The sequence below is a fragment of the Suncus etruscus genome, chromosome 13 (genome assembly GCF_024139225.1).
Source record: "Suncus etruscus isolate mSunEtr1 chromosome 13, mSunEtr1.pri.cur, whole genome shotgun sequence".
Taxonomy (NCBI): domain Eukaryota; kingdom Metazoa; phylum Chordata; class Mammalia; order Eulipotyphla; family Soricidae; genus Suncus; species Suncus etruscus.
In genome coordinates this window covers 19065960-19138048 of record NC_064860.1, presented here as the reverse complement: position 1 = coordinate 19138048, position 72089 = coordinate 19065960, and the positions used below count along the sequence as shown (strand labels likewise).

Here is a 72089-nt window from a genome sequence, read left to right as displayed (position 1 = left end):
CCTTGATTTGCTTACAGGTTTACCTTTTCCAACAAACACAGTGCTGATTCCATACCGAATATAATGAACATTTGTATTCATGAACACTCCATATATATGAATTCCCAAGAGATTATCACCATATGGTATTGACAAGGGCAAAGAAGAATAGGGAAGATGTAAATGTGGTTCAATGGAAAGATTTATTGAAAGGAAAATATCATCAAAATGGTTCTAGTCTAGCATGTGCCTAAATAACTCCTGTTGTTTTTTTAACCAGTCTCCCCGCACAATAAAAATGTACTCACCCAACCACCTTTGTGGAAAAGATGTAAAAGAAAAAATGTTTCTGCCTCTCTCTAGGATCCTTATATACTTTAATCCAAGGGATTTTCTGCCCTCTTTTACTTTCCATTTTTACCTCTTAAAGTCTTTTTTGAATATTTTATTATATGTTTTGCCTCTTGCTTTCCATTTTAACTTCTTAAAGACTAGAATATGAAAGCCTACACCCACAAGAATGCCATGAGAAACAAAATACTGAAATAGGCCTAGCACATAAAAGGGACACTGAACACTGAGATTATAAATAACTTGCATAGGGGTACCAAGAGAATAAGTGGTATATCTGAAAGTGCAAACCTTGTCATCGTAGAGATCCAGGATCTTCATCACTAATCACCAAAAACTCTCTATTAATGAATGAATCCACTCAGCAGATCAATAGATCTGACATGATAACATTGATTATTGTTCTCAAAATCTGCTCATTTACATAAATTAAATAATATTCAGAAGAAATAAAGTGCCTTTTTAAAAGTGTCCTTCTCAAGGCAATATATTCTCTCTTTTTATCTACTCAAAATAAATTTTAAATGCCTTTAATAATATAAGGGAAATAAATATGCACATAAAATTTTCCCAGATTAAAAAGAGATGGGAATTTATGGAACATTTTTGTCTTTGAGATGTTTAATACTGTTGGGCAAAAAGAGAAAAATTAACATAAATAAATATTGTCATATTCACTCTAATAAAATGTTAACATTGTTTGATGGCTGGCATGACTATAAATATTCCTGTTTTAGGATGAATGAAGATGTTATTAAGAAACAGAGCAATTTTAGAACTCTGAAGATGAACTAGTTCTGCTGAGGAAAAAAAAGAGAGCGATTGAACCTGCATCAGAGACAAGGCCACATGAGGCAGAGCAGAGGCTTTAGGATTCAGTAGTTACTTCTGCAGCAACCTGGTTAGAAATAGAAGCCCAAGACAAGGTAGCAAGACTACGGGAGGCAGAGTTGGAGGCTTTAAGAACCAGAAGTCATGTTGGCAGCGCCCAGGTAAGAAACAGAAGCCCAAGAAGAAAATCCAGAGTGGCTAAACCTGAATCAGAGACAACAAAGCTGCAGGAGGCAGAACAGTCATGTCAGCAGCTCCTAAGTTAGAAATAGAATCCAAGTCAAAGACAAAGAGCAAGTGGAGCATAGCTGTGGAATGAAGCGGAGAGGCCATGCTTTCCTCATAGTCAAGAAACACCTGCATGCGACATTGAAAACGTCACATTACAACCATGAATTTGGGAAACAATGCAGTATCCCACAATGCTTAGAGATTGAAGATGGTAACTCTGATAACCGAAAAAGTACCAAACAGAAATATGCCTTCTTAGATAAGGACTTTAGGGAAGAAATATGGAATATGTTCATAGAATTCAAAGAAAGCATGGAATGAACTGAACGAACCAAAATAAGAATCATGAACAACTGAGAATAGAAATAAGAAAACTTCAAACTAAAATAACAGGGCTTAAAAACTTGGCAGGTGAAATGAAAACCTCAAAAGAAAGTCTCTTCAACAGAGTAACAGCAGCAAAAGAAAGAATCAGCAAACTGGAAGATGAGAGATGAGATACATAATAACTTCATACAACAGAAGAGGCTGGAAAAGAGCCTCAAAACAAACGATCAGACAATGGGAAAAGTCCTCAATGAATGTGAACAGATGAAAATAGAAGTCTTGGATAAACTCAACAAAAACAACATAATAATCATTGAAATCAAAAGAAACAGAAGAAGAAAACTCTTCTGAAGTGTCAACAATCAAGGACATCATTAACTCCCAGAGCTAAAGAGTTCATGCCATGCAATAAAATTCTACATGCCCAAAAAGTACCAGCCAAAAGACATTCCAAGAAAAGCACCCCAAGACACATCCTAGTCACAATGACAAATCCCATAGATAGGGGTGGAATACTGAAATCAGCAAGATCAAAAAGGAAAATTACATTCAAAGGAGTATGTCTAAGGTTTATGGCAGTCTTGTTATAAGAAATCCTCAAGACCTGAAGGCAGTTGTTGGATATAGTGACAAAACTCAGCTTAATGAATGTATTACCAGAGTATTCACCCTGCCAGACTCACATTCAGGTTTGAAGGAAAGATATACAGCTTCACGGATACAAGCAGCATGGAAATTTTTTTTGGGATTTTTTATATATTTTATTTAAACACCTTGATTACATACATGATTGTGTTTGGGTTTCAGTCATGTAAAGAACACCACCCATCACCAGTGCAACGTTCCCATCACCAATGTCCCAGATCTCCTTCCTCCCCACCCGATTCCCGCCTGTACTCTAGACAGGCTTTCCATTTCCCTCATACATTCTCATTATTTGGACAGTTCAAAATGTAGTTATTTCTCTAACTAAACTCATCACTCTTTGTGGTGAGCTTCCTGAGGTGAGCTGGAACTTCCAGCTCTTTTCTCTTTTGTGTCTGAAAATTATTATTGCAAGAATGTCTTTCATTTTTCTTAAAACCCATAGGTGAGTGAGACCATTCTGCGTTTTTCTCTCTCTCTCTCTGACTTATTTCACTCAGCATAATAGATTCCATGTACATCCATGTATAGGAAAATTTCATGACTTCCTCTCCTGACAGCTGCATAATATTCCATTGTGTATATGTACCACAGTTTCTTTAGCCATTTGTCTGTCGAAGGGCATCTTGGTTGTTTCCAGAGTCTTGCTATGGTAAATAGTGCTGCAATGAATATAGGTGTAAGGAAGGGGTTTTTGTATTGTATTTTTGTGTTCCTAGGGTATAGTCCTAGGAGTGGTATAGCTGGATCGTATGGGAGCTCGATTTCCAGTTTTTGGAGGAATCTCCATATCGCTTTCCAAAAAGGTTTAACTAGACGGCATTCCCACCAGCAGTAGATAAGAGTTCCTTTCTCTCCACATCCTCGCCACAGCATGGAAACTTTACAGACTCAAAAGCAGCTGTAAAGGATAAACTGAAAGATTTATTTTAAGACAGACACAAGGCAAAAAAAAATCTCCTACCAAAAGATTACTATATCCTATGACAATCATCTCTCTCATTGTCAATGGACCAAATGCATCTGTTAAGAGAAAGATCAACAAAATGGATTGTACGAGGGAAATAGAAAGCCTGTCTAGAGTACAGGCAGGGGTTGGGTGGGGAGAAGGGAGATTTGGGACATTGGTGATGGGAATGTTGTACTGGTGATGGATGGTGTTCTTTACGTGACTGAAACCCAAACACAATCATGTATGTAATAAATTTGTTTAAATAAAAACTTTTAAAAAAAGCTGAATCCAATGTTTTACTTCCTATAAGTAACACATCTCAATAGCCAGAACAAACACAGACTCAAACACAAAGGTTGGAGTATAATCTCCATCAAACAACTCCCTTAAACTTGCTGGAATAGGGGCCGGGCGGTGGCGCTAAAGGTAAGGTGCCTGCCTTGCCTGCGCTAGCCTTGGACGGACCGCGGTTCGATCCCCTGGTGTCCCATATGGTCCCCCAAGCCAGAAGCAACTTCTGAGCACATAGCCAGGAGTAACCCCTGAGCGTTATCGGGTGTGGCCCAAAAACCAAAAAAAAAAAAAAAATTGCTGGAATAGCCAAACTAATTTTAGATGACACACACTTTATATTTAAAAATTTATAAGGGATAAGGATGGTTATTTCCTAATAATTAATGGATATATACAACAGGAAGAAATTGTACTCCTAAACATGTATGCACTCAATGAGGGACCAGCAGAATTTTTAAAGCAACTATTGAAAAACTTGTAGGAAGATATCAATAACAACACAATAATAGTGGGAGACATCAACACTACCTTGTCAGCACTTAGGCTGAAACCTAACAAGAATATACTAGGTCTCAAAGGAATAAGAGAAGAAATTGGGCTAGTAGATATATATTTAGGGCTCTCCACCTCCAGAAAACTGGATGCACATTCTTCTCCAAGGCACATGGTGCATTTTCAAAAATAGACCACATGTAAGTCCATAATACATACTTCCATAAGATCAAGAGGATAGAAATTGTGCAAACTACTTTCTCAGATATTGAGCATTGGAATTAGAAGCAAATAACAAGCAGAAACAGAGGGAAAAAATTAACACCTGAAAATTAAACAGCTCACTACTGAACAACTACTGGGTCAGAGACTAAATTAAAGAGGAAATAAAAAGTTTCTTGGAAACAAATGAGAACAAAGACACAATTATTAGAATCTGTGGGACACAGCAAAAGCTGTACTAAGAGGAATATTTATAACTTTGCAAGCATCCATCAGGAAGGAAGAAGGAACCTAATAGAATAACTTAATATCACAACTTACAAAACTAAAACATGATCAACAAAATAAACCAAAAATAGGGGCCAGAGCAGTGGCACAGTGCTATGTGTCTTAGATGCAGCTGACCTAGGACATAATTTGATCCTCCAGCATCCCATATAAGCCCCCAAGTCAGGAGCAATTTCTGAGCAGAGTCAAGAGTAACCCCTGAACATCAATAAGTATGGTCCAAAAAACAACAACAACAAATTTAAACGAACAACAACAAAAAAAAGAACCAAAAATAGGAAGACGGGAGGAAATATAAAGCTTTGAGCAGAAATCAATGAAGTGGAAATCCAAAAAAACAATCCAAAAGATCAATGAAATTAAGAATTGGTTCTTTGGAAAAATAAACAATAAAATAAACCACTAGCAGAACTCACAAAGAAAGGAATAGAGAAAAACTTAATAAACCGAATCAGGAATGAAAATGGGCAAATTACTATAGATACTACAGAAATTCAAGGGGTAATCAGAGACTACTTTGAGAAACTCTATAATACAACACATGAGAACCTGGAACAAATGAATAGATTATTGAACTCGAATAATCTCCCAAGGTTGAACCAAGATCATCTAGCATATCTCAACAGACCCATCTATTTTCTATTGTAAAAGTTAAAATGGTAAACAAAGGTTTTCCCAAAAACCAAAGCCCAGGATTCACTAATGCATTCTTTCAAACTTTACAAGAGGATCTACTGACTATACTTTGCAGGCTTTTCCAGAAAATTAAAGACATGGAAACATTCCCAAATAATTTTTATGAAGCTAATATCTACCTGATACCCAAAGCAGAAAGAGATACCTCCAAAATAGAGAACTACAGAACAATCTCCATAATGAATACAGATGGTAAAATCCTAACAAAATCCTGGCAAATAGGATCCTAAGCCTCATCAAGAATGTCATACATTCAAGACAAGCAGGGGTGGAGAGGAAAGAGATGGGGGCACTGGTGATGGGAAGGGTGCACGGTGAAGGAAGGTGTTCTTGTTATGACTGAAACCCAATTACAATAATGTTTTTAATCATGGTGTTTAAATAAATAATTTTTAAAAAAGAATGACATACAACATAGCTAAGTAGGATTCATTCCAGATATGCAAGGATGGTTCAACATACACAAGTCAACCAACATAATATACCACATCAACAAAGGGAAAATTAGAAACCATATTATCATATCAATAGATGCAGAGAAAGCATTTGATAAGGTCCAACACCCATTCATGATAAAAACTCAACAAGATGGGAATTGAAGGAACTGTTCTCAATATAATCAAGGCCATTTATCACATGCCCATTTCAAATATTATACACAAAGGGGAAATACTGAAAGCTTTTACCCTAGAATCTGGCACAAGACCAGGACGCCCCTTCTCCCTACTCCTATTAAATATAGTACGGGAAGTACTTGCAGTAGCAATTAGGCAAGAAAAAGATATCAAGTGTATCCAGATAGGAAAGGAAGAAGTCAAGATCTCACTGTTTGCAGATGATATGATAACTATACTTAAAATCAATGGCCTTCTGGTATACAAATAATGATAGAGAAGAACTAGACATTTAAAAAAATCACATTTACAATAGTGCCACAAAAACTCAAATACATTGGAGTCAACTTAACTAAATAAGTGAAGGACCTATATACAAATAAAACTTTAAGACATTGCTTCAGTAAATAAAAGAGAACATAAGGAAATGGAGATATATACCCTGCTCGTGGATTGGGAGGATTAATATCATTAAAATGGCAATGCTCCCCAAAGCAATGTACAGATTTAATGCAATCTCTCTAAAGATACCGATGACATTCTTCAAAGAAGTGGATCAAACACTCCTGAAATTCACCTGGAACAATAAGTGCCCAAGAATATCTAAAGCAATATTTTTTGAGGAAAAATAATATGGTAGGTACCACTTTCCCCAACTTTAAATTGTACTACAAAGCAATTGTCATAAAAACTGCATGGTATTCAAATAAAGACAGAGCCTCAAATCAATGGAATAGACTTGAAAATTCAGAGAATGATCCTCATACATACAATCAATCTTTGATAAAGGGGCAAGAAATACAAAATGGAGCAAGGAACGCCTCTTCAACAAGTGATGTTGGGACAACTGGTCAGCTACATACCAAAAAAAAAAAAAAGGCAAACTCCAATCCAAATGGATAAAAGACCTTGATATCAGACCTGAACTATAAGGTATATAGAAGAAAATATAAACAAAACACTCCATGACATTGAAACTTAAGAGATCTTCAAGGAGAAAACACCCACTGTCCAAAGAAATGGATCAAACCACGGTAGGTCAGTGCGTGCAAGGCAAACGCCCTACCGCTTGCACCACCCCTACAACCCTAAATTCTTAACTCAAATTCTCCTGGCATATAGTAAAGAAAACTATTCTCTCACCATTCTGTGAAACTATTAATGTTCAAGCCTAAACATGAATTGTGTTCAGAGAAAAACAGCAAACATGCAAGGAAAATATGCAAACTTACCTTATTCTCAACTCTGTCTCAATAACCTTTAAATAAAATATTAGAAATATCTCAGAAACATGTAAGAAACAATTAATCTATATAGTGACACTTTCACTTGAGAATTGCAGCTAAAATTGATGTCCAAAAGTCTATAAAAGTTAGTCACGGCCTAACAGATCCCAAAATAATCCACATAGACGACTTTCTCAATGAATTGGGAAAATTAGCCTGTGCTCTTGTTACATGGATGAATTTGTATTTTGCTATTGTAGCTGCTTCTTTTTTAGGGCTGTGTAAGATGGAATAAACATGTGTTGATGTGCCTGGGTAGGGATGATCAAGATGCCTTTATGTTATCAATTTAGGGTATAAAAAATGAAATTCCCATGGAGCTCTTGTCCTGAGTCATGTTTGAAGGCAAGAGCCTGTAGTTGGTGGGTAAGTCACTGGTGGGTCTGAAAAAGGTGAAAGAAACAGTGAACTCAAAAGGCAGCCTGGGTACAGGGTTAAAAATTGACTTTTCTCCTATATGTTTGGGAAACTATATTATAACTAACACATCAAAATTTTTCTTCAAAGTCTAGTGCAGCGTCTGTTCACTTCCTCTTCCCACTTTTGAGAAAAGAGAGAAAGATAGATGAAAAATTAAAAATAATAAGGGGAGCAGGGACCAGGGAGATTTAGGTCTCTCTCTGTGACCATCATTTAAATAACCCAGAACCACCATCAGAAGCTCCTCAGTTTTGAGGCAACTTAGAAAAAGGTAGAACAACCACTCAATGTTTGATGAGTCCTTTCTGGGTATGCATCAAGGAAACAGGGAAGTGCAAAGGGAATTGTAATATGATGGTAGAAGATAAAGTAAACTACTCAATCCCAGTGGACCTTGGGCCAAACTTAGTCCCTTAGATTTGCCAACAAACTCCCCACCACCACCACCCCAAGTAATTGGCCTTTTCCTTAAACATTGTCTTTTGTTCTTTGCTTGTTTCCTTCCCATACACAAGCTAGAAACTAGTTGGAAAGTAAATCCTAGGAGTTCTCTGAGAATTAAAGAATTTCTATAGAGAAAGAAATACATTGTGGATCAAATAATTACTTTATATTTTATTCCAACATCAAGCTCATTTTAATTCAACTGCTCAGAATAATGAATCATTTTTTTAGCATTATGCATCAAGAAAGACCATTAGCCAATGGTGTTTCCAAACCGAAAGAGAGCAATATTGCAGATAACTTTAAAAAAAAACTCTGTTGATTTGACACTATTTAGAACAAGGTTCTATATAAAATAAGGTTCTATGTAGAATAAAGTTCTATTTTATGAATTCTGTTGAGAAAATAATCAATATAATAACAACCAATAATTTGCGAATAATAGCTTCTCTTAAAATAATTACATTAATTCATATTATTTAATCCTCACAAATTATCTGAGATAGGCAACATCTAATCTGTTTTTTAAAATGAAAAATTCTGGGACTGGAACAGTAGCACAAGCACTAAGGCGTCTGTCTGCCAGTGCACGTTAGCCTAGGATGGATTGTGGTTTGATCCCCCTAGTGTCCCATAAGCCAGGAGCGATTTCTGAGCGCACAGCCAGGAGTAAACCCCTGAGCATAACCGGGTGTGGCTGAAAAAATAAATAAAATAACGATAAAATAAATGGAAAAATTTATCTTAGGGCTAGATAATATAGTGGATAGGTGATTGTTTTTATGCAACCATCGTGGGTTTGTTTTCCAGCACTTCTTATGGTCCCTCTATGCCCCCCACCAGGAATTGTTGCTAAGCACAGAGCCAGAGTACACCGTGAGTCACCCCCAAATCATGGCCCAAAGACAAAAAAGAAAAAATCAATTTAGAGATCTTCAACTTTCACCTAAATCCTTTTATAATCATGTTGATTGTTACAAAGTTATAAAATTGCATTAGTCTATTTTAATACAAGATTGAGATTTTTATTTATTAAATTCAATTGATTTAAAGAGCTTTAAATGGACTCCACAACAACAAAAGTGATTGATTTGCAACAGAATGTAAATTTCTATCATTTGGGTTTAAGTTTGCTATTTCCCCCATCTGTTTCAAAGAATAGTCACCAAATTCACCAAAGAGCAGTACATCTAGTCGCCCCCTATATAATTAATGAGTGATTCACTCATACAATAGTAAATATAGGTGATTTATTCTTTTCACTTACTTAATCAGATGGCTTCAAAGCATCTCATTTCTAATTGCTCGTCTGGACTGAACTATCTGTGTAAAGACAATCTCTCAATTTTTATTTTGTTTTGGAGCACACTGATCAGGGCATATTCCTGGTTCTGCTCTCAAGGATTACTCCTAGTGAAGCTTCAGAGAACCATCTAGGGTTTCAGAAATAATACCTGGGTTGACTGCATACAAGACAAGCACCCTACCCATTGTACTATCTCTCCATCTCTGATAAATGATTTCTTAAAGTTCAAGTGGAAACTAAATTAAATAATATTTTCATGCAATATTGTCCAAATAAGATCCAGAAGGGCTAGAGTGATAGTACAGTGGTTAGGGCCCTTGCCGGTTAACACCTGGTATCCCACATGGTCCCCTGAACACCACAGTGAATATACCCTGAGCACAGAGCCAGGAGTAGTTCTGGAGCACCACCAGGTGGGTCCCAAAACCAAAAACCTTTGAAATAAGGTTTAAAAATTTAAATATTTTTAATTAACTGTAGTCAAGCAATGGTACTTATAATTCCTTGAATGTGACTCCTTTAAGAATTCCTAAACCACAAAGTACAACTATAAACCAGTTTGTATTCTTGCTGATTGTTTCTTAAAATAATTTTCCAACTAAAATCTTAGCTTCTGTGGCAAATGTTTTATATGCAAACTAAGTTCAATTCCCTGAATTCCATATGGTCTCTCAAGCCAGCCAGGAGTGATTCTTTTTTTTTTTTAAGCCAGTCAAACTGAGCAGTGGGTGGGGGGTTATATACCAACTTTTGTGATTCTAACGTTAATAAGTTCTGATAAACCACTGCCATCGGACCAGCCAGGAGTGATTCTTGAGCATAGAACCAGACTTAACCCTTGAGAAGCACAGGGTGTGACCCCAAAACCAAACCAACACAAAGAAAAACCCCAAAAATATTAGCTTCTGGAGAGTACAAATATGCAATATCTGTTGATGCTGGAATTATCCACACCCTCTAAAACAGGCATGACATTGACGGTTGATAAAGATATGTTGAATTCTAGCAAACACAGATTCTCAGCAAATTAAAGGTGGAACTGATATATCAGTGGATCAATGAGAAAAATCATAATGCAAGTTATAAATTATTTACTTAGAAAAGAAAGAGTAACAATCATGCAAAAAACCCTACTTAGAAATAGCTATCTAACTGAAAAAGTTATTTCATTTTAAAGTAATAAGATCTCAGTTCCTTATCATAGTGCATCATTCAGACTTATTACTAACTCAAATTGTCCTTGGATCTAATTAGTAGATTTTATTATATTTTTATATTTTAACAATTCTTAAGATGTGGCTTTTAAAAAAACATCCTTATTTTATTCTCTGCACATTTATGAATTCAGCCGCTCACAATTCTTGTAACTCTTAACATGCAATTGCTTCCTTTATGAAGAACTGAAAATAGATTTGCCCTGTTGAAATAAAGGCTTGAAACTCTGGAGAGAGTTCTGTCATTGTTTTTCATTTGATATCTTTAAAACATGGTGATTAAATTGTTTGAAACTTCCAAATCAGCATAACGAAACCAGAACACTCTGAATATTATTGTCAGAGACACTTATAATGTCTCTCATTTAAATTATATGCCCTCGGGGAAGAGTTTTTTTTTCCTATCCTGGATGAAATATATCACAGGCAACAAATAAACTATAATAAAAGTAGAGATAAAACTTCCACATCCCCTATGAATGTTTGAAACATGAAAGAGACAGTGTTTGGAGAATTTTCTTTATGTTCATTTGTCTTGAAACACATTGTTTTTTTCCTTCAAACATAATATATATATGTATATATATATATGTATATATATATTTGTTTTACTTGCGAAAATGCTGTTATATCTAAGGTAAGAACCACTTGGGAATATAACCTTTGGTAAAACTTTTTGTTTCCTTTTTACTAAAAGAGTTGAGTAAAGCTAGAGAAATGTACTGTGGGCGTGTGTATGTCTGTAACTATGAGTCCCTTGACTCACAACAATGGCTAGCCGGACATTTCTTATATTATTGCTGCAGAATCAAACAACCTCAAATGTAGTAGTTGAAAATCATATTAATTGAATTATACTCCTGAATAATTATACTACTGGATGTAGAAATAGACAAGACACCTTTGCTGCATGCCTGTGACTCTGAAACATAAAGAATAAGATTATTCAGTAAGATATTAATTGTTCTTCTAGTAGATTAATTTTCCTTCAAGTATTCCTTAAGTGGCCCCAGACAGGGTGGCTTGTGAGTGATTCATATCTGAATATCCATATTCATCCATATCTGATGAATTCAGAGCAATGATAGCTGTCTATCACCATCTGGAGATTCAGTCTTTCTACACATCGGCTCTTGAGTTAGGATGTACTTTATATCTGCCTCCACTAGGCTTGGTTTCCTCACTACAAAGTCATCTTAGGCTGCAGAAGTTCTCATTGGGAGGTCCGCAGATTCTGGAGACAGGGTTCTATGCACAAGGTGACAATTGCTTAAGCTTTTACAACTCAACCAAGCCAATGTAGATGCAAGGTGCACCCAAGTAGATCCCCTCCCTCTTTTACCTCCCTCTTAGACATCAAGTGGCCTGCTTAGCTTGCACAAGAGTATCTGCAAGCAAAAAAGTCATTGTGGTTTCCCATAAGACATGTAGTCAGCTAGAAATGGACTCTGTCCTTCACCCCAGTCCTCATCCACTGCTGGAGAGGAACCTGGCTGATGAGGTCTCATTCAGCTGAGATGTCTCTTCTACCAATTAGCAATGCTACACTGAGCACTGCACAAATGCTTATGTAGCCAGAATGTGAATTAATCCCATTAGTCTTTTCAGTGAAATCCCAAGAAAATCTTCACTTAATGTCCTTATTTTATTTTGTATCATTATGAAAATGACACCACTAATTGGTGACTACTAATGCCATCTCAGTTGTCATCATACAAATGGCATTAAATTTGTGTGTCTACTTCCTGAAAGTCAGGATGAGTGAAATGCTCTTTGATGTACAATCAGCTCCACCTACATCACCTAAAATGTGTCCTTGAACACTTATCTACAGAATCTGAGTGTCCTTGTTGAAAACATGAAGAAAACTGCCCAGTGCAATGAATAGAGGAAGTACTTGGACCAAGTTAGTATGGAACAGTCTTGTGAAAGATTAAAGGCAACTCCACTGGGGTATGAGGATGTCAACTAGGGCATAAATAAAATTAATTTTAAAATTAATTTTTCAGGGACAAAAGATGACTCAAGGTACTACATGAATATTTTGTGTGTGTGGATCTAGATTTGATCCAAATACTGAGCAGATGATCCCACAAGAACAACAAGTAGTGACTCCAAACCCTGAGCTGAGATTAAAGTAGTCCCTGAGCACTACCAGGTGTGAGCCAAAAACAAAATAACAATAATGATAAGTGTTAATATAATAATAATAATTTTTCATACATAAGAATTCCTTTTCCACTTAGCAAATTAGAGGAAATGCTTGTAGAAATCACAGAAACAAAAATCAAGCAGGTACCAACATAAGTCTGTCTATTTAGTACAGAAACATCTTTCTATTTTGGATATCTTTTACTGATCCAATGAGGCCTATATATTTATAAAAAAAATTTTACACATTTATGTCAAATTTTTATTGCAATACCTGAGGTTCCTCAGCTATAATCTCATCACTATTCAGTTCTAAATTGAAACACCACAAAAGAGAACTGAACTTGTCATTGACAGACAAGATTGCAGACTAATAATCCATCCTAGTTAATGTGGAGGTAGCTGGCTTGGATGATTCTGTTGACACCAATATTAAAAACCAAACTCAATCAGAACTCAAAATGGACATTTAGGTGCCCATTAGAAAGCACAAACGCAACTTCAAATCATCACCTAATGAAAGAAAAAGCTTTCTGAAGCTTTTTTCTGAACTGTCTCAAGTGTGTCTTAAAAGAGCAAAAGGAATTGCTAGTGGCCATTTTCCAAAGATGAGTTCACACAGATGCACATAAACACAAATAAGAATATGTACTGAATCCAAATAAGGTACTGGTTAGAACGATTGGTTTCCCTAAATTTCTCTCCTGCAACAGCAAACATTTCTGACTATGGTTTGTCTTGCTGAAATGTATAATATGAAATTTTAAATTCATTTATCATGTTGGCTGAGTTGGCAGAAATGCATTCTTTTATTTCCTATGCTTGAAATCAAAAGGCTTGTAATAAGAACTATCATGTTCTCTGTTTTCTCTCTGAAGAGTTATAGCTAAGAAGGCAAATATCCAGCTAACTCTGGAGATATCCACTCAATTAACTCCCTTAATACTTAAGGGTTTTCTTCTTGCTTGCTACTCTTTCGCTCATGCACAAACACAGCCACACAAAATATAAATATGGGAGGTAATATATATGTTCATTAAAATCGTTTTCAAAGTGCACACAATTACATGATATCACATATATGATAACAGTTCATTATTTTATTACTTGATATATATTACAGCAATTACTGTTTATACTCAAGAATAAGCCAACCTCCCTAATTTTACCCTAAAAACTGGGAAAACTTAGTGACTTGTGTATAACCTGACATGGAAATGCAGCAGCCACTGGTAAATTTCAAAAATAAAAATATATACCCAAAATAATTACAATAATTCAGGAATCAGTAGGTTAAATAATTTTCAATATTTATTGCTAAAGAAAAACTGTAAACTAGCAATAATAACTTTAAAACTTTAAATAAAGTGCAGAAAACAATAGCTTAATAGGTAATCAAGCTAAATCACAAAGGTTAAAATCCTTCAAAACTGGATTCCTCGTCATCATCATCCATATGTCCAAACAGAGCTTCCACTGTATCTGATGTGAGGGTATCAGCATAGACATTGTCATCATCACTGTGTTCGCATATATCATCACTACTGTCGGTGTCATACAAAGCACAGAATATTATGGGTTAAATAGTTCAACCGAATCAAATAACCTCTATGACCTGAATATAAGCTGAGTTTGGGTTTTGTGCCGAAAAATCTTGGCTTATACTTAAGTATATACGGTATATATCAATAAAATTAAAAAGTGTTGAGGCTGTCAGTGATTTTCCTAGTCACTCTCAGGATGTCACTATGACTAACACCAATAGATAGCTGTTTTATGTGCTTCTCCATTGTGATCCTGGGAAACTGGGACAACAAGAACTTGTTTTCCTCCTTCCTTTCCCATTGTGACAATTGTTGTTTTCTTTGTCCTGGAGCCACACTTACCAGTGATCAGAAACTATTCCTGACACTGTACTCAGGAATGAGCCACACTTTTGATTGGGGACCATATGTGTTATCTGAGATTGAACCCCATGAGTTGGCCCCATGCAAGGCAAATCCCTTTTCTGCTGTACTATCTCTCTGGATCCTTCTTACCTGTTTTGGTGGATAAAAAAATAAAGGCAAAGTTTTTCTCTTATTCTTAAGAGAAAACACCTGTAATTAATGAAAATATTCCTGCAAGAATTGTAAACCTGCAGAGTGCCATAAAAGAAAGACCATGTCTTTCTATTTTAAAACATAAAAATAAGTTTTAAGGCACTTGTAAATATCAGGGTCTCGTAACTTATCCCTGATTTTTAACTTTTCGCTTCCTCTTCCTCTGACACTGTCCAGAGCCTTTCCTAGCAATTCCTTCATTGTGGCACCTAAATTCTACCACAACACTTATCATTTTTTCCATCACTGTTGATGTAAAGTATATAAATACACTCCAGGTTCCTCCAGGTCTATCTTTTTGGTGGGAGAGTGGGAAAGTTCAGGGCTGGGAAACTATCAGAAAAAACATGAAGTGTGCTTCCATTCCAGATAGTGGCTGACTTTCTTTGAAAGTTTCTGAAATAAAACCCAGATTGGCAACACCATAAAAACTAATTTCTATAAATAGCCAGAATGCTCTTAAACGAAGCTTGTAATTTTCTTCAACCAATGACCTTGACCTGACTTCCTAATAGCTAAAACCTGAGCTATGTTTTCTATAAAAAAAAACCAAGATGCTGAATCTTATTATCATAAAGTATTTCTATATTTAATAAGGATCCATCTAACTATAGGTAAGACTTTTGGGTCTCATCAGTTCTCCAGGTTTCTAATATTTACTGGAAACATGGCAGAAAGGTGCATCTTCCAGTCATCTGTGTTATTTAAATCCTGAGTGACACTAGTTCTTTGTAGATTCATACATGCAGTAAATATTGTAAGATTTAAGGACAGTTGTTACATTCTAATTCCCTATATGGTTCAATGTCTATCCTGTACAGGAACACTCATAATTCTATAACTGGATGGTAAAGCATTAACTTCTCAACCAATGCAGACTCTCATCTAAAATTCCTAGTGAGTACCTGTTCTTCCTCATCTACTCCACACTATATAATATGCAAGCATGAACCACACACTCCAGTGCTCTTTCTAAAGCCAAGTCCCTAAACTCTGGCATACTCAAAGGTGAAAAAAAGGACACACCCCTGTGATCTCTGTGGGGATCAATATGTACCCTGAGATCTCAGTGTCCAACTACACTGTCTGACTCTTTTTATTTTTTGACATAATTTTCATTAACTTCTTCTGCCTTTACTTCATGGTCCACCTACATTAAAAGTCTGGGGATAGAAAGATGGTGGGCAATGCAATTGGTGTCTACAGCTACATGTCTACACCAATCTAAGTGCTTGAACTTCAGATTTGTGATCTTGAGCCTCCTTTTCAACATTGAACTTATCATTACTGTGGCTATGGTGGACCTGGCATTCTGAAGATTATACTAATAAGATATGCCAAGTATTAAAGCTCCTAGAAGTTGCCTGTGGCCTTTCCCCCTGTGCTGTACCCCATCCCTTGCCACCATATTTTATTCCACAGTTTTTGCAGATAAACCCTTTACAAGCCTTTACAATCTTGTATGTGATTTATAAGTGAATATAGCATAGTAACTCTGAAAGGCCTAATAATAAAAATCTTCATTATTGTTTTATAAATGGCATGCCAAAGAAAAGCTAGGGGATCCTTAAATGCAGCAATCCCCAACTCAACTTTCCATACCTTATATAGTCTGCAGAGCAACACCAGGAGTGATTTTTTTAGCTCAAAGCCAGGAGCAAACTTTTAGTACTATTCAATGTAGCTCAAACAAGCAAACAAACAAAACCAGCAATAATTCTGGAAAGAGTCCGCCGAACCTACCATGAATAATTTTGAGTGCTGATCAAAGAGTAACCTGAGTGCCGCCAGGTGAAACCCAACCTCCCCCCAAAAGAAGACTAAATTAAAGAATGATTTTTTTCAGGTAGTTGTAAATACTTGTAATCATGTTGTAAATGATACTTCCATGAGAAACTCTCATCATAGGGAAACAAAGACAAGAGTTTATTTGCTTGTTTGTTTGTTTGTTTGTTTGTTTGTGGGGCACACCTAGCAGTTAGTGCATTCGTGCAGGGCTTCTCCGGGCTCTGTGATCAGCATCAGTCCTTTCTCCCATCTTGAAACAAGCTCGTTGATTGAAGCATGCTTTGAAGAGAATTAGTTTTTCATGTCTGTATTACATAGAGAAGAAATTTAGTTTAAAAAAACACACAACTCTTCCAAATTATCATAATTTCATGCCTAATTCTCTCTGAGTTAACAGAAAAATTATAATAGTTGGTTCTTAGCTATAAAATGTCCTATAGTTTAAGCAACATGGAAATGAATTAAAATTAGCCTGTTAGATTGAGCTAAAATTGGCTCTATTCTGATCAAAATCATCATTATTCCCACACCATCTCTGTGAAAATGATGAAATAGAAATGGAAAGGGATTAGTTAACAAGTACTTACCTATTATGGGTCTCATGCTATGTTATATGTTTAAATACATATTTTTTATTTTACCAGTAATCCCATGGGTATTATCCTCTCTAAAGCTGACTAAAGCAAAGCTTAAAAAGATTAGCTTTATTAGGGTCATGTAGCTAGTAAATAGTAGTGACAAGATTCAAAACAGATTGTTCTGATTCAAAGTTTTTCCTGGAAACCAAAATGAAAGTAAATAAAATATAAATAGTCACTTATTTGCGATTAGAATCAGGATGCGATAGAAACAAACTGCTTAATATTTTTTTGCTTCAGTAATATTTTGGATTAAGTGCTTTCAGAAGATTCTTAACTGTAGGCATATTCTTTAATTTTCAGTTTTAATGAAGTAATAATGATAAAAGCAATAAATTTTTGTTTACATTTCTTAGGATCTTCCAGATCCACATGAAATCAATGTGATTCTCTGAACAATATCAATAAACAAGTGCATTTATTATTTACTTTTCAGGACATTTATGAAGCTAAGGAAGACACAGGGTCAGAAAACAAGCTGCTGGAAAACTGCTTACAAAACAACTTAAACTTTATGAGAGAGATTTCATAAGGATTAGCCATCAGATATCAGCTACTAGGTCAACTGGGTCTTCCTTATCAAGTTTCAAAGTTGATAAAATACAGCTAACAATGCAAAAAACATCCCAGCTGTAAGCTAAGTTCCAGGAGAAAACCACTCTCTATATATTATTTTTATTTAAGAAAGCAGAACACACTTTAACAACTTTAATATTATTGCTTGTTACATTAAATATCTAGTCCTAAAACTACAACATTGAACATTTTTCTATCTCTTCAAAAATAAATTCAATTTTCAAGATAGCCAAGTTGTTAAAATTACCAATACTTTTTCTATAAGTATCTTTATTTAAGCACCATGATTACAAGCATGTTTGTGGTTGGGTTTTAGTTATATATATAAAGAACACCCCCTTCACCAGTGCAACATTCCCACCACCAATGCCTTCCATCTCCCTCCTCCTCTAACCCTTGCCTGTATTCAAAGCCGGCATTTTTTTTTTTCTCTCACTCACTACCATTGTCATGGTAGTTGTCAGTCTAGTTATTTCTCTAACTGAACTACCTCTCTTTGTGGTATGCTTCAATGTTTTGAGATAGGAGGTTGTCTCTTTATTTTTGCTCCTATATATAATTTAAAGGGTGTTTTGTTTTTACAACTGAATAAAGTGCATCTGGGAAATAAGTTTAGAGGTTAAGAAATTTATTCAAAAAAATAAACAAGCTTATTCAAAATGTTTTGATTTGGAATAAAATAAAGTATCATTAATACAAATATTGAACAAGGATTTTGTTTGATTTTTTGTGGGCCACATGCAGTCAGAGGTTAATCCTGGCTTTACACTCAGAAATCTCTCCCGGAAAGCTTGAAGGACTATATGGGATGCAGGGGACTGAACCCAGGTCAGCTGTGTATAAGGCAAACCATCCTACCTATTTTGCTATCACTCCAGCCCCTAGACATGAATTTTGGAGCCTCTAAGTTGTTAGACTTTGGGGTTTAAGAAGCTAGGTTTATGTATTTATTTTTGGAAAGTGGTTTATTAAATACAATATAGGTAGCTTTGTTTTTCTTCTTACCCTAAAGAAATGGGTTGGTATTTGAATGTTTTGTGATTATTTATGTGAGGAATTTAGAGTGTGCACTATATATTAATGATAATATTTTAGGCATATTTCTTTTTTAATTAATTTTAATTTTTGAATTTAATTTTTATTTAGAAAATACAAGTTTGCATAATATAAATGTTTTATTTTACTTGCTTTATTTTACACGATGGTTACAAAATTGCTCATTGTTGGGTTTAAGTCATACAATGTACACCATCCTTCACCATCATTCACCAGTGCACCCTTCCCATCACTGTCACCAATGTCTCCTGTTTCCCTCCCACCCCCACTTCTCCAACTTTAGGAGACATTTTTCTCTTTAGGGTAGGCATATTGCTTCTCTCTGTTTCTCTCTCTTTGCTCTCTTTGTCTCTTTCTGTCTCTTTGTTTCTATTTGTCTGTCTCTGTCTCTTTTTCTCTCTCTCTCTTTTTCTTTCTCCCCCTCTCTCCCCTTTGTGACACTATGGTTTGCACATTGTTAATGTAGGGCTGCCTTGCTTGTTAGTTCCTCCACTTTCAGTACTGAGGTCTTGTCCAGATAGATCAGTTCCAACTATCATTGTCCTATTAGACTCTACTCTAGCTACACTCACAGCTCTTTGTCTTCGTAGTGAGCTTCCTATTCTGGGTTGGCCCTCTTGACCTGACCTTTGTCTCTATTGTTTCTAGGTATTATTATTATTTAATAATAATAATTATTATTATTACATACTATCTCTTGTTTTTCTTATTACTCAAAAATGAGTAAGATTATTTTCTGTCTATCCCTTTACCTCTGGCTCATTTCACACAATGAAATAGCCTCCATGTCCATCAATGTATAAGCAAGTTTTATGACTTTATTTTTTCTAATGGCTGAGTATTGTTGGTATATTTCTTAAAGATAATTGATATTAAATTCCTAAACCTAAAATTGAGACAATAAAAATTAGAAGAAATTGCTGAAAGTAAAATTTTTTGTGTTAAATGAAAAATAATATGTACTACTTGGGTAGATCTAATGACTTCTAATAAGTTCAAAAATATATGTGAAGATATATTTTCTGGTTCCTGAATATAATATTCAAATTAGGAAAAATTAAATATTAATATAGAATGAAGGTAAAGACACATTATTTATATGCATTTTTCCAAAGAAATTGGCACATGCATTTAAAGAAATAAATGTTGCTCATTTCACTTCAATATTAAATATAACATTTATTTTTCACTATATAATAAACTTTGATAAGATGGTTAGCAGGCATCATTTTTTAATTTATTTATATTTACATGTAGAAGCCATTAGTCTTTCAAAACAAACATTCTTTGTGAGGAATCCTGTGTTCATATGTCTTTATCCACTAGATTATGTTCTTCTGTCTTTGTCCACTAGATTATTGTGATTATCAAAAAATACCATCCCAAAGGCAATGCTGTGAAAAGGACAGTAAGTGCCTGGTTAAAAGCAGATGAAATGCAAGAGCATTCCATCAAGATCTTAAGGTACCAATCTAGGAAAATCTCAGTGATGTGAGGATTGGCAGGTTGCAACAGTTATAGAGAAAATGTTGGACACTTGAGCGATGTTGATAGATTTTTATTATGTGCAGTTTTCAATTCTTTCTAGTGGTAAATGGAAAGGACTCCATTCCAAGATTCTTATTTAGAAAAGTACCCATGTGTTAATGAATAACAAGTATAAGCGGAGTCCCAGGCTTCAAAAATAGGATTTGGTGAGACATGGGTCTGGAAGCAAACATTGACTAGATAAATAATCCACACAGTGAAAGGATGCAAGAATGGGCTCAGGAATTCTAACACTCAATCCCACCACACAAGCCTTCTGCTCCTAAGAAGGAAAGCAGTTTAGGGGAGGATGACCCAAGAATGAGACTTTTCCTTTCTGAAACCTAGTTTTTTTTTGGGGGGTGGGTGGGTTTGTTTGTTTGTTTGTTTGTTTGTTTTGGTTTTTCGGCCACACCCGTTTGATGCTCAGGGGTTACTCCTGGATAAACGCTCAGAAATTTCCCCTGGCTTGGGGGGACCATATGGGACGCCGGGGGATAGAATTGCAGTCCTTCCTTGGCTAGCGCTTGCAAGGCAGATACCTTACCTCTAGCACCACCTCACCGGCCCCAGAAACCTAGTTTTTTATTCTCAAGAACCATCCACACCCTATGGTAAAGAAGAAATAACAAGGAAGGAGGGATGCAGTAATCCCATCAACAGATTACACCTTCGGATGGAGTATGAATACTGATTAAGGTAGGACCATTGATCCAACAAACAAGGAATAAAGACATTTTTATGGCAGTGTTTGATATTGGTGCCCACTTCTCTCTCAATTTGATATGAATTTTGTCAGTCAAGTAATGTTGATGGAAGCCAATTATAAATTTATTTAGTAGTCTATTATCATTTCTAGAATGGCCATGTGTTATAATTTGATGGTAGGATCATTTAGGAATTTTCTCAAAGCAGGTTAGGCTCTTCAGATTTGAGCTTTTCAACTGGGACATGATAGCCTGCTGGTAAAATAAATGAAACCAAAGTGGGCCAAGTTGATTATATTCTCAGTCTTTGGGGTAGTCAGATGGAGATGGAGATGGACTGTCACAAGCCTACTATGTTATACTTGGGAAGGAAAGCCCTGCTTTAAAGCCATGTCTTTGACATGGCTCACAATGTCAAATATTTGTAAGTCAGTCTAACAGTTTCACTAGTATGTAACATTGTGCAGATGTTGTCTCATTTCTCTTGGCCTTTGAGAACAAGCAAGCATTGTTCTCAAAGTTTCCTTATTCTATATTGTATATTTAAATATATAAATTTCTTTTTTTTAACCACACCTGGTGACATTCAGGGGTTATGCCTGTCTATGCGCTCAGAAATCACTTGGGGGACCATATGGGACGCCAGGGAGAACGAACCGCAGTCCATCCTATGGCAACAGCGTGCAAGGCAAACGCCACCACTCCACCCCCTAGGCATTATGTTTTTTATAACTTTGCCAAATAAAAGGTTTATGGGCATATTTCTATGGGTTCTATAGATTGGGGGTTCTCTTTTCTATTCTATCTCCACAAATGCCACACTCTGTTTTTATATAGTTAGTTTCAATATTAATATATTCTATATAAATAGGTGATATGTAGATAGATAAACTTTTTATTGATAAAACCTATAATCTTTTGGATTCTTGTATTTGTATGATAAGTAATCTATATGTATGTATATATGCATCATCTATTCCTATATTTGCCTATATATAGTGTAGACTCAATACTGAAATATATTGAAATTGAAATATAATTTAAATATGATACACTTTGCCCATTAAAAGCATACAGTTAGTGTTTCTCTGTATATTTTAGAATTGTACCATAATCACTATGTCAAAAATTTAGAACATTTGTCACTCTAGAAAGCATGCCAGGCTTTACTAGCTGTCAATCCTTAAATTCTCAACCAGAGAAACCAGTAAGATACTATTCATATAGATTTTTCTATATAAATTAGATAATTTACATAAATAAATGTCTATACTATATGAAAGGTTGTGACTGACTTATACTAGCAGCCTGGGAGGTAAAGAAGGAGGATATGGGATGCATGCTGGGAACAGTGGTAGAGGGAGGACAACATTGGTGGTGGGAATGCCCCTGATTCAATGTCACTATGTACCTAAAATATTACTGTGAAAGATTTGTAATCCACTTTGGTCAAAAAAAAATTATTATTAAAAAAATGTGACTGACTTTTTTCACACAGCATGACATTTCCAAGGTTTACCCATGTAGAAGTGGGCAGCTCTTCAAATTTCTTTGACTGAGTACTCTGTCATTCTGTGAAGAGACCTCAATTATTTAGTAATCCTTCACTTGATAAAAATCTGGGGTGTTTTTTTATTCTGAATAATATTGCCATGAAATCAATGTGTTTAATTTCTCTTGGGCACATACTTAAGCGCAGAATTTATATCATATAGTAACTTTATACTTCAATTTTGGCTAACATTTCAGGTTAGTTATTAAATGACTGTATAAATCTTTATCACTAATCTAACGACTTTCATCTCTTTGTCTATTTACTTACACTTACTATAATGGGTCATCTTTTTTATTAATGTCATCCTAATTGTGGTTATAAAACTGTGACATGTTTTATAACCTGCTTTAATTTGCAGTTACCTGATAACTAATAATGTCAAGCACATTTTATGTGCTTACTGACCAGTCATTAAAGAACTGTCTTTTCTATCCCTTGCTTATTTTTTTAAGTTGTGTAGCTTATTTTATTTATTTATGAGTGTTTCTTTAGACATTCCAAATTCAAATCCCTTATCAGTTGCATGACTTGCAAATATTTTCTAGAAGTTTGTTGGTTATCTCTTCATTTGAAGGTATCATTTGAGACACAAGTAAATTATTTTCAGGATCTAATCATTCTATTTCTTTTTCTTGGTTAGCTTTTGTCTTAGCTAAAAATGTCTCATAAATTGAGTTTATAAAAATTCACTCCTAAATATTCTTAGCCTAATTAATTTTTGTTTGTTTTTGTTTAAGGAGTCACCCTTGGTTGTGTTCAGGATTTAACTCCCATCTCTGGGTCAGGGGCCACTCCTAGCAATGAATGAATAATCATATGCAGTAGCTGAAAATGGAACAGGAGTCCACTGCATAAAGACAGCACATAAATCTCCATACTATCTCCCCATCTCCTCTTAAACATTTTATTAAGACTTAATTTTTCTGTGCAAAAATTAAATCTGCAAATAAAGGTAGTTTGGCATGAGACTATCTAATGGCCCTGTTCCATTTGAAACTATTTTTTCTCAATGTCTTGAAATCTTCATTGAAAATCAGTTGACCATAAAATTTATAGATTTATAGATTAAATGGATTTTATAGTCCTTGAAAAAATCCCACCTGGTTATGGTTTATCATGTTTTTCTATTACATATTTCTGAAATCTCTTTTCTAGTATTTCTTAGAGAGTTTTGAGTCAATATTTATGGGAGATATAAGTTTATAATTTTTCTTATTTTTATTAATTATTATGGCTTTTTGGGCATAGGTTATAAGGGTCTCAAAAATAAGCTGGAAATCTCTTTCCATTTATTTTGAGATAGTGAGGAATTGCTATAAGACTTTTTCTACTTTGGGGTAGAATTTACCAAAAACACTACCTAATTCAAGGTTTTCTCTAGGAGAGGGTAAATGCCTAATGCAATCATTTTACTTGTAGTATTATAACAAGTACTTTCAGGTGTTCTATTTTTATCTTATGTCATATCCAGTAATTTATATTTTTAGGACTTATTTATTTTATTTGTTATGCAATACTTTAACACGTAAGTGTTTTTCCCCCCTTGATTTTGGGTCACACTTGGAAATACTCAGGACCTGCTTCTTGCTTAGAGCTCAGTGATAACTCCCAGTTTGTTGGAGGTGGCCATGTGCAAGTCAAATGCCTTTTCCATTGTAATATCTCTCCAGTCCTAGAACAGTTTTAACAATATTCTCTTATGTAATATGAGATTTACAGTAATATTTTCTCTTTCATTCCTGATTTTAGCCATTTGAGTTTCTGTTTCTCTATTATTTAAATACTATTATTGCTATTATTGATCATTATGAAAAATCAGCTCATGCTTTTATTTTCTCTGCTTTCAATTTTCTATTCATTTTTATCATTCTAGTTTATATTGTTTCATTTCTTTTTTCATTAGTTTATTTTGACCTACTTTTTCCAATATCTCAAGTTGGAGGGTTAAAGTTTTAACTCGACATTTTTCTTCTTTTCTAATGAAAGTATTTCTAGTTATATATTTCCCCTTTCATTGTATTGCTTAGTATGAGCTTGATTCTTTTGACTCTGTATATAAATACTTTGAGATTTATTCTTGGCACATTAATTTGTTAAGAATGTGCTGCTCTTTCTTATGTTTTTGTCAATTTCTCAAATATCCCACAGATACTGATTTCTAATTTTATTTTATTGTGATATAAAAGCTTGACATCATTACAATGTTTTACAAGTTATTAATACTTGCTTTATATGCGGTTTTACTTATGTGCAGTTTTTCAAAGAGAATTTCCCATTTGCATTCGAGAAAAATATGCATTCTGTTGATATAGAGTGGTATGTTATTTCAAAGTCTGTTTGACCTAATTAGTTTATTGTGTAATACAAGTCATATATTTTCTGTTGGACATAGCCTAGTTATGTTGAGTATTTTTGCAAGTAAAATATTAAAGTCCACAAATCTTAATGTTGCTTTTTTCCTTTTTGGTTTATTTTATTTTTTAAGTACTCATTCTTTTACTAAATGTAGTCTCCTGAGATCAAGCAACAAATCTGTACTCTGTATACCACTAAGAATGAAAATAATTAATGTCAAATATATTTTTTAAACTTCTTGCAATTTTTAGTTATGATTCACAGAAAGAAAAAAATTTCAAACACTGAATAAGAAATATATTGCTGGGGCTGAAGAGATAGCACAGTGGCGTTTGCCTTGAAAGCAACTGACCCAGGACCTAAGGTGGTTTGTTCAAATCCCGGCATCCCACATGCCCCCCCCCCCCCTGCCTGCCAGGAGCTATTTCTGAGCAGATAGCCAGGAGTAACCCCTGAGCACAGCCGGGTGTAACCCAAAACCCAAATATATATATAGCTATTTAAAATTGTCAAAATACTTGTTTTGAGAAGTGACAATTTCCCTTAAACATTATTTTTAGTTATGTAAAACAGAAAAAGAAACATTTTCAATAAAGTTTGGAGAATGTGTATAATGTTGGTTGAACTATTATATAAACTTTTATGAATCCAAGAACAAAATCTTTAAATCCTACCAAAATACCAATGACCATGTAGCATTTCAAAAAATAGATCTAACTGTTTCTGAAAGAAGAAATACAGATGGCCAAAAGCCACATGAAAAAAATATTCCTCCTCATTAACCATTAGGGAGATGCAAATCGAAACAACGAGGTACTATCTCACACCACAGACTGGCACACTGGCACACATCATAAAGAACAAGAACAATCAGTGCTGGAGGCTGTGTGGGGAAAAAGGAACTCTTATTCACTGCTAGTAGGAATGCTGTATTGCCCAGCCTTTATGGCAAAAAATGTGGAAATTCAAAACAAAAACAAACCTGGAAATTAAGCTCCCATATGATACAGCAATACTTCTTCTAGGGAATTACTCCCCAGGAACACAGTAACACAATACAAAAATGCCCTCTGCATTTCTATGTTCATTGTAGCAATGTTTACAATAGCCAGAATCTAAAACAACACAGGTGCCTGACAACAGATGAGTGACTTAAAAAAAATATCTACACAATGAAATACTATGCAGCTGTTAGGAAAAATAAAGCATTGAAATTTGCCTATATAGGTCCCCCCAAGCCAGGAGCGACTTCTGAGCGCATAGCCAGGAGTAGCCCCTGAGCATCAAACAGGTGTGGCCCAAAACCAAAAAAAAAAAAAAAAAAAGAAATTTGCCTATATAATGGTGGACATGAAGACTATTATGCTGAGTGAAATGAATCAGAGAAGGAGAGATAGATATAGAATAGTCTCATTCATCTTTTTGATATAAGTCAATAAAATCTCAACTCCCAACATTAATAGGAATAGTAACTTAATAAATAAAGCATATAAATGACTAAATCTACAACAATGCTGCAAAAATCAGTATATGAAATAAAAAACAATCATTGTTTTGACCCAATTTTATATCTATTTTTCACTCTAAATTCTGATCCAAGGTTTGACTTTTAATGACCTCTGATTCTCATAGAGGTAATTATCTCTTTAACTCCTTATTGGTTCTTTGAAGGAAAAAAAAATGGGGGGTCTGGAGTAAGTGCTGAGCAGCACCAATAAATTAAAATAAACAAAAATGAGGAAAATTACATATACTTATTTATATTTATTAAAATAAACCTTTTTAGAGAGTAATATTATGTCATATGATAGACGAAAATTGGCAAATAAAAATAAATTCTGCAGCCACACCGGTGATATCTTAAATAAATAAAAAAAACATTATTGAAATAATTCCCAGAGATGATGAGGGCTGAAAGGTCTGGCTCATGATATGAAGCTCACCACAAAGAGTGGTGAGTGCAGTTAGAGAAATCACTGCACTGAGGACTGTCAGAACAATGTCAAAATGTGAGGGAAGTTGAAAGCCTGTCTTTCAAGCCAGGCGGGTGAAGGGGAGATGGGGGTATTGGTGATGGGTATGTTGCATTGGTGAAGGGGGGGGTGTTTTGTTTTCGTTTTTATGACTGAAACCCAACTATAATCATGTTCGTAAACACAGTGTTTAAATAAAGATATTTAAAAAAATTTAAAAGCATGGTAAGCAAAAAAAAAAAAAAGAACAACTTTCTTAACCTTTTATGTATATGACCTGCAAAATAACCTAAAATTACCTAAAATTAAATGAACATTTTTAATAGAGGAAGAAGGAAGGAAGGAAGGAAGGAAGGAAGGAAGGAAGGAAGGAAGGAAGGAAGGAAGGAAGGAAGGAAGGAAGGAAGGAAGGAAGGAAGGAAGGAAGGAAGGAAGGAGGGAGGGAGGGAGGAAGGGAGGGAAGAAGGGAGGAAGGGAGGGAAGAAGGAAGGAAGGAAGGAAGGAAGGAAGGAAGGAAGGAAGGAAGGAAGGAAGGAAGGAAGGAAGGAAGGAAGGAAGGAAGGAAGAAAAATTTATATAGTAGCAGCACCTAAGGGCACAGATAAAAAGCTAGAACATTCTGCACTTAAATATCTATTCAAACTTGGAAGAGAACCAGAAGAGCTTTGCAATAGGTCTTCCATCATATACAAAGGTCACAAAAATAGACTTAAAATCAAAATGTTTTTATTCGATTTAAGTGCCATTTGATCGCAAATGTTTTGTCTGCACAAGAAAATTGAAGAAATAAATCAGGATTCTTTCTCTTAATGGCTATTTTCATTGGCCCATGTTGGCAATATGACTCAAGACCCAGATTAAATTTCACTTTTAGGCAACTTCATTTATCCTGATCCCCAAAGCAGGTATTGCTGTCATTTGGTTTTGTCACACACAAAAGAAGATATATTTTAAAATATGGTTTATTTTTATTTGGGATAAGAAGGGATCATAACACATTGGTGACAGGAAATGTGCACTGGTGAAAGTTGTTGGGTATTCTAAGACTGTGACTCAATCTAGAACAACTTTTTCTGGGGGGGGTGTATTTTGAACATCCTTGTAACTGCAATGTTCAAATTTTAAAAGAAGAAATTACAACTGTTATATTCTAGAAAAGGTGCTTCTGTCATTGTTTTTAATTAGTAGTAAATTTGGCACACCCATTATGATAGGAAGGTAGAAGGAAGGGAAGAAAGAAAAAAGGAAGGAAGGGAAGAAGGAAGGAAGGAAGGAAGGAAGGAAGGAAGGAAGGAAGGAAGGAAGGAAGGAAGGAAGGAAGGAAGGAAGGAAGGAAGGAAGGAAGGAAGGAAGGAAGGAAGGAAGGAAGGAAGGATGGGAGAGAGGATGGGAGGGAGGATGGGAGGGAGGGAGAAAGGAAGGAAGGAAGGGAGGAAGGGAGGGAGGATGGGAGGGAGGGAGGATGGGAGGGAGGGAGGGTGGGAGAGAGGGAGGAAAAAAGAAAAGGAGGGAGGAAGGAAGGAAGAAAAAGAGGGAGGGAGGGAGGAAAGAAATTCAGAAAGGAAGGATGTAAAAGAAAGAAAGGAAGGAAGGAAGGAAGGAAGGGAAGGAAGGAAGGAGAAGGAAGGAAGGAAGGAAGAAGGAAGAAAGAAAGAAAGAAAGAAGAAAGAAAGAAGAAAGAAAGAAGAAAGAAAGAAAAGAAAGAAGAAAGAAAGAAAGAAAGAAGAAAGAAAAAGAAAGAAAGAAAGAAAGAAAGAAAGAAAGAAAGAAGAAAGAAAGAAAAAGAAAGAAAGAAAGAAAGAAAAAGAAAGAAAGAAAGAAAGAAAGAAAGAAAGAAAGAAAGAAAGAAAGAAAGAAAAGAAAGAAAGAAGAAAAAGAAAGAAAAGGAAAGGGGAAAAAAGAACATTAAAGAAAATAGACTATAAACTCATAAAATGTTCTTTGTTGTGGTTATTATTATTAATAAATCCTCTGGGCTAAATAAACTTTTTTTAAAAAAAAGTAAGCCATCTAAAAGGGATAAAAGTCATAAATCATATGAAGTAGAACTTCCTGCCTGACTTCCCATGAGAAAACTATATTTGAGAACAGTTCTAGTCTGCTCCTAAATATGTAAAGAGAAATTAACCTGACCTAATTCAAAATTATGAAATTAGAGAAATCTCTGTCCCAAGCCTTATTTTTATGAATCATAGAAAAGTCTTTTCATCTTTCTGAATCTTGCTCTTTGTACCTGGGGAATGGGAATAAAAATACTATATAAACCTCAGGGTTTTAAGCAGAACAAATACAATGAAGTGTGTAAAAGCAAGACACTGTCAAATAGTCATAGTAGGTCCTCTCCAAATGTTAATCAGTTTCATCAGCAAAACAATAAGGGTCTCCAAATCATCATTAGCTCTATAATTTAACTAACCAATTACCCTTTGCTATTGATGAGTTTTGCACATCAACTCAATCAGCATTTGCATGTTGACACTTCTATTTCTAATTACATATAATTTGCTCCCTGTTAAAGGAATTTCAGGCATCAGCAAGCAGATCAGGAGCTCCTTTGTGGACACAGAAAGTCTACAAGGGAGTCCAACTTCTTCATTACTTTTAATGTAGTTCGTGAGATCGTAAATAGTGTAGAAATTGGACCGTGTGCTGTTAAAGGCTCATTTCTATCATGTAATCACAACGTAAGAGCAACCCTATTGTCACTGATCTCTTCTAGGACTGGAATCATGCGTACTTTTGTTCGAGTCCTTAACCCAATCCCTGCTCATTTTCTCAGTTTAAATCTCCAGGTTCCCCTTTTTAGAAGATATCTCAGTATACTTTACAATAGTTTCTTTGATTTAAGTCCTCTAACCCTGTGTGGTTCCTGGAGTTCACTGGGAGATAATAGTAATCACTCTATTAAAATAAACAGTATCTCCAGGGACTGAATCAGAGCTAATGGAAGACATTTTAAGGGTAGTCTTTGAGGCCATCTTCAGGCATATGGTCACACTGTGTGTCTGTGAGTGGTCAGGAGATCTGGGATCTGCATAAAGTTTACTAAAAAAGCCCACCCCTTTATCTATATCTAGACCCGGCCATGAAATAGATTTCTCTGCCATTGCCTTCCGCTACATCAGATCCCAGTCCAACTATTGCCAAAAGACAACTATTGCCAAACTAACAACCATGAACAGCAACCTACACAGAGGGCATCTTAGAAACATTATTTTGTGCCTTCCAAATAGGGAGCTAGCCTGCCGGGAAATGGGCTATAAAATCAAATAGGCTAAGACAATTTAAATGTCTACTACAAATACTATAGAATATCAAATTATGTATTTCATGTTTCCCTCTATTTTGAAAATGAGTTACACATTACAATTTGTCACTGAAATATATCATTTTGTTAATAAAGAAGCACTTTATTATTTATAGTCAAAGACCTATAGTCTAGAGCTTGTTCTAATGCTTGTTTTGGACCTTGTATATATCTATCTATCTATTTATTTATTTATTTATTTTGTGACTTTTCGGTCACACCCAGCAGTGCTCAGGGGTTACTCCTGGCTCCATGCTCAGAAATTGCTCCTGGCAGGCACGGGGGACTATATGGGACGCCGGGATTCGAATTGATGACCTTCTGCATGAAAGGCTAACACCTTAACTCCATGCTATCTCTCCGGCCCCTTATTTTTAAAAGCTTACTTTCTCACATAGACATATGTGTGTGTGTGTGTGTGTGTGTGTGTGTGTGTATATCAGGTATTAGACTCAATAATTGTTGAGAAAATATTATTTTATAATGTGCTAATGTCTGTTATGATAATATCTAATAACAACTGGCATAAATAAACACATGTTTCTGTTGACTAAAAGCATATGCAAGTTCTTAATATTTTTATGAAAACAATACTATTCCAATGATTTCCAATTAGGCTGTCCTAGAGAGACAGATAAGTAAGAATAGCTTTTTTCCTTATGCTGAAGAGCTTCATTGACTCAATAGTTTCACTAAAGGACCCAATGAAAAATATATTACATTTTTTTCCTTTCTAATTTCTCTAAGTCCCTTTGGAAGATAATCAGTGCTTTCCCCCTCACTAACTACCTTCTAAAGCGGATAGTAGAGGGAATCACTTTACTGAACTGTACAGTGCTTGGGAAGCCAGTGGAGAGATTCTTTCAACCTAGTATGCTTTTGCAGTTTGGCTTTTAGTTAATATCAACTGACTTAAGTGAGGTGAATTTCTATGATAACTCTAAATTTTCTCCCCTTTATGAAGTCACCCTTGTAAATGCTTAGACTATTACATAAACATCTGCTTTAGTTATTTATTGTAAAATACTCTGAAATTTAAATATGAACAAATATTTATTTATTACAATTTTTAAGGCTAGAAAGTAGAAGATCGAGTATCAGGAGATCTTGGGTCTGATGGATGGAACACTCTTCTTGTTTTACACACAGTCATCTTTTTATTCTTTTCAAGGTTTTTTCTGTTTTTTTCTTTTTTTATAATAAGAATTTTATTTTGACCAAAGTGGATTACATGTCTTTCACAGTAATATTTTAGGTACATATTGACATTGAATCAGAACAATTCCCACCACCAAAGTTGTACTCCCACCACCCTCATTCCCAGTATGCATCCTATATCCCCCTCCCTTACCCCTGGGCTGCTAGTATAAATGGTCCCCTCTGTGTCTAGCTTATTGTAGATTGAGTATCAATTCTGTTGTCGTTGGTTTTGAGTTAGGTGTTTAAATTCAATCATTTTTATTACTATTTATTAATCATACAACTGTTTGGTGTTGGTACCCTCTATTATTTCCCTCTCGATTTGGGAGGTGGAACAAGATGGTTCAAGTTATGTGGTTCTGTTTAAAGAAAAGAAAAAAATAAAATGGGATAAAAATCAAACAACTTTTTTATTGTACTCTCTTATGGAAGAGCATGGAGTTCTAACTTGTGCCTATTTTAGCTGGACACAAATTCCATTCATGTGGCCTATAGAAGTATTCCCTGAACACAGTCAGTCTGATTCCCAAGATAAATTTAGTAAAAGTGAACATAATTTTGTGGAGATTTTGAGGAGGAACACCCAGTGATGTTGAGGGGTTCATCCTGGTTCTACATGCAGAAATTAATATCTGGTGGTGTGAACGCATATTGGATGCTGGGAATTGACCCAGCTTGGCTGTGTGCAAGATTAGTACTCCACTAAATATGCTATATATCCAGCCCCTACTAATCTAAATTTTAACAAGCTGTATCGCACTCTAGGTTTCAAGCCTTCTTACTTATGCCTTAGTTCCTTCCTACCAATTGTGTGGCAGAAATTACATGTATAAATAAAGCTTGAAATATATTACCAGTTTTAGTTTTTGGTATTGTTTGTTTTGGTTTTGGTTTTGGTCATTGAACAGTGGCACCAGGGCTTACTCCTGGCTCTGAAATCAGAAATTACTCCTGGCAAGCTTGGGGAACCATGTGGGGTGCCGGAAATCAAACCTGGGTCTGTTGGTGAAAGACAAACATCCTACCCGTTGTGCTATTGCTCAATATTGCCAGTTTTCTTTGAAGAACAAATTTTTGTTTTAAATTTAATATCATGTTATACCTCACAAGATAAATGATAGAAGCTACTTTTATAAATCAACAATTTATTTTTTGGATTTTGGGCCACATCTGGTGACACTTAGAGGTTACTCGCAGCTATGTGCTCAGAAATGGCTCCTGGCTTGGGGGACCAGATAGGACGCTGGGGACCAAACCACGGTCTGTCTTGGGTCAGCCACATGCAAGGCAAACACCCTTCTGCTGCGCCATCACTCCAGACCCTAAATCAACAATATTAGTGGAAATAACAATTACAAGGAATGAAGCATATAAAGACAAATCTTTTATATTTTAATATGTAAAGTATCTGTAGGAAATATTTAAAATCCCAAGCAATAAAGCACTACTATATAGGTTTAAAAACCAAGTCACCAAAAAAAACTAAGGTTTGTGTTCATAATTATAGTGAGAAGGTACTGAAATTTGGAGCACAATTTTTTGGCCACACCCAGTGACGCTAAGGGATTACTCCTGGCTATGCACTCAGAAATCACTCCTGGCTTGGGGGACCATATGGGAAGCCAGGGAATTGAACCACGATCTCTCCTAGGTTAGCACATGCAAGTCAGATTCCCTACCTCTTGCTCTACAGCTCCAGCCCTTGGAGCACTCTTAAACATAATTCAATACTAACTATGCTTAGGTTATAAAATGCTACTAAAAACATAATGCTCCAAGTACTTTAGAAGTAATAATATTTTTATAATATCCTTATTTAAAACCTTGATTACAAACATGATAGTAGTTGGGTTTCAGTCATAAAAAGAATATCCCCCCTTCACCAGTGCAACATTCCCATCACCAGTGTTCCCAATCTCCTTCCTCCCCACCCCCCTGCCTATATATGGAGACAGGCATTCTACTTAGTCTCACTCATTGACATTGTCACCATAGCTGTCAGTGTGGCTATTTTTCTAACTGCACTCACCAATATTCCTGGTGAGCTTCATATTGTGAACCAGTCCTTAGAGCCCTCACCTCTATTGTCTCTGGGCATTATTACAATAATTTCTTTTATTTTTCGTAAAACCCATAAATAAGTGAGACTATTCTGTGTGTCTCTCTCTCCCTCTGACATATTTCACTCAGCAAAATAGATTCCATATACATCCATGTGTAGGAAAATTTTATGACTTTTTCTCTCCTGATGGCTGCATAGTATTCTATTGTGTATATGTACCACAGTTCCTTTAGCCATTCATCTGTTGAAGGGCATCTTGGTTGTTTCCAGAATTTGGCTACTGAAAACATTGCTGCAATGAATATATGTATGATAAAGGCATTTTTGAATTGTATTTTTGTGTTCCTAGGGTATATTCCCTAGGAGTAGTATAGCTGGATCAGATGGGAGCTCAATTACCAGTATTTTGAGCAATCTCCATATTGTTTTCTATAAAGGCTGGAGTAGACAGCATCCCCACCAACAGTAAATGAGAGTTCTTTTCTCTCTACATCCCTGCCAGCATTAATTGTTCTTGTTCTTTGTGATGTGTGCTGTCTCTGTGACGTGAGATGGTACCACATTGTTGTTTTGATTTGCATTACCCTAATGGTTAATGATGTGCAGCATTTTTTTTATGAGCCTTTTGGCCATTTGTATTTCTTTTATGAGAATTTGTCCATTTCTTCTTCCCATTTTTTGATGGGTTAGATTTTTTTCTTGTGAAATTCTGTCAGTACTTTATATATTCACTAACGAATTGTTTCAAACCTTTCAAGAAAGGATTTTAGTTCATATCCATTGAGAATAACATTTGCTATTAGCTTGTGGTAGATGGCCTTGACAATACTGAGAAAAGTTCATTTCATTCCCATATTGGTGAGAATTTTTATCAAGAATGATGTATGGAATGGACAGTATCAAATGCTTTCTCTGCATCTATTGATATGATCATATGGTTTTTACTTTTCTTTTTGTTGATATGGTGTATCATGGTGATTGATTTTCATTTCTGGAATGAATCCTACTTGGTCGTGGTGTATGACCTTCTTGATGAGGTGTTGGATCCTATTTGCTAGAATTTTGTTGAGGATCTTTGCATCTGTGTTCATCAGGGATATTGTTCTGCAATTTTCATTATTTGCAGCATCTCTATCTGGTTTTGGTAGCAAGGTGATATTAACTTTATAAAAACTATTTGGAAGTGTTCCTCATTCTTCAATTTCATGAAAGAGCCTGAAAAGTTCCTCTTGAAAGATTTGAAACAATTCGTTAGTGAATTCATCTGGGCCTGAGCTTTGGGAAAGACTTTTGATTACTATTTTATTTTCCTCTGTAGTGATTTAAATACTATCATTGTACTCTCCCCAGACAATACTACCTTAGCTGATATATTAAAGACTACTGACTTTATAATAACAGTTAAAATATTTTAGGCAGGTTTGGTGCACCTTTGAATGAATAAAAAATTATAGTAGAATTCTGAAATTAATAAATGTTTTTTAAAAGGTAAGATCAAGTGATCATGACACCAAAATTTTTGAAAATTCTTTCTAAAGACAGAAATCTTTCCCTTGCAAAATTTAACTGCTGTGCTATTTCTGATATTTTTCCAGCAAGTAAAAAAGTATGTAGAACATAACATTTCCATAAATTGGATTAATATACTTAGATCGGTTTTCTGCATGCATACCATTAACTTCTCAGTTAAACTTGTCTGTGAGGTTGACTAGGAATCTTCTCTTTCAGCTATGAAAGACAAAGCTCTATCTCCAGTGTCCCATAAGGTCCTCCAAGCCAGGAACAATTTCTTAGAGCATAGCCAGGAGTAACCCCTGAGCGTCACCATGTTGACCCCCAAAAAAATCAAAAAAGGGGAAAAAAGACAAAGCAATCAGAAATATTGACTTTTTAGGGGGGTGTTGGTTTGGGAACCATACCCAGTGATGCTCAGGGTTAGATTTTCTTCCTCTGAAACTAAGTCCTAGTCTAGGAAAGTTTCTTCTGAAACTTTCAACAGAGATTTAGAACACAAAGACTTATAAGAAAGCACATTTCATAATTAGATGAAAGGGCTTAACTTTACTCAACCTTTCTTCCTTTTGCTTTGTCTTTCATGAAATTGTTACCACATTTGAGACTTTATTGTCTAGGTTTCTTCTTGTTAATCTTAAATCTGTTAATACTGCCCTCAAATGGATTACTGACCTCTACTCTTTGGGGAGTTCTTAAAAAAATGACATTCATTTATACCAGGAAGTTATCCATCAACTTTTCTTTCTCCTGTGGCTGTTTTAATGATGATACAACAAACAGCCCCACATCATTTTTTTATTTCTAAGTAAAAATAGCCATCTTATAAAGAATGTGCTTCCTGCTACTGTGAGAAACAGGGTCCTAGGTGGCAAGCTGGCCTTTGCTTTCTTGCTTTTAGCCTTGTCTTAAAATAGGAACAATGCTGGAAATAAATGCTTATTTACCAATAAGCAATGTGGTAAAATCCAGAGTTTATTGGCTTAAGAAGCCACCACTTTAAAAGATACCATTAATTTGCCTGTATGTGTGTATTTTCATTTTTGAAGATTTGTTGATAGGATCGTCTTTTCTCTTTTTTGTTTTGGGAATAAACTACTGCTCAGGAAAAATATGTTTTACTTTCAATGAAAATCTAGTCTGGTGATTGAGTTTCAGTTCATAGTATATTTTTACTCTGAAGATTACCACGAAGAATTTGAATACCCTTGGTGTTATGAGGATAAAAGTTTTAGAAAATAATCTCTGTCATAGTTAAAGTTAAAAACTGTCCCTGATCTGTATTTTTCTCTTATCTTCTACAATTAAAGGAGTCTTCTTCAACAATTATTCCCAGAAATGCATTCATAACAGTGCCTTCTTGCCTACCCAACCTTTCTACAGTCATTTTTAGTAAAGTGAAATAGAGATATTTGTCTGAATATATTACAGGTGTAAAATACATTTGTTCCAAATGCATAGATAAAACCATTCATCTGTTGAAGGTCATCTTGGCTGTTTCCAGAGTCTGGCTATAGTATAGTGCTGTGATGAATATAGGTGTAAGGAAGGAATTTTTGTATTGCATTTTTGTGTTCCTAGGGTCTATCCCTAGGAATGGTATAGCTGGATCATATGGAACTTCAATTTCCAGTTTTTTGAGGAACCTCCATATTGATTTCCATAAAGGTTGGCCTAGATGGCATTACCACCAGCAAAGACTGAGAGTTCCTTTCTCCCCACATCCCCACCAGCACTTATTATTCTTGTTCTTTGTGATGTGTGCCAGTCTCTATGGCATGAGATTGTACCTCATTGTTGTTTTGATTTGAATCTCTCTGATAATTAGTGATGTGGAGCATTTTTTCATGTGTCTTGGCCATTTGTATTTCTTTTTTGAGAAATTGTTCATTTTTTCTTATTTTTGATGTTTTGATAGGGTAAGATATTTCTTCTTGTTAAATTCTGTCAGTAACTTGTATATCTTAGGTTAGTGGGTATTGGGTGAATAGTTTCTCCCATTCTGTGGCTGGCTTTTGTATCCTAGGCACTATTTCCTTTGAAGTACAGAAGCTTCTCAGCTTAATATATTTCCATCTGTTTATCTATGTTTTCACTTATATGGAGAGTGCTGTTTCCTCCTTGAGATGCCTTTAGTCTCAGTGTCATAGAGTGTTTTACCTGCATGCTGTTCAATATATGTTATGGTTTCAAATCTGATATCCAGGTCTGTAAACCATTTGGATTTGACTTTTGTGCATGGTGTTAGATGGAGGTCTGAGTTTTCTTTTTTGCAAGTGGCTGACCAGTTGCTCCAACACCACTTGTTGAAGAGACTTTCTTTGATTCACTTTGCTTTTTTGTTCCTTTATCAAAGATTAATTGATTGTATGTCTGGTAAACACTTTCTAAATACTCGTCTATTCCACTAATCTAAGGTCTGTCTTTATTCAAATATCATGCTGTTTTAAAGACTATAGCTTTGTAATACAATTTAAAGTTGGGAAAAGTGATGCCTCCCATACTCTTTTTCCCAAAGGTTGCTCTAGCTATTCGTGGTTTTTATTGTTCCAAATAAATTTCAGGAGTGTTTGATCCACTTCCTTGAAGAATGTCATGGGTATCCTTAGAATGATTGCAAAAAATCTGTACAACGCTTTGGAAAGTATTGCCATTTTAATGATGTTAATCCTTCCAATTCATGAGAAGGGTATGTGTCTCCATTTCCTTGTCTCTTCTTTCATTTCTTGAAGCAGTGTTTTGTATTTTCCTTTGTTTAGGTCCTTCAAGTCTTTAGTTAAGTTGACTCCAAGATATTGGAGTTTGTGTGATGTTAATGTGAATAAGGTTGTTTAATGTCCATTTCTTCTCTATCAGTATTGTTGTATAAGAAGTTCATTGTTTTTTGTTTTTTGGGTGTTTTGTGGTGGTGGTGGTGGTGGTGTGTGTGTGTGTGTATGAGAGAGAGAGAGAGAGAAAGAGAGAGAGAGAGAGAGAGAGAGAGAGAGATTTGGACCAGAATGTGTGGAGAAATTACTCAATTACTGCTGGTAATAATGCCATATAGTCAAGCTCTTTTGAAAAACAATATGGAGATTTCTCAAAACAATGGAAATTGAGCTCCCATATGATCCAACTATACCACTCCTAGGGATACACCCTAGAGACACAAAAATGCAATATGAAAATCTCTTCCTTACACCCATATTCATCACAGCAGTATTTACAATAGCCAGACTCTGGAAACAACCAAGATGATCTTCAATAGATGAATGGCTAAAGAAACTGTGTTGTGTGTGTGTGTGTGTATATATATATTTATATATATAATTATATATATTTATATATATAATTATATATATTTATATATATATAATATATATATATATTATATATTATATATATATATATATACAGGGAGTGTGGATGAAGGGAGATGGGGGGGAGGCATTGTTGGTGGGAATGTTGCACTGGTGAAGGTGGATGTTCTTTATGTGACTAAAATCCAACTACAGTCATGTTTGTAATCACAGTGTTTAAATAAATATATAATAAAAATAAAAAATTAAACATAGTGTGCTTTAGCATCCTTGTGCTTTAACATTTATGACAAGTATTTGTTATATTTCACATGATTCTCTATTCTATAACTGAGTGCATAATTACATTTTGTAATTGAAGTAAAAACTTGAAGTAAAACTAGGTTTTATTTAGAAATTCTGAAAAAGGGGAGAGAGAGGCAAAGAAAGAGTAACATGTTCAAGAGAGCTCAGGCTTCTTCAAAGGCAGAAATAACCCTGGAACATATCCCATCATAAAAGAATGAAAGTTCACATCTCAAGAGGGGAGACAAAGTTGACATGTGCTTAGGCACTATGTACTCAGACACACATGTGTGCCTACTAAACACTCTCCTAAAATAGTTCAGTGGTTCAGTTTAGTTCAGTGTTCTTAAAAAGTGTCAGAGAACTGTCAGAAGTCCTTTCAACAGATGCAGAGTAAATATTATGTGTATATGTATAATAATAAATTAATGAAAGCATTTATATTTTCTAGTTACTTTAATATAAATGAAACAAATTTAACTTACAAAAGCTGCTGTGAGCAGTCTCATTTTTTACTGTTCCATTCAATATTTTTAAAGACTCCTGTAATTTCCCAGGTGTTTATAATTTCAGCACTTCACAAAGACCCATTAAGAGACAATAGGCAATGCCTAAGGCAAAAGCCAAACCCAAAGACTGACCCACCAGATCAAGGATCCTTGTATTCTTTCTAGCATTATTATCAATTGTTAAGGAATGCAAAAAGCTTTTTTAGGCTTATACAAAGACCCAGTTTTTCTATAAAAATTCCCACATAGAAAAAAATCTTTGCCATACTTAACTTAGTGTCCCATGCTAAGTTTCTCCCTACATGGGAAATGGGGAGTTACTTCTTTCTTCTTTACTTTACAACAAACTTTTCTAATTTCCAACTCTAAACTGAGCATCTTTATTATGCAGTATTTTCAGCATATTACTTCTGACAATATTGAAGAATCTGGGAATTATGGACATACAAAGAGACCCTCTGTGATTGCTTCTGCATCAGTATGAAATTAAAAAAAAACATGTACCATATGAGCCATGCATATAATATAAAATGCCGATAAAGAAATATAAATCTATATAATCAGACTTATTTTGTATCTACAAGCTGAAAGATCCAAAGTAGAACAGGAATTGTTATTCCCCAAATTGATCTAAATTTTAATCTAATTTTAATTCATTTCTTATCAAAATCTTATTATTTTAAAATATATATGAAAATCAAAACTAAGAATTTTTAAGGAATAAAGTGGTAAAATTGCACAACGTTGATGTAAATTATACAGTACTCTAGTATTTAAGTCTATATTATATTGGTAGATAATAGATTTGTAGACTGAAATAGAGGTATAAAAAAGTTCCACACAACTGTTTGAAAGAAATTTGACAAAGAAGCAAATCTAATTCCATGAAGAAAATAGTCCTCTCAGCAATGCTGCTAAAGTAATTTGTCATTCATAGAATATAACTTGGTCTAAACCTCACATAAAATATATAAATTAACTCAAAATGTATTGTAAACGTATATGTACAATGCATAACTATAAATCTTTTAGAAAATAATAGACTGAAGGACTGGAGCAGTGGCACAAGTGGTCGGGCATTTGCCTTGCATGCAGCAAACTGAGGACAGACCACAGTTAGATCCCCTGGTATCCCATATAGTCCCTCAAGCCAGGAACGATTTCTAAGTTCATAGTCAGGAGTAACCCCTTAGCGTCACCAGGTGTATGCAAAAACGCAAAAAAAAGGAAGGGAGGGAGGGAGGGAGGGAGGAAGGAAGGAAGGAAGGAAGGAAGGAAGGAAGGAAGGAAGGAAGGAAGGAAGGAAGGAAGGAAGGAAGGAAGGAGGAGGGAGGGAGGGAGGGAGGGAGGAGGGAGGGAGGGGGGAGGGAGGGAGGGAGGGAGGGAGGAAGGGAGGAAGGGAGGAAGGGAGGGAGGGAGGGAGGGAGGGAGGGAGGGAGGGAGGGAGAGAGGGAGGGAGGGAGAGGGGGAGGGAGGGAGAGGGGGAGGGAAGGAGCGAGGAGAGAAGAAGGGAGGAAGGAAGGAAGAAAGGAAGGAAGAAAGAAAGAAGGAAGAAAGAAAGAAAGAAAGAGAAGAAAGAAAGAAAGAAAGAAAGAAGAAAGAAGAAAGAAAGAAAGAAAGAAAGAAAGAAAGAAAGAAAGAAAGAAAGAAAGAAAGAAAGAAAGAAAGAAAGAAAGAAGAAAGAAAGAAAGAAAGAAAGAGAGAGAGAGAGAGAGAGAGATGAGAGAGAGAGAGAGAGAGAAAGAAAGAAAGAAAGAAAGAAAGAAAGAAAGAAGAAAGAAAAAGAAAAGAAAGAAAGAAAAGAAAGAAAGAAAAGAAAGAAAGAAAGAAAGAAGAAAGAAAGGAAGGAAGAAGGAAGGAAGGAAGGAAGGAAAGAAAGGAAGGAAGGAAGGAAGGAAGGAAGGAAGGAAGGAAGGAAGGGAAAGAAAGAAAGAAAGAAAAAGAAACAAACAAAGAAACAAACAAAGAAAGAAAGAAAGAAAGAAGAAAGAAAGAAAGAAAGAAAGAAAGAAAGAAAGGAAAAGAAAGAAAGAAAGAAGAAAAGAAAGAAAGAAGAAAGAAAGAAAGAAAAGAAAGAAGAAAGAAAAAGAAGAAAGAAAGAAAGAAAGAAAGAAAGACAATAATAGGCTGAATATTAGTAAACTAGAGATAGGCAGTGAATTCTTAGGTGGTTTTATTTTTTGTCTATAGCACAATCAAAAGGAAATACTGATGCAATGAATTGAAGATTTTTAAAGGGTCATTTGTAAAAGATATTATTGAGGTGTTGTATAAAAAAGCTATGGACTGGGAGAAAATTAATGACAAGATAGATATCACAATATGCTTTCAAAACGCAATATTAAAAATACTAATTCAGAATACTAGAAGAAGCCACTTGTCTTGCATAAAACCAACCTGGGTTTGCTATCCAGTATAAAAATGACCCCCTTGGCCTCCACTAGAAATTATTGCTGATAGTATTAAGCCAAGGATAAAACCTGATGACTACTAGGTGTGTCTCTAAAAATATGCACATATTTATCTGTGTATAATCAAATATATATACATACATATAGATATATATCATGGGCTGGGTGATGGCTTAAAAATTTGGACTATGTGACTTGCAAGTTAGAGCCCAAGAACTGCACTAGTAGGTGTGAGCACCTATCTTGTATTAGTCTCTGAAACCTGTCTAGAAGCTAGAAATATAAATAAAATTAGAATAAAAAAAAAGAAACAAGAAAATGTAAATAAAAATAAATATGTAAAAATTAAAATTTAAATTAAAAAATTAAAAATGAAGGGGCAGATGTGGCAATTTATTTTCTTTGCATAGGCTCTAAATATTGGGGAAATAAGGAAAGGAAATTCCCTTAGCTTAGGAGATAAGGGTGTCTCTACCCTTGAAGCATACTGTCATGAGACCGACTTCAGGCTCCTGACATGTTAGTTGTCAAAGTCCGAGGTCTTTATGGTGCCAGGAAACTTTCTGCTCAGTCTTGGTTGTGAAAGTCAGTCCTTTGTAATTAGAGATCTTGGCTTTCTCACAGATTCTAGGACAAAGCCTAGGATAGAGTCTTTCTGTATGGTTCTAAGAAAAGATCTGCTCAGTCACGATTGTTGTAGTCAGTCTTCTGTAATTAGTCATCTTGGTTTTTTCACAGATCCTAAGATGGAGGGTTTTCTGATTTTATCTCATCATTAGGTGGTGCAGTAGGTCAACCTGCCCTTAAATCAAGTTGTTGCTGTTTCCTCATCATCAGAGTAATCACACAGTTTTATATTCAGAACTCATAGAGTAAATTCTGTGTCACAATCTCACATCATTAGACATAAAATAGTCCTAAGTCAAATGGTCTGGTATCCTTTTATCATCCAAGTGGGTCATTGCTATGATAGCTGAAGTCATTAAAGTTATTAAAAAATAAAACACTATTTCTTTAAAATGACTAAAAATGACTGTCATGTGATTGAAAATTTTAATATAGGGGACAGATATTAGAGGACATAATAAATTTTCCTTGAATACTGCTAATAAAAGATGAGACACTATCAAAAATAAACTTTAATTTTAATAACATAAATGTTATGTTGCAAGCTATTACCAACCCAATCCATTTTAATTAATAAAGGTTTGAATCCTCGGGATGATTTTAGCACTATTTCCAGAGACTTAGCTATGTTCTCACTCCTCAGAAATATCCAACTGGGATATGCATTCGGAAAAAAAATAATGCATTAAAGATGTTTTGTTGAAAAGAGTTGACACCTAGGAATTAAGCTATTAGTTATTTTCTTTCCTTTATACCAAAGGAGTGTTGAAATGCCAAAATGTCAAGAACTGCTCAACAAAATGATGGTTTAACCTCCAGAGGACAAAATTAAATTCATCAGTTGTGTCTTCCTAGTTTTTGACTAGTGTGCAAATTACCAGGCTCTTCTACAATTTTAATGACACTTTATTTTAGTAAGAACTGCTGACTCTAATCTACTTCAGTTTAAAAATTTTTCCCTTGAAGTATGTTAATTCAGTGCCTTAAATGTTGTGCAATAGTATTTATACGTCAGTAAATATTTATGAATTTATACACAAGCAAAAAAGTAGAGAAATGTCTTCTTTATACATAATTATGAGTCTGAGAAAAGACACACCTTAGTTGATTTTAGTAGCTATATTGATTAAAAATTACATGTTACACATATTATGGTTTCATACCACCAGCGGGAGCCATTGTAGTCAAAAGAACATGTGAAATCATAATTTTTCCATCAACTTTAACGAAGTAGTGTTCTTGGGTTGTTTACTATTTATATTCTGTCTCTGAAAACAATATATATATATATATTATCTTATTCCAACATTCTTATTTGAAAACTCTGTAAGTTAATAAGTCCCATCTATTTCAGATCAAGTTCGTATAACTAAAACAGATCAAAATATAACTAACAACCTACTAGATATTGGGTTAAAAGAAAAAATAATGACCAAACCTCTATCTTCAAAAATTTAGTTTTCTTTTTTATATATTTATATTTTATATATATTTATATTTTAATAATAGTGGCTTACATATCTTTCACAGTAATATTTTAAGTACATATTAACATTAAATCTGGGGAATTCCCATTACCAAATTTGCCCTCCCCCACCCCCGTTCCCATTTTGCTTCCCATAACCCCACCCTCACCCCCCAGGTTGCTAGAATGAGTGGTCCTCTCTGTATCTAGTTTACTACTTAGTGATCATACAACTGTTTGGTCTTGGTACCCTCCATTATTTACCCTCTATTTGAGAGGTGGAACTAGATAGTTCTAGTTATGTGGTTTTTTTGAAGAAAAGAAAAGCAATAAAATGGGATAAAAATTAAATAAGCCAAAAATGGGTGGAGTTCTTCTAGAGGCTCTCATCCTCTCATCCTTGAGAAAGGAAAGGGAAAAATGAAAGTGGAACACCACAACAATACAAAAAGAAATATCAAATAAAATATCCAGTGAGCACTACAGCAATAAAGATAAGCACCACATAATAGTCATAATAAAAAACATGACAGCACAAAAACAAAGACAAAAGGAAAAAAAAAAAAAACAGAAAATTGGAGACAACAACTTCAAAATCCACACCCAAACAAAGAAGTCAAAAAGAAGGATAAATAAATAAAAATATTATTTTGTGATTTTTTTTTTTAGTTTACAATTTTCTAAATGGACCATACATAATAAGGAAACTAGAAAGCAGAGTTTGCAGCTTTGCCAAAGGACTTGGATTAGATTTCACCTTCATTTCATTGCCATGGCTATCCTTAAAGTACGTTGTCCAGAAAATTTCTTCACTAAATGTCTTGGAATCAACCAAGTTACATATTATCTGAATGTTTTATCTTAAATTTTCTTTTCTTGCTGGTTACTTCCACACTTTTAGATAACACAATATACACTAAAGAGGATGTACAGAACTATATATTAAAATAAATTATCTGCATTTGTCTCAATATTATCTTAGAATTTTAATCTACCTCTCTTTGAATAATAATTTTGAAAATATTAATGGATCTCTTTTTGTTATTAACTGACTTATATTAGCTATTTTTAAATTATTTCTAAACTTCAGGGTAACTAAATAGATTCTTAAGGAAATAATACCTATTAGTGTCAGTGACTCAAAATTAATACCCTCTAATATTTGCTCCGGAGAGTATATGTAGATGGATCAAAGGCTGAAATTGCTAGAGGGCTGGATTGTTTATTTTGTCTTTGCTTTCTTTGCCATAATGAACACATAATCCAATGAGATTGCATGCACAATATAATCAAAATCAATTAAGAACCAAGTACTGATTTGTTTTGCCATATTATCTACATTAAAAGCTTATCACTATTACAATTTAATGTTTAGCAACTTACTTTATTGCATATTAAATGCAAAAATCTATGTTAATGTAATGTTGAGATTGCATATTCAGAATTAAAAGAGAAAAATACTCCATTAGATTCTATTGGCAAAGGTCAATTTTCTTTATTGGTTAGCGGATTCACATAAGATCATTTAAATGACAAGCATGGCCAGTTTTAAAAGCAAAAGAGTATCAAGTGAAAGTATAAAATTTGATATTTAATTATATAAATATGTGTGTATTTGTGTTTGATGTATATATGTATCCTCAACATCAATTCCATTTTAGTCATAAATAAATGTTTATAACATTTGAGCATTTTATTAAAATTCTATAGATTAAACAGACTCAAATATTCAATGGGCCATTGTGTCATTTTAATCAACAAGTTGTTCAAAAAGTACCACAGCAAAGCAGTTTAAAATCAAGAACTTCGGGGACTGGAATGATAGCACAGCATTAGGCTGTTTGCCTTGCACACTGCCTACCCTGAAACAACATGATTTTGATCCCTGGCATCTCATTTGGTCCCCTAGCCTGCCAGGAGCGATTTCTCAGCACAAAGCCAGGAATAAATCCTGAGTTTCTCTGGGTGTGGCCTCCACCACACACACACACACACACACACACACACACACACACACACACACACACACACACATTAAACCTTAAAAAATAATAAAATAAAATAAAATAAAATAAAATCAAGAGCTTCGAAGAAAAGGCTAGACAGCATGTATTCCTACAGAATTTATTTGTAAATGTGGAATGGTAGGTACTTTTCAACTTTTGCATTGAAAAACATGTTATTATTTTAAGATATGTTTTTTATAGTTTGACAATGCCAATGCAAAAATAAAAAATAAAAAACTGGGGATGGGGATAAGTGTTCACATTGGAAGATTGTTTTAAGTAACTGAATCTACCCTGTGGTTCAGAATAGAGTCAGAGAGTTGAGCAGACATGGGGAAAGGTTTGTTCAATGGACAAGTCTATTGAACGGGTAGTTTGAGCATATACTAAGAATATCCCTGACATCCAACCCCACTTATAATCTGAAGCCTCATCCCTCCATTCTTCCTAGGTAACTTGACCTTACCTGCAAGATCCCGCCCATTCCTGGGAGTGGTCTTGCAGGTAAGGTTAAGTTACCTAGGAAGAATGGAGGGATGAGGCTTCAACAATCTAGAATTATCAGTCCTATTTTCTTTATTGTTTTGTTTCAGGGCCACACCTGGCCACAAGGGTTACTCTTGGCTCTGCACTTAGGGTTCATTCCTGACGGTGCTTGGGGACTATATGGGATGCTGGAGATCAAATCCTGTTTGGCCAAATGCAAGTCAAGGCCCTCTCCTCTAGCCTTTTGCTTTAGCCTCAACCCTATTTTCTTCATTATACTCCATTAAATCAGAGTGTATAAAACTCCTCTGAATCAACACAAACAAAATCTTAGTTTTATTATTTTTTAATACTTTAGATACTTTTTACTAAATTTCTAATGCTCTTTTCCTCTCTTCTGTCAACTGCCTAAACCACTTCATTACTGTCTCTTTCTTTCTAAAACAAATCCATATTGACTTTCTGATAATTTTAGATATGTTATAATTTTGAGGTACAGAATTTCTTCAAAGTTGTTTTACAATTTTATTTTGTTCTATTTAAAAATTATTAATAAGTAAAATCTGCTACATCAAAAAAAAAAAAGAAAAAATTAAGTGGGGTTTTGCTACTGTAGAATAAAATAATGAATTCCAAACTTCCCCTCCAGTGTAAGAAAACAGAAATTGGTCAAAACAGATGACATTTGAAAAGTGGTTCAGGATTGTGTCTCCTCAAAGAAGGAAGTCTAATAAAGTGTGTCGCTATAGGACTGAGTTTCTGTGTATATCAGAATTGTGGCATATAGAAAGTCCACCAATTAAAGCACAATCAACTCACTGAATTTAGATATCAAGGATCTGAGAGGAGGAATCTATGCAGATAATGGGCTTTAAGAAATGTATCTAAGGGGCCCAGAGAGATAGCACAGCAGCATTTGCCTTGCAAGCAGCCGATCCAGGACCAAAGGTGGTTGGTTCAAATCCCGGTGTCCCATATGGTCCCCCGTGCCTGCCAGGAGCTATTTCTGATCAGACAGCCAGGAGTAACTCCTGAGCAACGCCAGGTGTGGCCCAAAAAAACAATAACAAAAATGTATCTAAGAATCTTGAAAAATTCTTCATACTATGCAATTTAGGTACAGCCAGTGTAGCCATAAAAAGATGCAAAAGGTGATAGATCACAATATATCAGAATTGGCATATGCTAGCAGATTCCACTTTTTTAAATGAAATATTTACTTAAGCACCATGATTTCAAGCATGAGTGTAGTTGGGTTTCAGTCATAAACACAACATCCCCCCTTCACCAGTGCTACATTACCACCACCAATACCTCCCCTCCTTCCCCACTCCTGCCTGTATTTTTTTACAGTTGCTTTATTAGATGTGAGCTTGCATAATTATATCACATATTTGTATACATACAGTTATACATGAATTCATATAATAAGAATTGTGAGAATAATACAGCATGAGCATGAAATCATCTGGGATCAAACCTAGGCATTGACATATATAGGTCATCTGTTATACAAATCGAACCACATCCCTAGCCTCCTCCTCCTCTTTTCTTGTGTTCTTTTTCTTCTCTTCTTTTTCTTCTTCTCACTCTTCTTCACCTTCTTCTTCTTACTCTATTTTTGACCAGTACGTATGAGATCTTCTTGTAGAACAGGAAAGTCAATAGACACCTCAGAGGTTCTCAATTGTCAAGGATCATAGTAAAATATATCTATACTAACAGCTGCTCTATACTTATTTTTTTCACATACACACATTTTTATTGGAGAAATACAATAACCTACCACTACGAGCAAAACCAATAATAATTGCAGAACCAAGCAAATAGAAGTCCAGACTCAGAGCTGAGGAACAGGGAAGCAGTGGCTGATGGGTATCAGGGGCTTCCAGCAGTGCATGGGGAGCTAAGATAAGCTTCACTTGACAGTTGGCTGGAGCACTGACAGAGGAAGCACAGAAAGCCACACCCACTGTGGTCCAGGCCGACAGAAAGGTAATTATATTGGGTGTTTGGTCTTGGAAAGCAACCCATTCGCACCCAAGTTTCTGCATCTGTACGAAGTATATTCAGGGTTCCATCTGTTAAGGATGTTGCAGTGAATTTTTTCATGATTTCAAAGATTCATCATCCCTTTATATCCACAAATTAGCAAGTCTTTCCTCTGGCACACAAAGAATCCTTAGGGGTCAATGGTGCTTTCAGGATTCTGCTACCATTTGGCTCTTTACCTATCACTGCTCTTTCTACTTACGTGGAAAATGTCCGAGAAACTTTCTCTGAATGACAATAAACGGTGTGAAAGTGCCAGGAGAAACTGAGGCAGAGCACTGCACCCAAAAAAAAACATCCCCAAAACCACCTTCTTTTGCAGGGGGGTCATGAAATACATATTTGGTCTGAGCATGTTGTCAACATTCCCAAGAAGAAAAACGGCATGAAACCAAGCAGATGGGACCAGATATTGCCAGTTTCTGTGTGGATGTGGAAGATGCTCTTGAAGCAAGCCCAGAAGGAGGGCACTGGGGGGGGGGGGTGGCTGTGGCCATGGCCATGAAGCAGGTAGTCATTGTCCTTCAGCCAGTCAGGGAGTATGTCATATAGAATGACCCTCCAGTGTCCCTCCCAGATCTTATACACAAATTCCTCCATCTTCTCCATGGCATGGTGGGTTTTCAGGGGAAGTGTCAGTACCCCTACTTCCTCCTCCTCTTCCTGGGGGCACGGGGCATGCCTGCTCTTCTTCGGCTTTGATGGGGCTGGCGAGAGCCATCTTGCCTTTCTCTTCCAGCAGGGGTCCCAGCTCAGCCAGCTCCATGGTGTTGGTTTCCCTGTTACTGGCAGGAGCCCCACTGTCCTGTGCTGCCACCACAGATCCTTTGTGAGAAGACATCTGGCTGGCTCTGCAGTTTCAGCTGGGAGACAGGCTGGGTTCTCTTAGCCCCATGGGATAGAGATGCCAAACTTAGAAAGATGAAGATAATTCTTAAGCACTCCTTAAAGGAAGACAACAAAATCTAGGCACACAAAAAATATATTATGGCTACATACAAAAAGCATTTCATTTTCATATCTCCCCATAAAGGTAGAAATGTTTAATTAACCCAATAATTAATTAAAGAAGATAATTTGTACAAAATAAGCAGCTATAAATACTTATTGAATAAATAAATGGTTTTTAATTCTTGTTTTATATAAATTATTTGTATTAGATAAACATACTATCTTTTAATGTTTGCTGTATATAAAATGCTTAGATTACATAAACTCAAGCTTCATTGATAGTTATCTGAGAGAAAAAAATCTATAAATAAAAAAATATCAATTTTCAAAATACTTCTGTAAGCAAAAAATGAAGATGAATAATTATAACTTTTGGAGTCTGTGAGGGGGAACAGACAAATAAAGCTTTTGTGGGGAAGAAAGCAAATAACAATAATTTGTTAATTTAAGAAGTAGCTGTGTTTTGCAAAAGTGTCTAATTTACTTTTGCCACAATATTTCTGCCTAAAACAATGTATTCATACTACACTACACTGAAATTCTAATATGGATGTAATTTAGAATAGGTTCTCAATATGAGGGTCTAGATTCCCAACAAAAATCTGTACTGAAAAATCTGTACTGTTACTGTGAAGTAACCAGAAAAAAAAAATAAACCACACACATAGTATGAAACATTTAGAAAATCGAATATTTGTTTTTACAAAATTATAGTACATTTATTGGGAATAAGACAAAATATTTCTCTAATTGGACATTGCGATAATTTTGGTTTTATTACAATTTAAAAAGCACCCACGTGGACTCCCTCTTGTCCATATATTACAGGACTTAATTTTCTAGGGGAAAAAAATCACATACTGCTTCTACTTTCTTCTAGCACTTTGAGTTTCAATGAGCATTATGTTGATGCATTATTAAAATTTTCATTGTAAAGTTTATCTATGAGCTAAAGAAAGTCTCAGCATGTTATTTTTCTAACCCAATATCATGATTTTGTACCAAGATGAATCAATTGTCTCTAGATCTTTAAAGTTCATAGAATCTAAGTTTATCAGAACAAGGGTACTAGTGGGTTATTAGGGAAAATAGTGAGAGAAGACAATCTCAGTCCTTCCCTTGGTTCCCAGACATATTCTGATGATATAGATGGAATAAAGATAAACTGTTGTAAGGGATATTGACTAAATCCTGTAAAACATCACTATTTTAGATGATAATTTTCTCTATTTCTTAATATATAAAATCTTTATTTAAGCACCATGATTACAAGCATGATTGTAGTTAGGTTTCAGTCATAAAAAGAGCACCCCCCTTCACCAGTGCAACATGACCACTTTTTTTCTAATTGGCACTACAATCGAGTCTTTCTCAGGCCATTGAACTGCTCTGTCAAGATAGATATTTGGGGGTGAAATGCACAAAATAAGGTTATTCCATGGACATAATTTCAATATTGTAAAATGAGATTCCAGATCAGAGGTGATGTTTTCTAGGTAGCCATATCTATAGCAATATATAACCCATGAACAAAAATTCTGGTCAAAATCCTGAAGCCAGAAAAGGTAAGTTTAGTTTCTTCATGAATCTGTCCCTCTGTAGATATGCTTTTATTTTTTCTGATGAACAGACAATGAGCTCTTTTCCACTTTAGTGTTTAGTATAGAAAATTATTGTTGATCTCAGGTGTAAATACAATGGACATAAGGTTCAGATCAAGAAGGGAGATCAGTTTTTATCAGATCAAGTCTATGTTTGAAACTATGTAGGTACTCCATTATTGATTCCAGGGCCCCATGTTTGTGGATCCATGGAACAGACATCAGAATACCTGGGATAAGAAGATGAATGAGGAGTTTGAGTGATGACAGTAGAGTGGGTACTTGCCTTGCACACAGATAACCTAGGTTCAATTCCTGACATCCCAGATGGTCTCCCAAGTACTACTAGGAGTAATTTCTGAGTGCAGAACCAGGAATAAATCCTACGCATCATATGTGGCCCCAAAACAAATAAAAGAAAAAGAACCTGGCTGGTTTTCATGGTGTGCCAAATTATCTAATGAGTAAGAATATCCTTAAAGGTTGAAGTTATCTAGTCTATATGTATATGTATCAAAAATATGGTGTTCTAAGTTTCCGCTATCAGAGACCCATATTTCTACCAGTTCTCTCTACCTCCTTTAATTCAAGTGTCCCTCATGAGTTCACTCATGTAAAATCCATGAACATCAATAGGACATCAATAGAACAGTCACAATTCATGAATCAAGTACATTCCAACAGAGGTCATCTTCTATAATAAATGTATGAATACAAGAACTACTCAAGTTCTGCTCTTCTGAAGAGAGTTTCTTATCATGATTCTTTAGAGCAGGGGTGGCGAACAAGTTCGACACAAAGAGCCAAAATTTTAAACTGTGAGAGTCAGAGAGCCATACCAAGCACTGACCTGCCAAAACAGACACTCACACAAAAGCATATAATTTTAACAATAATATATTAAACACATATTGCATTTTGCCATTTTGAGTGAGGTAAGAATCCTGTTCACCACCCCAGCTTTAGAGTCATCTCCAACTAAGTCCATAATGCTAATTCCAACAGACTGAAACAGAAAAAGAATCTCATTTTCCTGATTCGTATTGCCTGAACATCTCAGACTTAATATAGTTAGGAACATCCCCAAAAACAACCATCAAAAATACACCCAAACTTGAATGTCTCTAGTCAAGAATTCCTGTTTCAAAATATTTTGCTGTTGGCCAAGCATGCAACTTCTGGAAACCAAGCTGCACTAGAAAGGAACAACAAAAGCATTATTTTTTAAGTCCAGATTTTATTTCATTTTTTTTTGAGCCATATCTAGCAGTGCTCAGGAGTTATTTATGGTTCTACACTCTGGATTTACTCCTGGTGGGTTTAGGAGTCTATATGGGATGCTGGGGATCAAACCCAGGTTTCTATATGCAAGGCAAGAGCCTTAGCTGATGTACTATATCACTGGCACCAGATATTTTTATTAAATTTTTAAACTAAACTTATCTTAAAAATTTGATCATTTCCCTCACCCATAAGAATAGAAATTACTATAACAGGGAGGGATGAAAACCCAATGGTAGGAAAAGCAGAGACTACTCCACTCATGTTAAGACCTCATCTGTAGTTCATTAACTCTACCATCCTTAGCTTCCTAGGAAAAGTACGCATTTATCTGCATCCAATCTCAAATTCATGTTTGTTTTTCATTTCTGGGTATTCCTGGGCAGTCTAGAAAAGAGATTCTATGCTAGTGGCAATAGAGAGTGGGTGTCATAAAGGAATGGTGTGGCCAGTTGAATAAACATTTTTATCTCTACCGATAGACAAATCCATACTTCGCATTATTTTTAATCCCACTAGAAAGTAATAAAAACCACATCGTTTTAGAATAATAGCAAAGTTTCCAACAATATATGATACTGTTGGTGTTGACATAACACAAGTTGGTATACAAAATGGTATCAGGTGGTGCTCAATCAGAAAATTATATTAAATTAATAATATAAGGATATTTTTATGCTTTTCTTCTATTTTTATTGCACTAAGGGGGAAATGTCTTAACTCAGAGATAGTGTTTAGTACTTAATATTTAATACAGTGTCTACAGGTCTATCTTAAAACTTAAGATGAGCAAAAACACAGTCGATTGGTACATTTTACAACAGTATCATGTCCGCATTTTTTCCCTGAAATATCAGTTATTTCCTTCAATTAAATCTATGACACACTATTTCATGAACATTATGTTCTTAAATATTTCTGTTTATTAACTTTCTGGATTAGCTTTCATTTAGAAACTAGGCTTAATAAATTCATTTTATTGGTGTAATGAGTCTGGAGATCTTGTTCTTCAGAAAGAATTGAAGTAATTGGCATTCTGTATATAGGAATAAATGAGCCTTCATTAAAAGTCATTAGTTTTATTCAGCTGAGATTAATGGGTAAAAATGACATTTTTGCTTCAGTTACTGACATTTCTCTCATAGGCAGTCATATGAAAATTACATTACTTTTAAATATTTTATCAAAAACTAACTGTAAACAGATAAAGATGAAGAGTTCATCTAAATTTATAATAATCTATATTTTATTTGCTATTGCCAAGTATTTTATAGCATCGAAAAGATAAATTGGGATCTAATTGTTCAAGAATAATTGCCTTAGATTAGGGTAATAGTATAGAATATACAGTGTTTGCCTTGGACGCAGCTGCCCCTACTTTGATCCCCAACATCTGATATGGTCCCCGGTTTACCACCAATATGATTTCTGAGCACAGATTCAGGAGTAACTCCTGAACACCACTGGGTTTGACTCAAATATGCCCCTTTATCATATACACAAGGAAAATGAATTATAGACATTCCTGTTTTTAAATTTCCTGACATTCTTCTCTATGTACCAATATTAATGTTCACTGAAGATGCTCCCAGCAAATTAGCAAATCTTTCTGAAATATTTTTTCAACACTCACTGTGCTATTTTTCTTCCTAAGAATCTTAAACCAGAGATAGAATTGCTGTTGTTTTTGAACAAATAAGTAGACACCTAATTTAGTGGTCTGGATTGTCTTTTTATTTCATTGAGATTATTTTATTAAGTTTTCACTCATTAAATTAAAAAAAAACTATTTCCACATGTGTATAAACCCAGAAGGGACTGAAAACTCTAAGTATCAGATTAGTCATCATTGTAGAATTTACCAGATGTACATTTTGGCAAATATAGAATTTTTTAAAGACCAAAAGAATTTAAAATTGGTCCAGTGTATTCCCAAGATCAAATCATTCATTTTTTCATAGGAAATACATTTTTCAAAGAGCTCTTTGAAATGTAATAAATGTGTTTTGATATTGAATCTGTATTTAGAGTTCTACAGCTGCAGTGTCCTGGGACCAGAAATAATTATTTTCCTCATCACGTAGATACTTTTTGAAAATACTCAGTAACAATAACAAACATAAAGACCATCTGCATTTATTTCCATGTTGATCACAAATGTACATTTTTCTACTTACAGGGAAACTAGCATAGCACAGAAATAAAGCATCAGACCATATGTCATCTGTGACTTTAAACTTTGACTTTAAGCATAAAACTTTAAAATTTTATTAGAACACTATTTTAAGATGATACTAACAAGGAAAAAATGTCTTCAGTTCCCTTTCCTTTCCTTTGTAAACAAAATCAATATTAAAGTCACATCAATTTTAAATAAAATTTCACAAGTTACCTTTGGTTATCAAATGTTTTTGCAACTTAAAATTCATTAATACTCTGAGGCCAAAATGTTAGTGCAGCAGGTAGTTCACTTGCCTTCCACATTACCAACCCAGCTTCCAAATCCAGCACTAGATATAGTTCGTCAAGCACAGCCAGGAATGATCATTAAGCACAGAGTCAGAAGCACTGTCATATGTCTCAAAGCAACAGCAACAAAAATAATCAGTAGGACTTTGAGAAAAAAAAAGTCTATAGGCTTTATGGAGGTTGATAGACTACTACCCAATAATGTACTTTTTTTTTTACAGATAAGAGAAATTTTATAGAGAAATCAGTACCATACAGATATCAGATATATTTCGGACTATAAAAGTCTTACATTTTCCCCCCCAAGAAATTAACTGCCATCAACTAGAAAAAGGTCAGAGAAATAACATCTGGGGATAAGACACTGGCCTTGCACACAGTTAACTCCAAATAAGGTCCTAAAACTGCCAGGAGATACCCTTGAGCACAGAACCAGGAGTATGCGCTCAGCCATCACCAAGTGTGGCTCAAAGTACAAAATAAAAGATAGAGAGAGAAATTAAATTTTAAGAGCTAATAAAAATATTTTTGAGCTATGTTATCCATGAGATTGACATCTTTATTTCTCAAAATGCATTTTTCTAGAAATAAATGTAATCAACCTGGCAAGAAACTTGTGCTCTTAAATCTGAAAATAATACCAAAACCAAATTGCATGTTGAATTATTGGTAAAAATGAAAGAAAAACCCTAAAGGATTGAAATTGGCTCAATCTATGTTGAGACTTTACAATGTTATTTTTTCCAAGATGAGAAAATAATTTTCCAGGGATTGTAGAAGAGAGAAAATTTTGTTCTACATTCTATATCTCCTGTTTAAAAAGACTTATTTCAGCAGAGGACAAAAGACAATTATCAAGAAAAAAGAACATCAATACAAATTATTATCATTTCGGGCATTTAAAAGTGCATTTGCAAAAATAAACCTTTATTTTTTTGCACTAGAACAGTTGGGCTACTGAAAGATAGTTGGGGAAAAACAGGTATGGGAGATGAGCTAATATGGGGGATCATATGCATCACAGATGTTTATTTACTGGCATCTCCCCCCAAATATGTTGTTAAACTATCAGTACCCGAAATGTGTTCTTGCCTAGTATGTCCATTTTCTCTCTTTCTCTCTCTTTTGTTCTCTCTCTCTCTCTCTCTCTCTCTCTCTCTCTCTCTCTCTCTCTCTCTCTCTCTCTCTCTTCAGTTTTGTATGTACCTTTATATCATTGACTACTTAATTTACTATCCATTTAGAATTGGACTATAAGCTTCATAAGGAACTATGCATAAGCTCAGTTAACAAATTTTCCTCCTAAAAATATCTGTTTAAAGAAATAATCATATTAGGGGCCGGGCTGTGGCGCTGGAGGTAAGGTGCCTGCCTTGCCTGCGCTAGCCTAGGACGGACCGCGGTTCGATCCCCCGGCATCCCATATGGTCCCCCAAGAAGCCAGGAGCAACTTCTGAGCGCATAGCCAGGAGTAACCCCTGAGTGTCACAGGGTGTGGCCCAAAAACCAAAAAAAAAAAAAAAAGAAATAATCATATTAACAGCTACAGTTACTCTTTTGAATATTTATCATCTTAATCCCCATCAACTCCCATTGGATGAATGAACAAAGGGAGACATGCAGAAGAGATGGTGCTTTTATCTAATCACAAAACTAGTTTGTGATTAATGAAACACTTTGATTTAGTGTTTCATTTAGAGACCCTAAGAACACTACAGTGAGGAGAACAGAAGGAGGACTAGTTCAGTTCAGTTCAGTTCAGTGTTAGAGTACATTATTATGTCGTGCATATGGGACCTAGAGGTCCCATCCCAGCACCACAAGAAGAAAAAGAAGAGGATTCCAAAGAAAAAGAAGGAAAGGCAAAATAAGTCTATAAATGTGATGAAAATGAAAAAAGGTCCTTCCAGTAGATCAAGGTTTGCTTCTATTTCTCAGTGATTAAAAAAATAGGTTGGAAAGCCTGTCCAATCAGGACAATATCACAGGTTATGAAACAACATATTTTTAATATAAGTAGTTGTGGAAATCTCAAACTAAATAGCCATTCTCCTAAACCATCCCCAAACATAGTATAGGCAGAATTAGTAGTCTTCAGCCTAAAATAACCTATTACAGTCTTTAGGGACCATATAAAAAGACATTATTTACACCAGAGAGACTATAAGGCTGGCTACCAAGTCCACAGAGGATGGTTCTGCTAAAGACCCTCACTGGAAAGAAGAAACAGGCAGGAAGTGATGTGGGCAAGCTGCTACTGGGGTGTGATATATGCTGATATACGCTGATAGGTTTCCTGCAGAAGTGATAAGGAATCACATTTAGGGACAGTTTGAGCTGTTCTGGAGGGGTTGTGAGACAAGCCAACAGAAAGAGGAAGACAGGCCTCTCCTTCCTCCACCCCGCTCCTGACTTAGGTTCTTATGTGTCATAGTTGAGCTTCATTGATAATGGTCCAATTGAACCTTCCTAGAGCAAAGTCAGGAAATTCCTTGTGCCAGTAAGTCACCTTGTGACACTGAACAAGTGAAATATTCACAGAGGCTGCAGTCCAAAGTGTTCCAAATAAAGTACAAGACTAACCTGACACGCTGTGACAGCAGTGGTAGGACTACAGGAAAACAAAACAGAGCTCGACATAAACCTAGACTTCTGTTATGATTAGTCTTAGAAAAAGGGGGGCTGAGTTCGTTGTATTTTTGCTCCCTGCACACTGTAATGAAGTTTCCAGAAAATTTCTCTCAACTCAGGGACAAAATATCTGATGAAGTGGCAGATAGAACCAAAGCACTACCATCCCAGAATTGGCTGGGGAGGGTTGGGCCACACCTGTGACACTCAGGGGTTACTCCTCCCTATGTGCTCAGAAATAGCTCCTGGCTTAGGAGACCATGTGGGACGCCAGAAATCGAACCGCAGTCTATCCTAAGTCAGCCGCATGGAAAGCGAATGCCCTATCACTGTGCCACCATTCCGGCCCCAATCCCAGAATTTTTAAACTGATTCTTCACATATATGCAGACATCAGAGTCATCAGGCGTTTGAAAGAGAAGGGTCACTGTACTATTTTAAATTACTGAACCCTGGAGTAAACCAGGATAATAAAATAAAGATTGTTCGAATAATTCTAAACTAATGTCAGAGAATTAGCTTATAATACAGAAAATTAGAATATGCTGATACATTAAAATATCAATCATTTAAAAGAAATACAATGTTCTTGGAAAGAGTATTAAATCATGACTAAACTTTTCAAGCAGACAGAATAATTCACAATATGAACTTTGCCAAAAATTAATCTGTGGTATGGGAAGTAAACAAAACCAGAGAAACTGAACTAGAAGAGAAAAAAGCAATTCCAGATTACATTATATGCTCCAGAAAGCAAGATAGATATGAGTAGCAGAAAACTTTCCAAGCTTCAGAAAGCTTTGAGTCTTGAGATTGAAAGGACTCAAATGATATATCTAAGGGGTTCTCAAACTTTTTAAACAGGGGGCCAGTTCACTGTCCCTCAGACCATTGGAGGGTCTGACTATAGTAAAAACAAAACTTATGAACGAATTCTTATGCACACTGCATATATCTTATTTTGCAATGAAGAAACAAAACAGATACAAATACAATATGTGGCCCACAGGCCATAGTTTGAGGACCACTGATAAGCAGAAAACAGTGATAAAAATAACTACATACAGACATTTACTGAATTAAACAGAAAGAGGTTCTGAAAGTTTCCAAACTGTTAAAGTTTGATATTTACAAAGAAATCAGAACCAATCTGGGATAAGACATCTGATCTTATGTATTTAAGAAAAATTATACAAAGGTGTTCAATCTCTGGAAGGAAATTAAAGATATGGATAATATGTATATATAAATATAAATTAAAACAAAAAATATATAGTTTGATTAAAATAAAGAAGGGTCCAGAGCAGTGGCGCTAGAGGTAAGGCATCTGCCTTGCAAGCACTATCCTAGGACGGACCTTGGTTTGATGCTTTGGCGTCCATACAGTCCCCCAAGCCAGGTGCAATTTCTGAGCACATAGCCAGGAATAATCCCTGGGCGTCAATGGGTGTGGCACCCCCCCCAAAAAAAAAACGAAAATGAAAACAAAAAACAGAAATTTAGGTGATAAAGTTTGATATTCATATCTAACACCATTCTGGCACAGATAAATTGTTCAACTGATGTTCTGGACTCTAGGAATAAAGAATTTATGTTCTCTTTATTTTTAAGGCCAGTCAAATTGAGCAGTGGGGGGGATTATACACCAACTTTTGTGATACTAACATTAAAACCGCTGGCATCGGACCAGCCTATGTTCTTGTTTCTGGAAACAAAGAATAGTCAGACAAGAAGGCCTGAGTAAGCCTGAACTGAAAGCTAGATGCAAATTGACCACTTTATCTATGAGAATTGTGAGAGTACAGTTCTAGTGTTGTATTTTTCAGAAATGCAGGCCATTTGAGAATTATAACCTTTCTGCCTGCAATCTGAGCAGGAACAATTTGATTGGGGAGTTAGATGCGTTATCTAAAAGCAGACAGAGCTGACTTGTGCATGAACACAAGTAGAAGTTTACATCTTATTAACAATATATACATATATATAATTGGGCAGGAGAGATAGAACAGTGAGTAAGATACTGGCCTTGCATCCAGCCAGCTTAAGTTTGATTTCTGAGACTGTATAGTGTTCCTATGTTTTTAAGAAAATAGGTAGATAGATCTTCTGAGTATCTGTTTTCAAACGGCATATTTTAATCACTTTACTCATACCTAGACATGGGTTGTAACAAAAAACATAGGAAGAAAATAACAAATGAAAAGATTTAGTAAAAATTAAAAGGTAATATGGAATAATGTAGGGGAGCAAGGTATGGGGAGCAGGGATGTAAAGTTTGAATGGGAGATGGCCTTGGGACAATTGTCTGGGACAGGTATGATAATGGAACATTTAGGACATTATATGCATGAAACTATCCTTAACAGTATTATAAACCACAGTTCCTAATTTAAAATATGAAGATCCCAATACCCAGCAGATAAGGGGCTAACATCTAAGATATACAAGGTACTGAGAGAACTTAACAAGAAAAATCATCTAACCCCATCAGAAAATGGGGAGAAGAAATGAACAGACACTTCCTCAAAGAAGAAATACAGGTGGCCAAAAGGCATGTGAAAAAATGCTCCACATCATTAATCACCAGGAGATGCAAATTTAAACAACAATGAGACACCATCTCATGACACAGAGATTGGCACATATCACACACACACACACACACACACACACACACACACACACACACGCACACACACACACAAAACAAGAACAATCAGTGCTGGAGGAGATGTGGAGAGAAAGGAACTCTCATTTACTACTGGTGAAAATGCCATCTAGTCAAGCCTTTTTGGAAAACAATATGGAAATTCCTCAAAAAACTCGAAATTGAGCTCCCATATGATTCAGCCATACCACTCCTAGGGATATAACTTAGAAATACAAAAACACAATACAAAAATGCCCTCTGTGCACCTATATTCATTATAGTGCTAGTTACAATAGCCAGAATCTGGAAACAACCCAGATGGCCAAAAACAAGTGAGTGGCTAAAGAAACTATGGTACATATACACAATGGAATACTATGCTGCCATCAGGAAAAATGAAGTAATGAAATGTTCCTAACATGGATAGATATAGAAACTATTGTGCTGAGTGAAATGAGTTAGAGCGAGAGAGATAGACACAGAATAGTCCCATCAATAAAATTTAAGAAAAATAAAGGACATTTTGTAATAATACCCAGAGGCAATAGAGATAAGGTTTGAAAGGACCAGCCCATGATACAAAGCATGCCACAAAGATTGGTGAGTGCAGTTAGAGAAATAACTACACCAAGAACTATCACCATAATGGTAATGAGTGAAGGAAATACAATTCCTATCTCAAACACAGCAGGGTGTGGGGGAAGAGTAGATGGGAGCATTGGTGGTTGGAATGTTGCACTGGTGAGTGGGATGTATTTTTTTATGATTGAAACTTATTACAAACATATTTATAATTATGGTTCTGAGACTAATGCTATATTGGAAACAAGCAAAAAACTGACTAATAAAATCAGAATTTAATGGTTTCTAAAAGTAAATCTACTAAGTAGTCTATGGCCAAGAGTGGCTTCAGGAATCTACTTAGAAAAATTAATAACTCCTACAATGGAATAGTAAAAGACATGGTGAGTAAGTCTTGAATGTGTACTTCTTGGAAGACCACTGAGAATCTTTGATGCTCACAGTTACTCCTGGCTCTGTGCTCAGAAATCACTCCTGGCTTGGGGAACCGTATGAAATGCTGGGGATCAAACCCAGGTTTACCCTGGGTCAGTCACATACAAGGCAAATGCCCTACCACTGTGCTATCACTCCGGCCCCTTTGGAAATTTTTTAGAAGCATGAAGGATATGAAGTAAGAACTTAAAGATTCAGGCATCATGATATTAGGTATGCAATGGAAGCTTAACATTTGTAGAATCTGTATAGAAGGTTTGACGTTTACCAAATCATTAGGTTAAAAGGATTGGTACCAGAATGAGAGCAGTCATGAAGAAGATAAGTTATAACTTTGTGTGTGAGTTTTAGATGTGGTGATCAAGAAAGCAAGATACTATTTATCCGGATAACTGAATTTTCCTGTTGCAGTGATGGATTTGAAATTTTTTGATTATTCTGTTACCCAGTTTCCCTTCTGGAACAGTGTCAGAAACTTGTAAAATTGGCTTGATTTTTCGCTAAGAATGTCCTAAGACATTTGCCTCATAAGTAGCTTATCTTGACTGGAAATGTCTCTTTCCCAGAATTAAAACATGTTATCAGGATTCTTAAAGTCCTATAATAATTTCTTTAGTTGTATTACAAATCTAGTTCTCTGGTCCTTTGTCTATCTCTGCTTCATTCTTCCTGGGAGGTCTTGAGGAAGTCAGTTAATTGGGATGTGTCCTAAAGTTACCTCCTAAAATAGCTTCCAGTACATCTCAGCCACTTCATAAGTATTTACAGGACAAATACATTCATATAAGCAAATTAATTGCAGAGAAATAAATCCATTCAAACAATGTGGCTCTTGAATGTATGTAGCACTTCTTCCAGAGGAGTGAACATTCGCATGGATGTTCTGACAGGGTAAAATGCATTGTATAAGGAAATTTTAACTGCCATTAATAGAAAAGTTAAATTAAAATGGAATAACAGATAACTAACAAAACATGTCACATATACAAATATTCAATCTATTTATTAATCTAAAAATATTAAAATTTTCCAGTGTTGACTAATCTAACAGTTTTATGGTATCCTCAGGGATTCTGGCTCTGCTGTGCTTTCCACAGAGTCAACTTTATCATAGCTGGATCCCTCAGAGGACAGCTGCTAAAAATAGAATGAGCCTTACCTCCTTCTTTTTAATATGCCCAGCTCAGTTTCTCCTTAAAAGTTCTTCCAGAAGATAATGAGGAAAGTTCCCAGAAGCCCCTACTTGTGCCATTTCCTTGACCCAATTGACATTAACTCTCTTCCTAAATAGATTCAGCTGTATCTTATATGAGGGTATCAGCATAGACATTGTCATCATCACTGAGTTCGCAGATATCATCACTGCTGTCGTTGTCACACTAAGCACAGAATATCGTGGGCAAAATAGTTCAGTGGCATCCAATTCGGTTCAGCTGCCTACCTCTTCAGCTCAGCCACAACCTGTGGACTGAGCTGAAGCACTGCCCCCTCCAGCAAATGGCAGAAGATGACTAGTGTGCGCTCACCGAATCAAAAAACTGTATGACTCAAGAATAAGCTGAGTTCAGGTTTTGTGCAGAAAACACAAATTTTGTTCTGGAAAAACTTGGCTTATACTCGAGTATATGGTAATTTAAAATAGGCAGAATATTTTAACTAACATCTATCCAAAGTAGACATAACATGGACTGATGGAAAGGTGTTCCTCTTTTATCATGTTATGTTTATCATGATATACGATATATATAACATCAATGTTATATTAACTCACACCTGTGAGAATGGTTATTATTCAAAAGACAAGAAACAAGTATTGGAGAGAATATTGAGAAAGGAGAGCTTGTGTTACTCTACTGGGAGCACTGTCATCACTATATATGTTACAAACCAGAATAGAGATTCCTCAATAAATTAAAAATAGAAATTCTATATGATCAGAGAATCATATATCCATATCATATGAAGACAAGTAAGTCAGAAGAAGAAAGACAAAAATCATCCTGTCACTTAAAAGAAGAAAAGAGACATCTAACTTCTGAGGAGTTGACAATGCTGCATTTCTCAGGCTGTGGGGTGCATTTCTCAGATTGTGGAGTGCTTAACAGTCTAATCATGATATGCATATTTTTCTATTTGTAAACATATATACCCCCCAGGGCCGGAGGACAGCAGGTAAGGCAGATTTAAGCCCAATCCCCAGTACCCCATAAGGTCCCCAAAACCTGCCAATAATGATACCTGAACACAGGAAGGAGTAAGGTTTCAACACTACCAGGTTTGGCCTCAATATATATAATGTTTTTTTAAATATAATTTTTAAATAAATTTGCCAGTATCTCTCCAACAATTGGTTTTAAGTAGTCTATATAAATCTATTGTCTTCAGAATTTTTAAAAACAAGGTAAAAGTTGAACTTGGAATGGTTTCTGATGTATCAACAGTAGGAGTGGGAGAATTATATATGTTGGCAGTATAACTTTTAAAAAATAATAGAACTCAGACTTGGCTGATTCTACCCAAAATACTTTTTGTATTAATTTGTTTGGGGGGAAAAATGAATGTGATACTAAACATAGTCAAAAATTAATGTATTAGGAAAACCTGAGAATATTAGAAACATTAATTCCAAAGGATCTTTGTACCCTTATGTTTACTATTAGTATTATAGCCAAAACATAAATCAACTTAAATGTCCATGAACAGAGGACCAGCTAAAGAAGCCAAGAACTATAATATATATTAAGTGTAATTCTACTCTGCCATTCAACAGATCACAGTATTCCTCTTGGGGTAAATAGATAAAAATTGAGTCTATATGCTCAATGAAATAAGTAAGAAAGTCAATTATAAGATAGCTTTACTGATGAAGTAAGAAGGTAGGTAAAAAATAAAGTAATTCCTGGACCCAATAAAAATTATGGTAGTTACTTGAAGAACATGGTAAGGGAGTTTGGAGAAATTAGTAGAAAGGTCTTCTGTGGTGGGATAGAATTAGAAAGCTTAGAGTTTTATACACTCATATAGAATTATAATATTTGGGGCCGGGCGGTGGCGCTGGAGGTAAGGTGCCTGCCTTGCCTGCGCTAGCCTAGGACGGACCGCGGTTCGATCCCCCGGTGTCCCATATGGTCTCCCAAGAAGCCAGGAGCAACTTCTGAGCGCATAGCCAGGAGTAACCCCTGAGCGTCACAGGGTGTGGCCCAAAAACCAAAAAAAAAAAAAAAAAAGAATTATAATATTTAAGCTCTAAAATTCCACAATTAACCAATATTAAATAAATTCATGAAAACAAACCAAAAGTTTCTGAGGTTGACTTTTTTACCTAAGGAAAGCATTAGGAAGAAAAAATGTTGGAAAGTAATAAAACAAAAAGGAAGATTTCACACTTAGAGAGGCAACTAAACTAATGCAAAAGAACGGTATTTTTACAATTTATTATACAATTATATGAAATGATTCCATTAGTGAAAACAAAGAAAAAAGACATAATATATGAATGTACCAAAACAATCAACTAAAGTATGAGCACAGTGTTTTAAGATCTGAAACAGTATTTGGTTTTTAAATTGGTATACACTAACTCATGAGATAAACTTAATTGCCCCTACAGCAAAAATAAACAACTTGAGAACCAATCATCCTTTATCTGAATACTTAGTCAGAGCAGTTGGTAATCATCCAGAGTTCAATACTTCCAGTGCTTCTAGTACATCAAATGCTTGCTCTATTTTCAGGACAGCGGTGCTAAGTTGGGCAAAGCTTAGATCCCGTGGGTAAAAAGTGTAACTGGTGATTCAAAACAACTTGAATTCCTACAAGCTGACTTACCCCCACAAAAACATTTAAGGTGAAAGGAAGAAATACTTTACATGGTGTTTCATTTTGGTTTATTTTTGGCACTGGAGACTTGGTTTTCTCTTTTTTTTTTTCATTTATTTTTCTAATTTGAGGGGTTTGAGCAAGATTTAGAAAGAATGATTATCCTGCTGAGAATTGGTGTCCCACTTTCACAATTTGAGTTGAGTTTTCTTCAGAGTTTTATGTATTTGACCAAAATATAACCAAGTTTCTTTCTATTACTACCTATGAAATAAAGAGGACAAATCCACTTGATTTATAATATGATTTAGAGCTAATGTTTTAAATTATTCAACTTTGGGGAGTAGGCCTGCTGCATTGAGAGTCTCAAAGCTTACTCCTGAATACTCAGGGAATCTCTCCTGGTGATGTTCAAGGGGCCATATATGGTTCAGGAGACAGAATCACCATCTGCTGCATGGAAGGCAAGAACTCTAACCTCAGTCCAATTTCTCCAGCCCCCATGAATTGATACTTTGCAATGATTAAAACCATTTTTAAACTACTCTGCATATTGGAATTGCACTTTATTATCCCCAAATTTCACAGGTCTTATTGATCTATTAGGGTTGAGTGCTGCCTAAAAGATACACAGGCCCAGCAATGACTTAACATTGTGAATTGTTTTTTTTAAAACCTTTATAAATCTTATATTCTCCATGTTCCTACTCTGGTTCCCAGAAGTCTGAGGAACTCTGTACTGTCTTTTCACTGCCTTTTAGGTACCTTCTTGCTTTATGTCAGATAAAATTAGTTTTATTAGAACATTTTGAGAAGGAAGCATACTGTCAGGACACTATTAAAAGAGCAGGGTCCTGACTGAATATAAGCAGGGAGATAAGAAGAAAGAAATAAGTAGCCAAGAAGATAAAAAGAAATGACTTAGTTCATTAAAATTTAAGTGACAGTGCAGAAGGAATCAGCTCAGAGGGGCTCACCGCCTGACCTAGAGCCTGGCACATGGTGGGTGTTTAATAATATCATTTGAATTCAATAATGACTCAAAGCAAAATGTAGTGTTATAGATAAAATCATAAGTATAAGATGCTGGAAGCTTCATTCTTCTGTTTTGATCAATAAAAGTGTGCACAGAGCTGAAGAGATGACTCAGAATACTGAGCACATGCTTTGCATTCAGGATGCCCAGGCTCAATTCCTGACCCTTCAGACAGGTCATAAAGACCCCTGACAGTGTATTGATCAATGCTGAGAACTGGGTATACTCACCTCAAAGTAGGAAGAAATTAATACCCATCAAAAACGTCTATGGTAGAAGTCAAAAGAACTGTTTATGCAAATCATCCAGCAAATAGAGAAAATAAATATCGGTGCAGAAACGACTGTTATTATTTTTCCAAGGTAACTATTTCTATGCACACAAATATAGCTATAATCAAATGAAAACCATGAAAGTCAAATTAAACTCTCACAGGGTAAAGAAGTCTCTAAGCTACGTTCACTTTCGTGCTAAGTCTTAACTATTAAAAAGTATCATAGCTATTTTCTGACTTAAAACTGATTTTCTTGTGGCAGAGCTGGAGAGATAGTATAATCCCTGATTTCAAAGCCAGGAGTAAGCCCTGAGAATCACTTAATGTGGCAAAACAAAAAACAAAAAACTGACTTTCTCATGACAAAAGAGCAAGAGTATCACCGCCAGCAGCCAGTGTTCAGAAATTTGATCAGCCTACAAGTTAGTTCTTATATTGTAAACATTTTTATCTTTGGTGAGTGAAATTTCCAAAATAGTTATCCTTTAGTTGAGAAAAGGAAATTGATATAGTCAATAATGGTATTATTTATACTATTTGAAAGTATAAGAGCTTATCTATATTCAAAGTGTGTTTAAAGTCTGGCATACATGCAACACTATAACAAACATTATTAGAAATCCTGGTAATTCAATAGAAACTAGGAGGGAAAATATTTTCACCTGGCATCTTTATAAACTTTAAAATTATATAACTTTTGAGCCTGAAGAGTAATACAATGGGTGGAGGGCAGGTGTATGCAATTGAGCTGGATTTGATCCACAGCACCCCATATGGTTTCTAAGTCCCACCAAGAGAAATAACTGAGCAAAGATCCAAGAGTAAACCCTGCAGAGTGTGACAAAAGGAGTAAATAAGTTGTTTCTTAGGGACAGTAGGGGGTACAAGCATAGGGAAGATATAAGTAGAGGAGAAATTAAACACGAGTATTCATGGGTTTCTTTAAGGGATGATGAAAATGTCTAGAAATTATATTTTGGTGATGGGGAAATTAAATGGTTTGCTGTTATTTATTTCAACTCATGTAACCAAAAAATAAATATTATGTAAAATCAGCAAATATGTACAACTTATTAGGATGATAGGTGATCGAATTTGCATTATAAACAATTTAATTTATTTAGAGAAGAAAAAATGATATGCTGTGACTTTTTACTACTTGCTTGATATGTTCAGTAATTGTAGTGTCCAAATAGTGAGTCTGAGGGATCCTATCAGCCATTCTGTCAGACTGGTGGCTCAATGCAAGGGCCATAGATAGAATGTTGCTCCAACCCTGTAGTGCCAGACATACCTGAGCCACCTTGGAAATACTTAGATTTTCCAGGACCACACCATTAGCTCTGGAGTCTTCATTAGTACATCTTGCAATGCTCAGGGTACCTTGTGATACCTGGATCAAGCACATGGGAAGCATGTACCCTAACTTCAGTACTATCTCTCAGCCCATCAATACCATATATATATATATATATATATATATCATATATATATATATATCATATATATATATATTTGGGAGCCACAACTGGCAATGTTCAGGGTTTAGTCCTGGCTTTATATTCAGAAATTATTCCTGATGGTACCTGGGAGACCATATGATATGCTTGGAAGAAAACCTGGGTTGACCTTGTACAATGTAAATGCCCTATCCACTGTACTATCACTCTGGCCTCCAAGACACTTAACTTTTTAGCTGAATGTACACTTAAATAAATTATTAATTAGCCACTCCACACATTTCCTGAATGCATGAATTGTTTCAAGGAAAGTTCTGAAATTGACTTTTCTTAGGTCTTCTGAGTCATATGTCTATCATGGAATGAATCACACTGCATGAAAGCATGTTTATGCTGATTGGTTAGGCCTGGATTACTGAGTAGGCCAGGTCCAAAGGATGGGATTGCTTCAGCGGGACCCAATAGGCTGAGATGATAATAAAGAAATTTTTTTTACAAAGTAATAGCAGAAGATAAAATGGTTACCAAGTTAGTAATAACAACAGATGTCAAATATAACTTCAGAAAAATTGCCTTTCTTTATGTTGCAAAGGCAGAGCTTTTTTTTCAGGCAATAAGCCTCTTGATTGGTTGGGCTGTGGCTACAGATGTCCTTAATGGGTAAAACTAGAATCTCTATCCCTCTGCGCCTCGGTATAAAATTCATATAATTTGCTACATAAAGGAATAACATTCAGCATACAGAATGTGCCCAAGTTCATTTATTCCAAACCTCAGGTCTTTTAAATAAAAGAGGAAAAGCACAGGCAAACCAACTTGTCAGCGTCATATACATCATGGAAGGATAGAGACAAAATCCTGCTTCTTCCTTGCCTCCAAGTGAGTTAAATGGCATTTAGTAGCAACTCAAATGACTGTAATACAATGATGAAAACAGCAAGCACCATTAGAAAGGTACAGAGAGAGTGCACTGAGAATTCAAATGTAGTCATCATCTGGAGGAAAGAGGCAGACCACACATTCCGTACAGAGTACCAGCTTCCCCATTTCGGATTATCAAACCTATTATTTTTATCACCTTATGAAAAAATTTGAAATTTATATTAAAATTTCTCTGCCTTTTAAAAATAGCAACTGCAACTCATAATTTGCCCCTTCGGATAACTGTGCCATCATTATGGATTGCTATCACTGTATTAGTCTCTAAAGCACAACTTCTGAGTAACTGTCCCTTTATTACTGCCAGCATGTTTGCCTCTTCCATTTACTCACCCCTTTCTAATTTGTTTTTTATAATCTACTTGGAGCTGGGAAACCAGAAAACCCATAATGATTATGACCTTTAAGAAAGAATAAACAATCGCTAAGTGAGAGCACATAAGGCCATAAGAAAATAAGTCCATTGCTTTAGTCTGGGCACATGGAAGTTATTTTGGCTCGTCAAGGGTCCTTTCTGCTTCCTTCTGAGTTTGCATTTCCAGGAACAGAGGGTGCTGGGAGTTTGGTTTGTGTTTAAGGAGGATACCACTGTATATAAATCTTACAGTGATTACTAGCAAGGAATTCACCAAGAAAGTTAGCTAGCTTACACTGCTTTCAGGTAGAGATGGCTGGTTAAGTTTCACCTTAGCTATCAAAAAGCTATGCAGTTTATGTGCCAGTGATTTACAAAGATTTCAGGTAAAAAAGCTTCCTCTTGTCATTGCTTATATTTGCATCAGAGTCATCCATGAGTCAGGAATAAATGAACCAAAAGACACACCACTCACAAAAGAAGGACAGTTCTGCTCAGTTACTGTCTCATCCATTGTCTTGGTCCCAATATCTTATCCTTCAAAGTAAGAAATTTCTTTTTTTTTTTTTTTTTGGTTTTTGGGCCACACCCGGTAACGCTCAGGGGTTACTCCTGGCTATGCGCTCAGAAGTCGCTCCTGGCTTGGGGGACCATATGGGACGCCGGGGGATCGAACCGCCGTCCGTCTCCTAGGCTAGCGCAGGTAAGGCAGGCACCTTACCTCCAGCGCCACCGCCCGGCCCCCAAAGTAAGAAATTTCTAAAGAAAATCCTCAGATCCCATGCAAAAAGAACTTCAAAGGAACGGTCCAATTTATTTGCAACATATTACCCCCAACTGTCTCAGAATTTAACTCTGGAGATTGGAAACAGACAATATTATTACTGAAATGTCTCCCTTCCTTATTCTTTTTGTAATTGAGCTATAGCCACCTATAGAACCAAAATTTTTATCCTAACTTTGAGTGCCATCCAATCTTTCATCTGTTTTTAAAAAGTCACTCACAGCATGTAATCCTCTTTTCTTTTCTTTCTTTCCAGTTATTTTTTTTAAATATTTTTGGGGGTCCACACTTGTTTGATGCTCAGGGGTTACTCCTGACTATGCTCTCAGAAATGGCTCCTGGCTTGGAGGGGACCATATGGGATGCTGGAGGATCAAACCACTGTACATCCTTGGCTAACACGGCAAGGCAGGCACCTTACCTCTAGCGCCACTGCTCTGGCCCCTTAAAATAATTTTTATTGTGACCAACATGAATTGCAAATCTTTCACAGTAAGATTTGCGGGTGGCATTGAATCAGGGGTATTCCCACCAGTGTTGTCCTCCCTCCACCCCAATTTCCAGCGTCCCCTTCTTTTGCGCCCCCCCCCCCGACTGCTAGGATAACTGGTCCCCTCTGTGTATAGCTTATTGAAGATTGGCTATCGATTCTGTTGTCATTGACTTTGGGTTTCGTGTTTAAGTCTGATCACCTTTTTTATTTCTACTCAATGTTCATAGGACTGTTTGGTTCTGGTACCATCCTTTTTTCCCCTTAAATTTATGTGGCAGAACAAGATTATTCAAGTTATGTGATTCTGTTTGTGAAAAAAAAAGAAGAAAAATAACAAACAAACAACAAAAAAATGGAGGGAGTCAGTCTAGAGGTTATAAAAGATACAGGGTTTCTCCGCCCTTGAAACATACTTTCATGGGAATAACTACAGGCTCTATACATGCACCTTTTCACACCCCAAGGACTTTTTATGGTGCCAGGAAACTTTCCACTCAGTTGTGGATGAGAGAATCAGGCCTCTAACTTGAGATCTTGGTATTTGCACAAGTCTTAGGATAAAGCCTAGGATAGCATCTTTCTTTACGATTCTAGCAATTCTGTTCATCACTGTTGTTGTAAGGAATCTTCTGTAACTGGTGGTCTTAGTTTTTGCACAGATCTTAGGATGAAGCCTAGAGTAGTCTTTCATTATGTTTTCAGAAGATCTACTCTGTAGCAGTTGTCAAAGTCAGACCTCTGGAATTAGAGAACTTGGTTATTGTACAAACCCTAGGCCGAAGCCTAGACTAGAGTCTTTCTTTTTGGTCCCAGGATAAGTTCTTCCCAGTCATGGTTGTTAAAGTCAGTCTTCTGTAGTTAGCGATCTTGGTTTTTGCACAGATCAAAGGATTCCGTGTCTTCTGATTTCATCTTACCGTTAGGTGATTAGACAGGACAACCTGTTCTTAGATCAAGTTGTTGCTGTTTCCTCTTTGCCAAATGTCATATCAAAAGTGGCACAAGTTAGTGCTAGAGTGGTATTAGGAAATTCCCAGGGATAGTTTAGTTTCTGGTGCTGTTGCAGGGAACTGTGTCCATTCTATGTGTGGGCTTTAGGGCTTGAGATTGGATGGTCACTTTCTGGTCTCATGGAGTCTAAGCTGGGTTCACATAACACATGTTCAGAGTGGGAGGCTCCCCTGTATTAAAAATGTATGGATTCTTATCCCTATTAGTTAAGAACTTGTTTCTGAGCATAAATTTTCCCCTTTTTTAGTATGCCTTTGCAAAAAGGAATGGTGCATTTGGGGGTAAGAATTCTCTTTAAAAATGTAACTTCACTTTTTTTATTAAATATATATTTTATTTAAGTAACATGATCATATTTGGGTTACAGTCATAACCAGAACACCCCCCTTCACCAGTGCAACATTACCTTCTCCCCCCTTCCTATCCCCTACCTGCATTCGAGAGAGGCACTCTACTACAGTAATTTGTTTTTAAGTTCAGTAAGTTGTATTTTTTTCCTTAAAGGATAAGAGTAAATATATATATATATAGTAAAGGTGTGATAGTGGCAGTCACCAATGTTTGCATAGGTCCAGAAAAATGGAGAAAATGGAAAAAAAGTCCTTGACCTGATTACAAAAAGGTCTCACCCCAGAAATTTATTGGCATAAGACAGACTCTGGGTTCCAGGCATACCAGTCTATCCAACTCCAGTCATTCTCAAGGTTCCAGTGAAACATTTTCACATTTTAGCTATAGTTGTTATCAGACGTTTATATTTAAAGACTCTGGATTCTGTGCATTTCTTTTGTCGATATCAGCCTGATGTGGAGCATACTCTAGTTTCAGCATATCATTAAATGCAGTGCGATCTGCCCTGCATGCAGACTGTTGCTGAGTCGCCTGGGTGTTGGGAGTACTCTTTGGAGTAAGTCAATGCCAAAGCAGTGGTAGGTCTTCTCTGGTAGAGGTTTGGATCCTGGTAATGTTAAAGACAATTGTGGTTGTTTCCATAGATCAGGTGTATGTGGGCGATGCCCATTCTTCTGAGACCTGAGCCAAATCATTATGCCAATGTTCAGGGTAAAAGGCCTAATT

General features: G+C 35.6%; 1 pseudogene; it reads right to left on the bottom strand.

The window, feature by feature from the left end:
• Positions 1-48439: 48439 nt before the first annotated feature.
• Positions 48440-49097, bottom strand: LOC126025744 (adiponectin receptor protein 1-like; annotated as a pseudogene).
• Between the last annotated feature and the right edge of the window lie 22992 nt (positions 49098-72089).